This window comes from Aphidius gifuensis, linkage group LG4 (genome assembly GCF_014905175.1).
Source record: "Aphidius gifuensis isolate YNYX2018 linkage group LG4, ASM1490517v1, whole genome shotgun sequence".
Taxonomy (NCBI): domain Eukaryota; kingdom Metazoa; phylum Arthropoda; class Insecta; order Hymenoptera; family Braconidae; genus Aphidius; species Aphidius gifuensis.
The window spans coordinates 1-72,089 of record NC_057791.1 but is presented as its reverse complement, the minus strand read 5'-3'; the positions used below and the strand labels follow the sequence as shown (position 1 = coordinate 72,089).

The following is a 72,089-nucleotide window of genomic DNA, read 5'->3' as shown; positions in this document are numbered from 1 at the left end:
TGATAGTGATGAAGAAGTTATTGCTGATTTTGAACCAGAAATAAAAGATACTGAAAAAGAAAAAATATCAACAATTGAGCTATATGCATGTCGTGAAGAAGTATTAAGATCTAAAAAATTTAAAATTGGTTTATTATCAAGTGCATTATTGGAAAATCCAGAATTAAAAAAATCAAATTTTAAAGCACTACTTGATTTAATGGAAGAAAGAAATCCAGAAGTTAAAATAACTGTACGTAAAATAGCAACAGTATCATTATTTGAAGTATTTAAAGATTTACTACCATCATATCTTTTAAATCAAACAAAAGAAGAAGGTGTTAAATATAAAAAAGAAACACTATTATTATATGGCTATGAAGAGACACTATTACAAAGTTACAAACGTTATTTAACAAAACTTGAAAAAATGAGTGATAAGCTGAGAAAAAAAAGGTGAGACAAAAGTACTTACATTACCAGGAATAATTCTATCTGAAATAGCATTAACATGTATGTGTGAACTTTTAGTAACACATCCATATTTTAATTATTCAACAAATATTGCAAATTTTTTGGTACCATTTTTGGACAATAAACGTCCATCAGTTCGTGAAAAAGTATTTAATTGTATGAAAAATATATTTAAAGATGATAAACGTGGTGAATTGTCACTTGTTATTGTTCGTAAATTAAATCAATATATTAAGCAACGTGGTCACTCGGTTCATACTGAACTTGTTCAAGTACTATTGTCATTGAGAATAAAAGACATTGATCTTGATAAAGAACGTGATGATGAAATGAAACAAAAAAAATTAATGAGCCATAAACAACGTATACTTGCATTGAGTAAACGTGAAAGAAAAAAGTAAAAAGCTAGAAGCTGTTGAAAAGAGCTATTAGAAACAAAAGCTGAAGAAAATAAAGTTGAAAACAAAAATATTAACTGAAATAACAAGTATTGTATTTACAATATATTTTAGAATATTAAAACAAGCACCAAATAGTCAAGTATTATCTGTTTGTTTAGAGGGTCTAGCTAAATTTGCACATTGTATTAATCTTGAATTTTATCAAGATTTAGTTAATGTCATAAATACACTGATGGAAGAAAAAAATTTAGGTTTACGTGAACAATTACATTGTATACAAACTGTATTTACAATATTATCTGGACAAGGATCAGCATTAAATATTGATCCATACAGATTTTATGTACATTTGTATAAAAATTTATTATCAATTAATGCTGGAAAAAATCAACAAGATTGTCTTATTATTATTAAAATATTAATTCAAGTGTTGATTAATCGTAGAAAAAAAATAACACAAAATCGTTTAATTGCATTTATCAAGAGAATAGCAACAATGTCATTGCAATTACAACATCATGGATCATTGGGATTACTTGGTATTATTAAAATAATAATGCATTTAACAAAATCAATTGAGGGACTTCTTGATACTGATGCTAATTCTGGTGATGGTTTTTATCAACCAGAACTTGATGAACCAGAATGTTGTAATGCATATTGTACATCATTATGGGAACTTGTTGCATTACAAAGACATTATCATTCTGTTGTACAAAAAATATCACGTAATATTGCAGCTGGTGTACCAGTAAATGGTGATGGTTGTTTACCACCAGAATATGCAAAATTAAAACCAGAAGATTTGTATGAACAATTTGATCCAACTGGTGTTGTATTTAATCCATCAATTCCAGTACCTAAAAAGGCACCACAAAAAAATATAAAACATCATGAATTTGCTAATTTTGAATTTGGTGAATATGTTGAAAATATTTGCAAGCAAGATGACGATAATGATGATGATGATGCTGAAGAATCTAAAAATATTAAATGTAATTTTTATGACTGTATCATGAAGAAATAAATTTTTCTTTTTTTTTTTATATATTGAAATGTTGTTGTTATTATTATTATGTAAAAAAAATGGCCGTTATTAATTTATATATGTTCCTTCATGAAAACTTGTCTTAATTTTTTGTTAAATACGGGCGCGGACATAATGCTCTTATCAATGTTTATATTTTGTTAATAATAACTTGTAAAATTTCAGCTACTCCAAAAAAAAAAACAACAATAATTAATAATAATAATTAAAGTGTTGATAAATAAAATTCAATTGTTTACATCAAGTTAAGCTAAACATAAAAGAAAAGAGTTGGTTCACTTTGACACTTGATATTTGAAAGTGTTGTTTTTTTTTTAAAAAAAATATATTTTTACATAAACAATTAGTTGGATATTTTATTATATTAAAACATCATGAAGAATTTAATATATTTAATTTTTATTCTTGGAGTAGCAAGCAATAAAGGTATGTAATGAATTTTTTTGTTATTTTAATATTTAAAAATTGAATGTTGATTGTTGTTTGGTGGGGCGTGGTCTAGACTATTGAAATAATTATGATTCACTTGTTGATCATGTTAAATAACAATTAAAATGTAAATATATTTTTTTTTATAATTTAATAGTATCAGGATTGAGTTGGGGTGGAAGAATATTATGTTTTCAATGTGTCAGTAATCAGCCAGGATGTGCTGATGATCAAAGTTGGTGGTGGTTTTCTGGTGAATATTGTCCAGAGGATGAAGATAGTTGTGTTAAAATAATTGAGACAAAAGGAGGTAATTAATAATTATCATCATCATCATCATCATCAAATAAAATACTTTCTAACAAACAAGCAAATTATTTATTTATTATTTATTTATTTGCAGTTGAAAGAGTTATCACGAGAGATTGCTTGAGTAATATAAAAGCAAGAACAGATATACCTGCTGATAAATATGAAGGATGTCGAACATATGCCAAGGATGTACGTCTTGGTCATTATGTCAATAACAGTATAGCCCAATTAGATATTCATCGTAATTACTATGATCAAACTGAATTTTGTTTTTGTCATTTTCGTAATCGATGCAATGCTGCAAGTGGCTTGACAATTTCTGGAATTTTAATAACACTTGGTATAATCATTCATCATTTTATCAATTAATATTATTATTTTTTTAAATTTACTATTATAGTTCAAAATGAACTAGTCCGTCCAGTGAATCTCAGTGTAGATTTAAATATAATATCAAAAAAATTTAATCTATTAAGTTGAACGATTGCAATCGTACCTATCCGTCCAAAATATTTATATAACTTTTTTATAGAAATTTTTTTTTTATAAACTTATATTGACAATATATATTAATTATTATTAAAAATGGTATTTTTTTTTTTTACTTAAAAATTTATTACTACATTTGAATTACTATTATTACATGCATATGTATATATATATTTTTTTTTTTTTAAATTTGTACAATTATTTCTTACATGATTTTTAAAAACAATGTAAAAATGCTTATATTTGTTGTGAAATTATTGAAGCAACAAATACAGAGGCATAAAATAAAATTTTATCTTTTGTAACATGATTATTATTATCAACGTATGAACAGATATTATTTTTGTGTCAACGCATTTACAATAAATTAATTAAGAGCCAATATTTTAAAACAGTTTTCAAGCTGTATTTAAACTGGAGGGAATTGATTAATTTAAAAATTTTTACTTTTTCAGTTCTGCTTTTAGGCCTTGATGATGTGCAAATGTATTTGGTACTGAAATTGCTACAACATTCCGAAACCTTTTGAATAATTAATTGCTTTTAACAATCGATCTTCAAGTTTTTCAAATGACGAATAATCTGGCAAGAGTAATGTATTGAAGCAGGTATGAGCAATTGGTAGCCTATTGAAAAATATAAAAAAATTAAATTAATATTTAGTAAATTAAATAGTAAAGTTATTAAATTATCTGATTAATAATACCGATCAGAATCTGGACCATGTCGTGATATAACCATTTTTAATTTTGATAATCCACCAACTGGTACTCGATCACTTCCAGTTGTAAATTGTAATAATCTACGTTGACTTTCATGTGGTAAATGTGCAACATGCAAAAATATTTAACAGTATCACTGTCAACCGTATAACCATCATATTCAGTTGTTGTTTCAAGCTCAGCAAAATCAAATTCTTTACTTCCACAAATAAGCTAAAAAATAAAAAAATATTAAATTATTAAAATAAAACAATATACTTATAAGAATAAATAATACTTACTTGTTCAATTTCTTCAGGTCTAAATAACAATACCAATGGACTTTCATCAGTTACCATTGCAAAACCACGTCTAAATGCTTTAAATTGTCTCTCGACAGATTTATTTAATAAAAATTAGCATAAAGATCAACAAATTCTCTTTTATTTGTTTGATTAACATATATATCATCAGCATTATATTTTAAGTTCATGAAATAATAATGTAAAACATCATATATCCAACTTTAAATGTTTGCATAAATACATCAGCAATATCATCATCATGATAATTTAACATGTCATTTAATGTTCTATATAGAGTTGGACTCAATCTTCTAAATCAGCAAATACACCATTTCTTCCTAATAATTTACGATAAACAACCATTGGAAAATGTACATCCAATATAACATTATTATAAATAGCAAGACCAAGTACAACACCAATTAATGTAAATTGTGCATCTGATTCAAATGATGTTTGATTAAACCATGTTGTTTTGGTATCATCATTTAATGTAAACATACCATAATCAGGATTAAATATTTCTTCAATAATTAATTGAAAAATTTTTAGATACACCACCTTCATCAACACCTTGTTCACCTTCAAATTCAACAACTAATTGTTTTTTTAAATCTGATGGATTTTCCATTGATATCATTTCAATTTCAACTAATGCATCAGCAATTAAATAATCACGTCTAACTTTAATACGTAAATATGGATTTGTTGGTTGTCCAACAAATGATTGAAAAAATGACATACGTCTTTCACTATACATTCTTATTCTATTATCATAATATAAACCCAATGTTTTTGTTGCTGGTGTTAATATAAATGAATAATTCATAAAACTAAATTTTTTTGGTGCTTCATTTTTATAATATGCAAAATCTTTATCCATTTCAACCATTTCACTTAAAAATTCATGATAAAAATCAGTATATGGTATTGATGGTCTACGTGAATCAAGTGTATAAATACCCAATTCAATTGCCAATGGATCTTGTATTGGTAATGTAGTTGTAGTTGTTGTTATTCTATTTATTTTATCATCATCATCATCATTATTTTTATTATCATCATCATCATTTTCATCTTCATCAATATTATTATTATTATTATTATTATTGTTGTTGTTGTTGTTGTTATCATGTTGTTTATTAAAATCACAATCACGACTATATTCTGGTGAATCAATTTCACCAGCCAACATACTTGCATAATATATTATTTTCATAACTTTTGTTGGTGCTGTTATTGTTATCTTGTATACAATAATCACGTGTAAAAAAACCAGCAAATAATTTAAGTGTTATTAATTGTTGTAATGTTTGTAGTAAATTTGGTAAACGTGTTTTACAATGTTTTGCCCATAAACGTGATAATAATGCTTGTGCTTTTATTGGTAAACAACTTGCTGCTTTGCATAACTTGTGTAATGCATATTCAAGATAATCATTACTACCAAGTACCGGTATTTCAAATACAATTAAAAATATATTAACAAGGGTATCAATACTTTCTGATTTTTTTGAACTACCACCACTGAGATCAAGTTCAATATTATTAGCAAGTGTAACAAGTGCATTGACTAGAGATGATTCAAATTTTTCACCTTTTTTTTTTTTTTCGAAAAAATAAATGATTTTAATTAATACCTTTATAAATATTAGATTAGATAGATAAATTAATATACAATTACCTGGTATTTTCCATAATTCTGTAAATGATCGTCTAACTGATTCAATATCAACATTTGTATCATCTTGATCTGGTACACTTGGTGGTGCTGGATCACTACTATCAATTTCTTTATCCTCACCTTGAAGTGAACGTACAGCTTCTTTATTTAAATCACCTGGTGGTTTTAATAATGATTCTGGTGCACGATCTAATAGTGCTGCTAATGGTGAATCACTTTTTTCAATTTTTTTAAAACTTTTACTTAATGCTGTTGATGATGAAAATACCTCACCAAGTGTTCGTATTAATAATGAATAATTTTCTTCTGTTTTACATGTATCCAATATTTTTAACAATTTTGCTTCTGTTAAATATGGAATTTCTTTATCTGTAATTTTAAGTAAATTTATCATTTATTATATATTTATAAAAAACAAATTAATATTTTTATATTTTTTAAAATAAAAAAATAATAAATGAAACATGCGGATTAATTGGAAATTGGTAATAGGAATTTTATTTGGATTTTTTAATTACAAAATTTAATTATGAATTAGGAATTTTGGATTTATGAATATTTTTTTGACTCAAGATATCTAAGATACAAAGCAAGAACAATTAATTCAGCAACAGCATCTTTTTCACCATCTTTATCATTAATTTTTTTAAATTTTTTACTTGTTTTTTTAATATTTGTTTTTTTCATTGTATTATTTTTACGTTTAATATATTTTCTTTTTTTATTTTTATCTTTTTTATTATGACGTTTTTTAGTTAAATTTTTATTATATGCTTTTAATAATCTATCAAAACTTGGTGATTTGACAATTGATGCTGATGAATCATTTGCTGATTTATCATCATCATTATCAATAATTGAACAATCAGAATTTGAATCTCTTGTTAATGAATAATTTTAAAACAATTACAATGTCTTTTAATTGTATTTTGTTTACGATGTGGTGATTTATTTGTACTACGTTGACGTTTTGAATTTTTATTGTTACTTGCTTGTTGTAAATTAAGACAATCATTTGGTTCATCATGATGATGATTGTCATTATTTGATGTACTTGGAAAATATAATTTAATTGATGATGATATGGATGTTTTTGGTGTTGGAAATTGTATTGATGCATCAATTTGCATTGGTAGTGTTATACCGTCAGTTGAACATGATGGATTCATTGTTTTAGATGGTAAGCTACTTTTTTCCAATATTGTTGGACCAGTTGCAATTGATGTTCTTGGTACTTTTGATGGTTGTTGATTTTCATCACAAAGTCTTGCTTCTTGAGAAAATAATTGTATTGCTAAACCAGCTGCTTGATTTGGTGTTAAATTTGTCACCTAATTTATTTAAAAAAAAAGGAAATTTCACATTTTTATATTTTTCATCATTATATAAAAAGTTGAATGTATATTTTCATACCTTGCCACTTGATGCACAATTTTGATTATCACATTGTGAATTACCACAACCATCAGTTAGTTGAAAAAAATATTTTTCAATTAATTTTTTAGCTGCTGCACGTTTCATGTCACTACAGGGACTTTCAGCTCCGACCCTGTTGTAGATTTTTTATTTTTTTTTTTATTAATTAACAAACAAACATACTTATATAAAAAAAAATTTGTAAATTCATAAATTCAATTCCAACACAGAAATGGTCTTGTCATCGTTCCAAATTTATATATCAAATTCAACAAAGAAACCTTGTACATTTGATTTTTATTATTTTTTTTATTTTAAAAAATATAAACGTACAAAATTTTTATGCTAATTTTAGGTTTTTTTTTTTGTTTTGTTTCTGTCACATGGAGTGTCAATGACTTGTCAAAATTAATAAAATTAAGGCAAAATATTAAACAGCTGATATTATTATCGTCAAACATGTCATTAAAATAAAAATAAATAAATATACCTAGATGCAAGATCTTCACCAGGGTCCTCTTGATTCTTGGCGTTCATAGATTCTGAATGACGTTGATATTATGTCTCAATGACTTGTTGATAATTTTTAATATTGTCAATAAATAAAATAAACTTTTGATGATGATGATGATGCACTATTTGAATTAATTATTTGCTTTTTTTTTGTTTTACAATTTAACAAACACAATTGATTATATTATTTTTTGTAATTAAAAATTTTTAACCTTGAAAATTACACACCAAGTTTATTGATAATAACAATAATAAAAAAATTAATATACAATTTCTTCAATAAAAACTTAAAAATTTAATTTATTTGTTTTTTTTTTTCTTTATAATAAACTAAATTTAGAGTTGGGTTCGTTGTGTTGTTAACCAAAATATAATATACACACAAAAAATTGAAACACACACACTTGATTTTATGTTGTTAAATAGAGAGAGAGAGAAGTTTGTGTTGTATGAAACTATGAACGATGAAATGGTGAAAAATTGAGGAGAATTGAGGAGAATTGTGGAGTTGGTGGGTGGAAAATGACGAGAAGAAAACCAGGTATAAAAACTATTATATTGCGTCTTTGTTTTCAAATTTTCTTTTTAAAATTAAATTAAAAAAAAAATATTTAGCTATGTGTATATAAAACTATTTTAAAAACTTTTTTTTTTTTTTTTTTTTTCATAAAATTTTTTGTTTTTTGTATTTAAAAAAATAAATTAAAAAAAAATATAGAATATAAATTTATTTTATTCTACCTATTTCCGTTGTATTATTAATACAAAAAAAAAAACAAAATAGAACTACGCACGCTCAATATGGCGAATAAAAAAAAAAAAAAAAACATAGTAATGAAAGAGTTAGCGCTGAATGCAATACCCGCGTAATTAGCAAACAAAAATATAGTACCTTTTATTTTATTTATTTATTTAAATTATTAGATGAAATATATGACCATTTTTTATGTTTAGAATATTGATACTACAAAAAAATAACTTTTGTTAATGATTTATTATTTATTTCTAATTTTTTTTTTTTTTTATCAATTTTTTACAATATAAATAATATACTAATAATAAATGTTTTATTGAAAAACAAATGAATTGGATTTAAATAAATGATGATTTTCAAATATTCCTTCCTATTGGCAAATGGAATGGTAAGAAAATTTACAATTCTCTCGAGATTTTTATCATATATATATGTATGTATGTGTATATAATTTTCATGAGTGTGTAGGTATGCACTTTTCATCATCGATTTTCACAAAACTCTCTTTTTATTTTTTTAATTTTTCTTTTATCTGATGATTAGATGGTAGAAAATTAAATTCTCATATATAATTCAACAGTATCAATTTATATTTTAATTTAGATAGAGATAAATATATTAAAAAATATTATGATTATTCAATTAATTATTATATTATTATTATTTGTTTTTTTAATTACGATTGTTTATTTGAGGAAATGAAATGAAATAAAATAATTATATCGCATAAATTTTTTTAAATATAATTTAAACTTTGTTTTTTGATATTTTTTAAAAGTTTATTTTTATATCAATAAGGGTTATTTTTTGAGGGTGGGATGAAATGATAAAGAAAATGAAAAAAAATTAGGATAAAACTTCCGCTTAAATGCGGTTGAATTTCGATCAAGGACAATATTCTCATTCGTTTTTACCCCTAATTTTGTCATCATCATCATCATCACTCCGATAAATTTTCACACTGAATAACCAACCAATTTTAATGGAAACATCAACAAATGAATTGTAAAATTTTAATTAAACAAAATAATAAATAAATAAAATTAATTTAAAACAATTACAATTAAATTTCTAAATATTATTTGAAACAATATTATTCACAAGGTTGATGAAATTAAAAGCTAATGATTTATCGACTTTTTTATCCAAAATTATTTTCATTGTCTAAAAAGGTGAATTGATTAAAGTAGATGTACAATTTGACACAGTAACACATTGAAATATTGGATATAAATTTAGCATATAAAAAAAAAAAAAAAACATATGACCCAGTATGTTTTAGAAAAGAAAGAGAGATCAATTGAACACAAAATATTTTGTCAATATGTAATATACTATTTACTTTTTTTTCTTTATATCAAAAACCCTTGATTGAATTTCTTTTTTTTTTATTTTTTTTATTTTTTTGTCCTCCTGAGTTTATCAATAGGATATTCTCTGACTGCAATTCTAAATCGATGCATTCGAGGTTTTTATTTATATTTTTCATTCAACAATAAAAACTTTGCCAATAATTTAGAAAATAAAAAAAAAAAAAAAAACATTGTCATACTTAAATGTTTTTGTATTTTGTCGTTGACAATGTGTAAATAATTGTTAATTTAATTTGCAAATTAATATTCATCATTGTCATCAGGTATCATATACTTGAAAATTGAGGTCAACATAAATATTAATTCAAAATATAAATCATTTTTGTTGATAAATGAAACAAAATGTTACTAAATTAATTAATAAATAATTGTTTTAAAGAATTTCGTTTGATAAAATATATATTTCTTCAAACGAAATTTTTAAATATAAAAATTACACAGGGTAAATTGACTTTTGACCTTCGAATGATGATGGCTTTGTGACCTCAACCATTGTCACTTTGCATATATGAAAAGCAATATCATATCATGTTAAAATTTAAAAAAAAAAAGATCAAACTTTCTGATATGTTGAGGCAACTTTTACATATAAAAAATTTTCTTTTACTTTCAATATTTGACACAAAGTTTTTCATCTTTTCTCAAAGGAATCAACAGCTCTTCTTTGAAAAAAAATTAAAAAGACAAGAAAATTTAATTTTAAAATGACAATAAAACAATTTTAAAATCATATTATTTTAAAAAACAACTTGACATTATAAAAATAAAAAATGAAATAGTTATCATCCCTAATAATTTTTATTTCAGTCATCTAATATATATCAAGTTTATTTCAAACTATCGCGTCATTAAGACTGCACATAGAGTATATGAACGAGATAAAAAATATATACAAATTAAAGTGAGAAAAAATAAAATAGAAAAAAAGAAAAAAAAAAAAAAGGAGTGAGTGAGTGAGGGAGTGAGTGAGTGAGGCTGTGGGAATACTTTGGGGTAGGACACAGATTCGCAGGAGCAGTAATATCGATCTATTCCCCCAGCCAAATATATCTATGTGTTGATACTAAAATTGTCTTTATGTGTTGGTCTAGGCAGGCACCTGACATTGCCATTGGTGCTTGATTATTCACAACCAACCGGAGGCTGACTAAACGCGGGCATTTTCACTTAACTTTTTTTTTTTTACCTCCGTTCGTTGATAAAAATATTTTTAAAAATTTTTTCACCAAATAAAACAACAGTTTAACGTCATTCAAATTATACCAAAAAAAGTGTCGATTGATAAAATTTAGTGTGTAAAAATTTATTAATCATTTACCTATTGTTTTTATTTAAAAGAATTTTTAAGGGTAGTTTTTTTTTTTTTTTTTTTTTCTTCTTCTTTAGGGAGTGATGTAAGGTGGGGTAACTGACTATTTGTTATTATTTATTTATTTATTTATTTTTTTTACTTGGTTAAATTTTGAGTTTATTTATTATTTATTTTAAGGGTGCAAATATTTGTGGATAAGGTTTTCAAGGTTTCTCTCTGAGTGACTGCTCAATGTCGAATAAATGACCTCGACGCCGGGTAACAGCTGACTGCATCAATTTATTTAAGAAATTAATTAAATTCATATTTTATTTTTTTAAAATATTTAGAGTTTATTGATTTTTTTTTTTTTTTTTATTTATTTTGATCTATTTGTGATTAATTTTGAATAAATTGGTAAGTGAAATTTTTTAAAATTTTATATTAATTATTATTTAAATCTTTTTAATTTCTATCATAAAAAAATAATACAATAATATTGTTGGTTTTTTTTTATTTTAAATAATAATAACACTAATGGAATGAAAATTTGACGAATAATTTAAATAACATTATCAAATTGAAATAAATTTCATAACAAAAAAATATTGCATAAGTAAAAAAGAAAAAAAATGTTATATTCAATTTACTTATTGATATTATTATTTAAATAACATTTATAAAATGCAAAAATATTTAAAATATTTTTTTTTTTTATTTTTTTAGGTGCTAAATTCATACTGAATTTTAAATGAAGTTTTAACAGTAAAAATTATATTTTCTTAGTGACTGATTGTTAGCCTGATGTCGTGATACTAAACTTGTTGATAAAATTAATTTAAAAAAAAATAATCTCGTATAATAAAAAATTTAAAAATGAAAAGAATAATAAAATCTTGAAATAAATATACAAAAGAGCGAAAAAAATCAACAGATGATGGAAGACACATCTCCACGAATGAGGCCTTACCTCGAATCTTGGGATGTAAGTTTATTTGTTTTTCTTTAGCTATATATAATTAGGAATTAATTAAATTGATTCATTTAAAAAAAAAAAAAACAGAATGAAGATAAATATTCAGTTGCAAATAGTCAAGCACCATTGCAAGACGGTGAAGATGATCATCCAGAACGTGGTACTTGGACTGGAAAATTTGATTTTTTATTATCACTGCTTGGTTACAGTGTAGGACTTGGAAATGTTTGGCGGTAATTATATTAAAAATAATAAATAATAAATAATTATTAACATCAATTAATTAATTGTTTTTTTTTTTTCAAAATATAGTTTTCCATATTTGTGTTATTCAAATGGTGGTGGTGCCTTTCTCATACCATTTACAATAATGCTCATAATTGCTGGATTACCATTGATGTTTATGGAACTTTCATTGGGTATTGATTATTTATTTATTATCAATTATCAATTAAATGAAATAATATAAATATTTTTTTTCAAGGTCAATATGCAAGTCTAGGACCAGTTGCAGCGTATCAAAAATTTTCACCACTTTTACGAGGTCTTGGCTATGGAATGGTTCTTGTTAGTTCAGTTGTAATGCTTTACTACAATTTAATTATTGCCTGGACAATTCACTATATGTTTGCCTCAATCTTCAGTCAGTAATTTTATAATTATTAATTATTTTTTATCATCATCTTTGTGTATAATAATTATTTTATTATTTTTCTATTAAGGTGGAAGCTCACTGCCATGGAGTAATTGTGAACCTGAATGGAGTGGTGAAGATTGCATTGAACCAATTGCTGCTGAAGAATGTGCTGAAAGAAATAATTCATATTTTAAACGACAATGTTTAAATTCAACTCAAATGACAGCTATGGGTTTAACTATGGAAAATATAACATCAGCAATAAGACGTCCACCAGCTGAAGAATATTTTGAGTACTATTATTATTTATTATTTAATACAATCAACAATATTAAAACAATATTATTTATATTTTTATATTTTATTTGTAGACATCATGTACTTGGAATGAGTCATGGAATTGAATATACTGGATCAATTAAACCAACCATGGCTGCCTGTTTATTTTTAGCATGGGTCATTGTATTTCTTTGTCTGAGTAAAGGTGTACAAAGTTCTGGAAAAGTTGTATATTTTACAGCTTTATTTCCATATGTTGTTTTGGTAATTTATATATAGCAATTAAATAAATATTAATTTGCTAATATTTGATTTTTTTTTATCAACAGATTGCACTATTTATACGTGGTATATTATTACCTGGTGCTGATGAAGGTATATTATTTTATTTAACACCAGATTACGTTTAACAACAGCAAAAGTATGGGGTGATGCTGCTGTACAAATATTTTTTGCTCTAAGTCCAGCATGGGGTGGTTTAATAACACTAAGTTCATATAATAAATTTGATAATAATTGTTATAAAGATTCATTGATTGTTGCTGTAAGTAATATTGGTACATCATTTTTTGCTGGACTTGTTATATTTTCGGTTATTGGATTTCTTGCACATGAACTTGGTGTACCAGTTGCATCAGTTGTTGATCAAGGTGCTGGATTAGCATTTATTGTTTATCCAGAAGTTGTTGCAAGACTTCCAATTGCTCCAGTATGGTCATTATTATTTTTTGTCATGTTATTGACACTTGGACTTGATTCACAATTTGCATTAATGGAAACAGTTACAACAGCAATACTTGATGGTATTCCATCATTGAGAAATTTTAAAACTTGGGTTGTTCTTGGTGTATCAATATTTGGATATGCTGGTGGACTTGTATTTACAACAAATGTAAATAATAATAATGATTTATTTTATTTTTATTATTAATATATTTATAATAATTTTTTATTTTTTAGGCAGGAATGTATTGGCTTCAACTTATGGATAAATATGCAGCAAATTGGTCTGTTTTATTGATAGCAATTGCTGAGTGTATACTTGTTGCTTGGGTTTATGGAGCTGATAGATTTTTAGATGACATACAAATGATGATTGGTAAACGTGGTAAATGTTGGAGATTTTTTTGGAAATGGATGTGGAAAATAATAACACCAGCAACATTATTTTTTATACTATTTTTTAATTGGGTTGAATATGAGCCATTGTCATATGGTACATATATTTATCCAAGATGGGCTGATGCTGTTGGCTGGATTGTTGGTTTATTTCCAGTTTGTGTTATTTTAATAATGGCTGCGGTAATTGTTAATTATATTATTATTTTATATATTCATTTAATATTTAATATATTAATTTTCTTTTTTTTTCTATAACAAAAATTTAGTGGCAAATTAAAAGTACAAAAAGACGTTCATCATATGATGAAGATGATGATGATGATTATGATGAAGAAACAGATCCAAGATTATCACGTAGTTCTGAACGTGTTAAAAAAAAAAGAAAAAAAGAATCAATTTGGATCAGAGCAAGGATACTTTTACAAGCAACACCTGAATGGCGACCAGCTTCTAAAAATTTTTCATCATCAAGAAATTTAACAAATACATCATTACCAGGTAAAAATTAAAATATAAAAAAAAAACAACAATAATTTATACAATTATTTGTCAAATATATTATGGCTTTTTTTATTACAAGGACAAGCTTATGATTCAGTACGTGATACAATTGTTCTTGTTAATGGACAACCACTTGTACAACAACCACCACCAACAACAACAACAGTATCATCATCATCAAGTCAAAAACTTCCTGGTCCTTCAATACTTAAAAATTCAAGTAAAGCTGATTTAATAACATCACAACAAGTTTGACGTGACGTTCACTTTTTATCTGATGACGATAATGACGATGATGATGATGATGATGATGATGATGAAAATTAATTTTTATTATTTATATTTTATTCTCAGATAATTAATTTTAGAGTCTTGAGAATTTATTTAAAATATTAATTTTATTTTAATAATTTTTTATTGTTTTTTAGGTCTTAAATAATAAATAATCATACAATTTGATATAGGAAAATAATATATTCATTTTTTGAGGATAAAAAAAATTTGCCATAAGCACATTGTCCAGGTGTTTTGCTCATTAGAATCGTAAAAATAAGATATATATATATTTCATCTTTCAAAAAGCATATAATTTATTTTATTTATTGTTGTATTTTTTTTATAGAGAAATATATTTATTTTTCATCAATGTCAAGTTGTTTTTTTTTTTTTTTTTCTATTTAACACATCACAAGTGTACGTAAAGTCAATAATGTGAAAGGATTTACATATTCAAGCGATATATATGTATTATAAATGTATTTATTGAAATCAAATATTTTTTTTTTTATTAGGAATGATGAATAATCTTTACCAGCTCGTTTTACAAAAAAAATAATTAAAATTGAATAATGTTAGATGAATTATAATTGATGTATAATCGTTGACAAAAAATTAACAGAGACTTGCGCTGAATTGTATAGTTTATTCTACATAAAGAAAAAAAAAGAAAAAAAAATTAATTGATATAAGCAAAAAAAATATAAATAAATAAACTATTTAAAATAGCCGATATGAATGAACGTAAATGTTCAAGTTGTCATATCTGCGTTTGCGTGATTAAATGATTAAATTAACAAAAAAAAAAAAATTCATAAATTGATAGTATTTTAATTACAAAAGTGAGATTAATTAATTTACTTGAAAAAAAAAAAAAGAAATTTATTTACTCTAAAAAAACGTTATTTACTAGTATAGAAAAAAATATATATATATTTTTTTTCATCGTTTTTATTATAGCTGTTGTTATTGTTTCAAAATAATTGTTTATAATTTTTTATTTTATTTTTTTTTTTATAGTTGCATTAAATCCATTGAAAAAGAAAAAAAAAACCCCAGTAATTTATAAATAAACGTTAATATAAAATCAGGTCAATAAGCATTGTTTTAAAAAAAATTGAAAATAAAAATTTAAGTGACTATAGTGCCATATGTGATTAAAGTTAATAGTTCTAGATGGTAAATGTTGAAAAAATGAGTAAATAATAAGACACTAGAATTCATTAAACAAAAAAATTAGAAAAAAAAAAACAAAATGTAACAATAATTATTTGGCGAAATGATTTAGAAAATTTTATGGTTGATCAAAACACGATGACTGATAGTTAAAAAAATGTTGATAATAATATAAAAAATAATCAGATTATAAACCAGTTGGATTTTTGATAAAAAAGTATAAGAAAGTTTTAAAAAATATTTAAACAAAGAAGAGTTTGAGCGAAAAGTACAAAATGCCTTATGGCATATTAAAATTAGTGAGAAATGATTAAGAATTAATTGGACAATTGAGCAATTAAAAAAAAAAACAAAAACAATATTTATATTAAATAATAAATCAATGGAATTGATTGTCTCGATGTTAGCTAAAATTTCATTTAAAAAATAAAATAATAACAATCAAAATTATTAGTTGAAAAAAAATTAATAAACGTTATACAATCAAGACACAATAAATAAAGCCAAAAATATTGAAATCAAACGAAAGATATAATTAAATTTTATGAAAATGTTTAAACAAAAAAAAAAAGAATAAATGTATAAAATATAAATAAATGTTGTTGCATATTGTTAAGTTGACAAACACTGCAAAATATTATTAATTATTATTAATAAAAAACAAATCCAAGGAATTAATAAAATTTGAAAAATTAAATAATATATATATTGACAAAAAGTAATTGATTGTATTATTATTATTGTACATTGTGTCATCGACAAGATAAATTATAAAATTATATGTGTACATAATAATGTGTGTACGTGTGTAATAAAATTATAAAAAAAAAAAAATGTTGATAAATGGTTGAATTATAAATTATCTAAAAATATAAAATTTAAAAAAAAGTTTAATTTTCTTTTTTAATGTTTATCGTATTTATCATCAACAATTATATTTTTTTTTCAACTTAATATTAATTTTAGTATAATTATCATTAGCATATTCATTTGTGTGATTTTAAATTTGCATAAATATTCATCAAGTGACGCATTCAAATAACAAAATTATCTGCACTTGAATAAAAGTATAAAAAAAAATATTTAAAACGAAATAATAAATTTACAATGAATCATGTGTAATTAATTTGAACCAGATGTTTCCAATGCACAAAGATTTCATTGTGGTGAAATTTTAAATATATAAAATCATCAAAAACCTTGTGTGTCTATTTTCTTCCTTATTTATTGAATGTTTTATTTAAGCTAATTTTGAATGATTTTTGTCCACAGGTGTGCCACCAACATGATTGTTATTGATCATCAATGTCATCAGAGCTCGTACTCATAAATGATGTACTATATTCAAAAGGTATAATAAATAAATATTCTTCAATTGTTAATAATTATTAAAAAATATAAAAATATAATAATTGTAGATAGATAAATTTTTAAATTTGTTGATCACGCTGTTTGATTTTGTTGTTGTGGTGGTCGTAGAATTACCTTTGTTCTAGCAATTGCTCCTAATATTGGCTTAAACAATATTATTATAATTGCAATAATAAATGATAAGAGAACAAGAATTTGTGATGTTGAATTATCAGGAAATGCATAATTCCATGAACCATTTATAATTGTTATTAAAAATAATATTGTCATTCCAATACCACCATATCCATGTACAACTTTTAATAATATTGGACGTACTTTTGGATAAAGCCAACGTGTATTATTTGCTAATACACCAAATAATCCAACAAAAGTTGCAAGTATTACTGATGCTAAACCAATTTTACCATGTAATGTTGTAAAATGTTCTTTATCATGAATATTTTTATTTATTATTATTACTATTAGACCAATGTACATCAATGACAGGCCAATTGTATGAAGAATCCAGTGGATTGTTATTCTATTAATACGTGATACTTTTTGATTTAAATTTGCCTCACCAGATATACTAAAGACACCTTCAAATATTAATAAACCCACCTGTAAATAATTTTTACATATTAATTTATTTATTTGACTTTGTTTTTTGCTTTTTTATGTTGTCATTTTTATTAACAGATAAAATTTTTTTATTATATACTTATTTGTTTTTAAAAATGTCAACAAGTTTTATATCTTTTTTTTTTTTTTAAATTATTAAACTTACACCAATGACCATACACGTTGGATGCCATGAAAATAGTACATCCAAATTACCAATAAAAAATGACAAAATATAAATGACAGGTGCCAATAATAGTACATGTGTCAAAACAGACATAACAAGTCCAAATGCATTTGGTAAACCTTTAGTTTCTCCTTCTGGTTTCATTTTTAATTTTTATATTTATAAATTTTTATGCTTCTGAAATTTTAAAATATTCATATAAGTAATTAAATATTATTTTTTTTCCCACAATTTATTTCATTTTTTTCATTTGAATTTTTTTAATTATTGTTGTTAATATTTTAGACAATTATTCTATTGTCAACGAGACGTATATAATAAATTACGTGATTCATTAATAGATTCTATTGAAAAATAAATAATTTAAAAAAATCATAAAAAAAACTTGCAATATCTCTCTTTGTGAGTTGAAATTTTTTTTTACTTTTTAAATTTTGTAATTGCCACAAGTGATCTCGCAATTGAAATTCCTGACTTTATACATTCACACTATACATTTTTAGATCCGACCTCATTGATTATTATTTGAACAATCAACTTAAATATTATAAATAAATCAATTTCTATTTTTTTTTTTTTTTTTTTCTATTTTTTTCCAGCCAATATATACACAACGTGTGTGTTCTACTTTTACTGTTCCCCTTAATTATTATTTTTAGAAAATTTTTGTATACATTATTTGTATTTACCTTCAATTATTTTTAATAATTATTATTTTTTAAATTTTAATTTAAAAATAAATTTATTAATAATCCATTTGTCGCATGTATAAATAATTTTTGAACGACGAAACACTTGTAAATATTATTTATTTATTTATTTATTTTATCACTGTCACTGTTTATAGTATTTTTTAAAAAAGTTTCAAGTAAACATAACGTACTGATAATGCATTGATAATGAGAAAAAAATAAATGATAAAAATATTAAAAAACGAAATGTGCAGGCAAGCATGAAGTTAGTTCGCATTTACGACTGTTTCGCGAAAGAAATCATCAAGAGAGAAAAGACTGTGTCTCTCCCACTATATCCCATGCCCACTTTTTATAATACTACTACAAAATTATATATTTCTTTTTTTTTTTCTTTTTTTTCTTTTATTATTCGTGTAGATAAATAAATCTTGGAGAATTTGTTCCGTTCACTCGATGGAATCAGCACGGCCTTGGTATATTATACCGCTAATCGACTTACAATTTTACAAACCAGACATAAATAAATAAATAAATAAATAAATAAAAATATGCCATATGAGTTTAGGATATTTGCAAAGATGATGATAATAATAAGGAAAAGATATATATTTTTTTTCTCATCGAATTTTTTGATACAGTCTGTTGATGATTATGTCATGCATCAATGCAAAAAAACCAATATGATATATTCAACCTTGTGCTGCAGCTGAATTTGATGAATCATTTTTATTTTATTTTTTTTTAAATATTTAGAAACTAAATTTTTATGTATTTTATTTTTAAATAAAACTCTTGTTTGTTGATTTTGTAATAAATTTAGAAAAAATTTATGTTTATTATCAACAAAATTTTATTATTATAGCAAAAAAAGTAAAATTAGAATTAATTTCGATAAAAAATAAAAATATTTTTCACGAAATACTTGCGCATATATATAATTGATGAGCACAATAGTTGATCGATAATTATTATAATCATAATTATATTATAAGCACGTTAATGTACTCACAATACAACGTGAAAGAATGTACGTCTGTTTCTTTTTTTTTTTTTTTTTAATATTTATTTTTAATATATCTATACGCCTACTAAATACTCCTGCGTTTTCCGCTTTCATCATCATTCACACGTTAAACAATAATATATATAGCTATTTATTATTTCGTGTTTAAAAATTTATCATTTAAAATTATATTATTATGCTCATAAAATTTAATATATTTTTATTTTGTTTAAAAAATAATTTTCCAATGGAAAATTAATTTCAAAAATTTTCCTATATCATTATACGCGGGTGTTGTTTTCAGCGCCAACTCTCGTAAACTATTTTTTTTTGTATTGGTTTTTAAATGTTGTATCTATGGCAACCACCGAAAAAGTATTATTTGTTGTGAATACCTAGTCAATGTAGTCATTAAATAACCTTGTGTTTTTATTTGTTTAAATAATTCAATAACTATTTATTTATTATAATTTTAGCACAGTATTTTATTATTTTAACAATTCAATTAAAAAAGTGAAAACAATATAAATAAAAATAAATGTGTAAAATAACCTCATAAAAAAACAAAAAAATAAATTATTTAAATGAAACAATTAAATTATTTATAAAAATGCCAGCTATTGAAAAAAAAGAATCATTTATAATATTAACAGCATGTAATTTTTTTGGATTGTCCACAAACACTTCACTTGATCCAGAGGATCATTCAGTTCTTGATGTTTTTTTGGATACACCAACAACACGAGCTATATGTGCACGTCCAAAAGACACAAATGCTTCATCAAAATTAAAATTAACTCAAGAATTAACAAGTAATAAAAAAATACTTGTATTTTTCAAGGTAATAAATAAACAATATAAACTATACCTACTAGTATATTGTACTTTGTATGATTAATAATTTAATTAATTATTTTTACAGTTGAAATCATTGACAGTAACAAATGATAATTTTCATGAGCTTGTTCAAGTTGCATCAACTGTTGGAAATTCAAAATCATTATTGATTGAAGCACTGAGACAAGTATGGGCACCAACACTAAATTCATCTGGTTTAAATAAAAATTATATTAAAAAGCTAGAAGATGATATTCTTGGACCAATTAAATCATCAAAATTAATTGAAGAAGAATTATTATGGAAAAAACGTTGTGATAAAGCCAAAAGAAATGATGATAAAATATTATTTGAAAAAGTTGAACGTTCATTGAGTGAAATACGAGTTGAATTTGAAAGTGCTGAAACATCACGTGATGGTTTATATGGTCTTGAGGATGTTCTTGAAATTGTTGGTATTACAATTGATGATCTTTGGAAATTAGACAGTAATATTTATAATGAAGAACGTATGATGAATCTTCTTGATATTATTAGTAATGAAATTATAAAATTATTACGTGTATTAATTGATGAATATCATAGAACAAATGGAAAAACAAATGATGATCCATTTTATTTGTCATCAAATGCATGTGAAAAATGGATTAATTTTTGTGAAAAAAATACTAAAATTTTTTGGCCAAATTTATCACTACATTTATGGAAAAATCAGCCATATGTGCCTAAAAAATTTGATAAATTTTCTAAAAAAATTAAAGAAACATCTGATATTCGTATGCAACATAAACAATTAACAAGATTATTAACAGAAGCTGAAAGATTAAGTCTTGGTACTGATAATTTATTAAAAAATTTTGATAATTTACAAATAATTTTTGATAATAATGATGACGATAATGATAATGATGACAAACAAAAAAATTGGGAAAGATTTAAAAAAAGATTTGAAGATGATATTGCACCAGCTGAAGAAAGAGTTATAGAAAAATTAAAAAAACAAATATCAAATGCTGCAAGTTCAGTTTTACTTGTTGGTGAATTTCAAAGATATGCTAAATTAATGAAACGTGAAAGAATAAAAATATCAATGAGAGAAGAGAGAGAAGCTTTAATGAGTTCACTTGATGATTTAATTGACATTTATCAAAGTGGACCTGATGCTGGTGATTTATTGGATATACCTGAAATATTACAACAAGTACAATCAGCAAAATCAGCTGAAATGAAGCTTCAAGTATTAAAAAATTTATGCGAAGAACTTCTCTCTGATTTGCCAAATTATAAAGAAAATATTTCAAAAATTTTCGTAGCACTTAAAGAAGCTGAAGGAAAACGACAAAATCTTGTTGATACTTGGATAAATACAATTGAAGAAGAAATTAAAAATAAAACATTAAGTCTATCAACAGACACAGCTGTTGTTGAATTAATTGGTTCAAGTATGATGAAAGTAAATTATAATTCAAGATTAACAACTTTAGTTAAAGAAGCAAGAGCCCTGTCTGGTCAAGGTATTGAATTACCAAGAAATATTAAAGATTTAGTTGAACGAGCTGGTTCATTGGCAGGAAGAGCTCGTGCATTACAACAAATTGCTAATTTTCACAATACAATTGGTGATAGAATGGTGCCATCACAAAGACCATTAATGTTAACAACAGCAATGGAACTTGCAAGAGCTGTTCGTGGACAATCAAAAGTTGTTTGGTCAGATATTAAAGCTGTTGATGATTATACATCACAGCTTAAAGAATTTGTACAAAAATTTGGTAAACAAAATTATGAATTAGCATCAAAACATATTTATTTGAGAGATTTAATTGCTGGTTTATTAAAAGGTGAAGTTGTTAATCTTGTTGGTAGTCAAATTGTATGGAAAGAAACATTACGTAATATGCGTAAAATTGTTGATGATGTTGATAATAATTATGGTAATACAAAAGCATGGAAACTTCATTGGGATAGACAATTATTAAAAGTACTTGGTGTTGCATATCGTGCAGCATTACCAAATTTATTACGTAATATTCAAGATATTACAATTGAGCTTGTTATTAGAGATGGTAATTTACAATGGCGTCCACCAATTGAAGAAATACGTGCTAAGCTTTATTCAAGTATACGTAGATTTTTATCAATACCAATTAATTTTCGTGGTGTTGGTGATAATACAGTTGATGTTAAATTTAGTAGTCTTGTTGAACGTAGTGCATATTTATATGGTGGTGTTTATAATGAGGCTGAAATTGCATTAGTTGCATTAGAACAATTACGACAAAAATGGTTACCACTTGCTGAACCAGCAACTATTGATATTGGTAAAATATTAAAAGGTAAATCATCACAAGAATGGGAAAAAGCATTTAAAGAAGCTAAACAATGGGCACAAGATGTTGGTAAACTTCGTGGTGGTGAAATTAAAATTAAATGTTTATGTATTGATACATCAACAACGAGAAATGATCTTGAATCATCATCAAGAAGATATTGGGATAGATTATCAAGTGATTTAAGAGCTGAGGCATCATCAAGATTAGGAAAAATTGTTGAATTTCTTTCATCAGTTACAAAAGAACTTGATAAACGACCAAAAAATATTGAACAAGTTGGTGAAGCATTTTTAACACATAAAAAAATTCAACAAGAATCAACAGGTATTGGAGATGAACTTGAAGCTGTCACAGGTCTTGCTAGAGTTATGGACAAGAGAAAAATTAGATGGTTTATCTGGAGCACATGCAGCTTGGGAAGGTTTAACAGATCGTCTTGAACGTCATAAAGCTGTTGTTGCACGTCAACTTGAAGATGCTAAAATAAATTTACGTCATCGTGGTATTGCATTAAAAGATGAACGTGAAAGATGGGAAGCACGTTGGTCAACAAAACCACAAAAAATAACAATTGATTGGATATCATCAATGCGTGAACGTTGGATAACACTTGAAGAACAAAAACAATTATTATTGCTTGATTGTGAGGGTGTTGAAATAAAGTTGAATGATATATTTGATGAAGATACTGAATTAACAAATAAATTTGAGGCTGAACTTGAAGCTGAAGAATCAAATTGTAAATTTCAAGAAGAATTTTTAAGTGAATTAAATAATCAAGAGGCCGAAGAATGGAATGTTGCAAGAAGAAGATTACATAGATTACATGATTGGCTTGATTCTTGGGATGCTAGAATTAAAATACAAAAAACAACAGCTACAAATGAATCTATAAATTTAGAATGTCATAGTCATAAAATTGATACATTTGTTGAAAAAAAAATTAAAGATATACGTAATGATATTGAGTGGATTCAAGTATTACGTGGTGATGAAATTGCTGATGAACATTGGAATGATTTAAAACCAATAATTAATATTCAAGGAAATATTAAAGACATAACACTTGGTCAATTATTAAAAGCAGCATCAAATATTAAAGAAAATTTTGATAAAGTTAAAGAAATAACAAAAAAGGCTATTGCTGAAAATGGAATACGTCAAGCATTAATTGAATTAGAAGCATGGGAAGCATCAGCAAGTTTACATCTTCAAGAATCAAAAGATTCAAAAAATCATAAAATTAATTTAGTTGGTGAATACAGTGAATTGCTGGCACGTGCAAGTGAATTAAAACTATTACTTGAAGGTGCAAAAGGTGCATCAGGCTATGAGAGATTTTCAGCAAGAGCATCACGATGTGAAACAGCATTATTTGAACTTGAAGAACGAATAAAAGTACTTGGTTTAATACAAAGAAAATGGATATATTTAGAGCCAGTTTATAGTAGTGAAGCAGCACCAAATGATTCAGGTAGATGGACACGTGCTGATAAAGAATTTCGTTATTTAATGGGAGAAGTTTCAAGAGATCCTCGTGTTCCATCATTAAGACGACTTCCAATGCCAGCACTTGTTAGTTTAAAAGAAATTTTAGATCGTTGTCAACGTAGTCTTGATGAATTTTTAGAAGAAAAACGTTCAGCATATCCTCGTTTATATTTTTTGAGTGATGAAGATTTACTTGAATTAATATCTGGTAGTCCAAATGGTCTTGATTCACATTTACCAAAATTATATCAAGGTATTGGCTCAGTTAAATGTGATAATGGCAAATTAAAAGCAATTATATCACCAGAATTTGAAATATTAAATTTGCCAAATTCAATTGATACAAATGAGCCACTTCCAATTTGGCTAAAAAATCTTGAAGATGAAATAAAAAAAGCATTATCACAAAATTTAGATAAATGTTTAAATGATAATAATAAAAATACAGTGGTACAATATCCAGCACAAATATTATTATTAGCTGAAAGAATTATGTTTACTGAAAGATGTGAAATTGCTTTACGAAATGGTAAATTAGCATTAAAAAAATTAATTGAATATTTAGAAATTCAACGAGCAAAATTTCGTGGTCTTGAAGAATCTGGTGATAAATTAACTGCTCAAAAAGCTAAAAGTTTGCTATTAGATACTGTACATCATTTGGGAATTTCTAGAAATTTATTAAAAACAATTGAAAATGGTGATAATATAACATGGCTATGGAATCGTCAATTGAGATTTTATAGAGTTGCAAATAATGGATCAATTATTATAAAATGTGCTGGTGCTGAATTTCCATATTGTTTTGAGTATCAAGGTGCTGCTGTTGGTTTAGTAAGAACAAAATTAACAGAACGTTGTTTTTTATCATTAACACAAGCAATGAAACTTGGACTTGGTGGTAGTCCAACTGGACCAGCTGGTACTGGTAAAACAGAAAGTATTAAAGCATTAGCTGCAATTTTAGGTCGTCTTGTTCTTGTATTTAATTGTGATGAAGGAATGGATTCAACAAGTATGAAAAGAATATTAGGTGGTCTTGCACAAGCTGGTGCTTGGGGTTGTTTTGATGAATTTAATCGTCTTGAAGAAAAAACATTGAGTGCTGTTGCAATGTTAGTACGTCCATTGCAAGAAGCTGTTAGAGATAAACTATCTCATGTTAATCTTGGTGATCAAATAGTTAGTTTAAATCATCATTGTTGTGTATTTATAACAATGAATCCAGCTGGTAGTGATTATGGTGGAAGAAATAAATTACCTGATTCACTTGGACGTTTATTTAGACCAATTGGTATGGCACATCCAGATAAAACTGATATTGTCAAGGCACTACTTGAGTGTTCTGGTTTTCTTGAAGCATCAACACTTGCTAGACAGCTTGTTGAGACAATTGATATTTCAGATAAATTATTATCAAAACAGCCTCATTATGATTGGGGTCTAAGATCACTGAGATCTGTACTTGATGCAATGCCAAATAATAATTCAAACAATAAAAGTGAAACTGAACGATTGGTTGAGGCAATTAAATCAGCAACACTATCAAAATTAACTGAAAATGATAAAATAAAATTTTTAGGTCTATTAAAAGATGTATTTCCACAAATTGATACAACAATGTCTATCAATACTTATGATGATAAAAAAGAATTTAAAAAATCATTAATTGAATTGTGTGATAGTAAAAATTTAAAAGGAGATTTAACAGAACGTTGTGAACAATTGTATGATCATTTAAAAAATAGAACAGGTGTTGCAATTGTTGGACCATCAGGAAGTGGAAAAAGTTTAGTAATAAAAATACTTGCTGAGGCACTTGGTAAAATTGGTGAAAATATAAAACGTATTATAATTTATCCAGGTGCAATACCACGTGTTAGATTACTTGGTAAAGTTGATACACAAACAAGAGAATGGAAAGATGGTTTATTATCATCACAAATATCATCAGCAGGTAATTCATCAATTTGGATTGTATTTAATGGTGATGTTGAGCCTGGATGGGCTGAAGCATTAAATTCTGCACTTGATGATAATAAATTATTGACATTGTCAAGTGGAGTTGGTATTAAACTTGGTCCTGGTGTTAAATTTATATTTGAAACTCATAAACTTGCTGGTGCAAGTCCAGCAACTGTATCGCGACTTGGAGTTATTCATCTTGGTCTTGTTAATCCAGCCGATTTACTTGGTGCTAAAAAAATTCATGAAATTAATGAAGAAGCTAAAAATATTATTATTTCATATCTTCCTGGATTTATTAATACTGCCTTGAAGATATCTGGTGGAATGATTTCATCTTGTGGATTAATTCAAGCTGTTTTGTTACACATATCAAAAGCTATTACTAAAAATTCCATTAGTTTTGGATTAATTGTAGGATTATGTTTGCAATTGGAAGAATCAGAAGCTAGAGAAGAATTGGCAAGAATTATTTATCAAACAATTGATTCATGGTAAATAGAAAAAAAAAAAAATAAATAAAAAATAACAATAATTTTTAATTTAATTTAATATTATTTATTTTATTTTTAAAGGTGTCCAGATCCTCAAAGACCTCTTGATATACTTTATAATACAGATATTGATCGTCTCGAGCCTTTCAGTGAAATTCATGATACAATAAATACCGACAATGGTCCAATTTCAATGTCAAGTCAATTGAAAAGAGGTCTATCAACAATATTACCATGGATTGAAGGAGAAATTCCAGTTATTTTACGTGGTCCAAGAGGTGCTGGAAAATCTAGTCTTATTTCAGCAATTTTAGAATATTTAAAAAAAGATTCAGATAATTTAAATGTCGTTTGTGGATCGTCACTATTTGGAGCACAAGATTTTATTGCAAGATTAAAAAGATCATGTGTCAAGGTGGAATCATCAGTCAATGGACGAATTTATAAACCAAGAATTGGTACTAAAATTATTTTAATTCTTGAAGATGTTCATTTGGCTTCAAAAGATCTTCAGGTATCAATTAATAATTATTTCTTTTATTATATTTATAAATGATAATAATAATAATTATTATTATTTTTATTTTTTTTTTTCAATAGGAATTAGTAAGACAGGTTGTACAAGAAGGTGGCTTTCATGAAGATGATTTAGAATTTGCAACTTTACCAATAACATTAATTTGTACAGCTGATTCATCGACAAAGCTTCATCCAAGATTAAGTGCATTATTGGCAGTTCATCATTTACCATATCCAAGTGCAAAAGACATAATAAATATTGTTGAAATACACTTGAAAAAATCTATAAAAAATATTAAATTAATAAATGATGCTTGGATATTACAATTGGCAACTTCAATGCATGATGCACTTGCTGGAATTTCATCAGTCAAAGAATCAAGCTTTAACTGGACACCAAAAGATTTAACAATTTGGGCAGAGACATTAAAGACATATCCAGTACCAGAAAATACTGATGAAATTATACTCTATCTTTTGGATGCTGGAGAAAGATTATTTTATCCAAAATTACTTGTTAAAGAACAAACACGTTTACGAGCATCAATAATTTCTCGAAACTCTGATTACAATGAAGCAACAAAAGATGTCTACATTTGGAAACTCTGATTACAATGAAGCAACAAAAGATGTCTACATTTGGAAAGGAGGAAACACAGCCACGCTAGTTCCATTATCAATTGAAGAATGGAATTTAGAAATTATTAATACAATTGCAAAATGTACAAGAGAAGGTGAAGAAATAAAAGCAACATTATCAGTTAATCTTTTAGATAAAATAGCTGGTCTTTGTTGGGCTTTTGGCTCGGATAATCATGGAATTATTTTAGCTGGTCGTCCTGGTGCTGGTAGAAAAACAGCAACAAAACTTGCTGCTGCATATTCATCACTTAGATTTATTGATTCGGCACCTGGACGTGGTAGAGCTGGAATAAAAGCAGCAGTTCATTCAGCTGGTATTGATGGTGAAAGAACTTTATTATTACTTGAGGAAGATCATGCACGTGAAGAAGGATTAGCAGTATTGGCTGGTGCTATTATATCACGAGGTGAAATACCTGGTTTATTAACACCTGAAGAGCTTGATGGTCTTGTTGCTCCATTAGCTGATTTTTCTAGACAAGAAGATTTTACAGGAACACTTGATCAATATCTTTATCATCGTTTAAAAAAATTTTTACATGTTGTCATTATTATTGACTCTTCAGAATTAAAAAAAGATTGGCTTGTTACATCTGGTCTTGTTGAACAATGTTGTTTTGTTGCTGATTCACCAGGAAATGAATGGTGGACAATGGAATCATCACTTACTAATTTGGCAATGAAAATAATTGATACACAATCAATTTCACCAGGTCTCAAGACACTTGTTGATGTACATTTACGAATTTCACGTAGTCAACAATCACCTGCACGATTTTTGGCACTTTTACAAACATGGCAAGAGCTTAAAAATAAATGGAGTCAAGATATTCATGAAAAACTTGAAAGTCTTGAAGCTGGTATTAGTCGATTAAGTGAAGCAGGTGATAGAGTTGCTAAATTAGAAAATGAAGCAAAAAAACAACGAAAAGAACTTGAAGAAGAAAAAGGTCGTGCAAATGCAGCACTTGAACAAATAACAGCAACAATGCGTGGTGCAACTGGTCAACGTGGTGAAATGTCAACATTAAAAATAAATACTGAGCATGAAAGTAAAGAATTAGCTCGTCGTAAAATAGATATTGAGCGTGAACTTGGAAAAGTTGAGCCTCTTGTTGAAGCTGCAGCTCAATCAGTTGCTGGAATTGGTAATGATGCATTGGCTGAAGTACGTTCATTACGTGCACCACCAACAGCTGTACGTGATGTTCTTGAGGGTGTATTACGTTTAATGGGAATAAAAGATACATCATGGAATAGTATGAAAACATTTTTAGCAAAACGTGGTGTTAAAGATGAAATACGTACATGGGATGCACGTCGTAGTACATCATCAAGTTTAGATGCTGTTGCAAAATTAGTTAAAGAACGTTCAGAATCATTTGAAGAAAAAACAGCTAAACGTGCATCAATTGCAGCAGCACCATTGGCTGCTTGGGTACTTGCTAATCTTCAATATGGTCAAATATTACAACAAGTTGCACCACTTGAACGTGAACAAAGAATTTTAGCTGATAAATTATCAGCAGCTGAAGCACAAATTGATAGACTTGCTGTTGGTCTAACATCAGTTGAATCACGTGTTGCAAAATTACAAGAACAATTGGCTGAACATTCACGTGGTGCTGCTGCATTACAATTACGTACTGAATCAACTGAATCAAGTCTAGCAACAGCAAGAGCATTATTACAAAAATTAAATGTCGAACACAGTGATTGGCAGAGTCAATTTGAAGAATTAACTGCAAGAAAACAACGTTTAGATATTGAAGCAGCTGAAGTTGCATCATTATTAGTTTATCATGCTCCAGAAATTAAAAAAAATAATGATGATAATGATGTTGATGATGATAAATTTCGTAAATCTGCAATTGATTTATTAGTTTCAGAAAGAGAAAGATTGCTTTGGCGTGCACAAGATTTACCAGGTGATACTGGTAGTATTATTGGTGCTGCTTGTGCACTTAAAGGACCACTAGTTCCGCTATTTATTGATTCATCAGGTGTTGCTGTAACGTGGATTAAAGCTAATCTTGGTAATCAACTTGAAATAACAAAACCAGAAGATTCAAAATTTTTAACAACATTAGAACTTGCTGTTAGATTTGGTAAAGCATTACTCATTGAAGAAATTGTAGAATTACCATCAGTTTTAATTCCACTGTTACGAAAAAAATCACTACGACTTGGAGACAGATCTTTGCCAAGTCAACAAGGTTTTAAATTATTTCTTGCAACAAGAAGAGATTTATTTGACTCTATACCAAGTGAAGCTGAGGCTGTTTTATTTAAAATTATTCTTGGTGCAGGCTCAAGAAGTTTAGCAGAGAGATTTGTTGAAAAAGCATTGTTAATTGATACACCAGAGCTTGAAAAACAAAGAAGACAAGCATTAGAAATTGAAGAAAAATTATCAGGTGAACGGGATGCTGCTAGACTTGATCTTTTGATACAATTGGGTGCAACAAAAGGACAAGATTTACTTCAAGAATCACAATCAAGTCAAGGTGGCAATAGTCTTTTAAATTCTTTAGAAGAAACACAAAAAAAAGCTCAAGAAATTGCCAAGGCACTTGATGAAAATAAAAAAACTCGTGAACAAATTACAAAACGTTCAAAGGATCATGAAAGATTAGCAAAATATGCAGCATTAATTTTTAAAGCAATTAAATCATTAACTTCATTGAGTCCTTTGTATGTTTTTTCTGTTGAAGAATTTACGGAAATTTATTTAGAAGCTGTATGTGAAAGAGACACCACAACAACAAATGATAAAAAAGAACAAGAAATTTATTTAGAAAAAAAATTAATATCATTAACTTTGAATTATTGTTGTAAAGTTGCTTATAGAAAACATCGTCTCACATTGGCTCTGTACTTGGCACTTAATCTTGAGCCAGTTCCAGATAATGAACGAGCATTATTGCTCGATGCTGGTGCGGCAATTAAAAAAGATGATAATTTGGAATTTCAAATTCCAGAATGGATACCCGAGGAACGACGAGGAGCTGTTAAAAATCTTGTAAATTGTTTACCACAAGTTGTAAATAAATTAAAAAAAGATTGGATTTTAGATCCAATGAATATACAAAAAGACGAAAATTTAAATAGTTTTCAAAAAGTATTAGTTGTACAGGCACTGAGACCAGATCATTTACACTCGTCATTGAGTAAATATGCAGCAAAAAAATTGGGTGTTAAAAATTTAGCACCACCAGCATGGACAATAGACAGTGAAATAAATAATAATAAAAAATTAAATAGACCTGTGCTATTACTTTTATCACCGGGTGCTGATCCTGGACCAGAATTACGAGCATTAGCATTAAAAATGAAAATTCCCGAAGGTTTTATTGAAATTTCATTGGGTCAAGGTCAAGTTGAACAGGCTGAAGCTGCTCTTGAAAAAAGTTGTCGAAATGGAGGCTGGATATTATTGAGTAATCTTCAATTAGCTCTAAATTGGCTTTCACGTCTTGATAGTATTTTAAGAAGTCCTCTTTGTACTAGAGATAAAAAATCGACAACTAGAATTTGGCTGACAACTGAAGAATGCAATAATTTTTATCCAGGATTAGCTGGACTTTGTCATAAGCTTGCATATGAACCACCTGAAGGTGTCAAAAGAAATCTCAAAAGATCTTTACGTCAATTATATTCTCATGGATCACAATATAAAAATTCCGAGGGAATATTTGTCTTGGCTTGGCTTCATGCTGTTCTTCAAGAACGTCGAAGATTTGTTCCCCAAGGCTGGATTCGTTCATACGAATGGTCAGAGGCTGATCTTGAAGCTGCCCATCAATTAATTCTTGATAAAGTCATAAAATCAAATTCAAATATTGATTGGGAAGAGGGTCGTGGATTACTTGATGTGGCAATTTATGGTGGAAGATTGCAGGATAAATTTGACATGCAAACATTAGAAGCAATACTACGTGAAATTTGGTCATATGATATATTTAATGGAAGAAAAAAATTGGCTGGTTTATTATCAGTTACAGATGCATGTAAAAATGATCCATTTATTGCAATTGAAAGACTACCTGATAATGATGGACCATTTGAATTTTTTGGCTTGTCAGCGAATGCTGTTAGAGCATGGGAACATTCAACATCTGAAAATGTTATTTTAACATTGAAAAATATGTCAAGTAAATCACTGAGTAGCCATGAGAGACGTACAGTTAAACGTGCTGAATTAAAAATACTACGTGATTTAAAAATTAATATTGAAAATATATTTTAAAAAATAAATAAGCAGTGAAAGTTTAATGGAAGACAATAGTATTATTAAACAATTTTTCATTGATGAATTAAGATTAACATCAGAATTAATGTCTATGATTAAAAATGATTTAGAAAAAAACATGATTATTGATAATTTAATCACACCAAGTAAATGGTTGGATAAATGGCCTGAAGGACCTGGTGATGTAATGAATTTTGTAAATGCATTGATATCACGACATTGTGCAATATGTGGTAATATTGAACCATCAAAAAAAATTGATTTATCATGGCTATTAAGACCAAGAGGATTTTTGGCTGCATTTAAACATTATACAGCGAGAGAATGTGGATATTCAATTGAAGGACTAACACTACGTGCTAAATGGATGGATAATTCAACTAAAAATGATTGGAAATGCTATGTTATTTTAGATGGTCTTTTGATCTCAGGTATGTCATATCAATATTTGATTAATTGTTTAATTAAATTATTGATTGATTGTTGTATATAATTTTCATAATATTTAATCATTTTATAGGTGGTAAAATTGATTATAATGGATGTCTCGAAGAAGTAGATGAAAATGCTCCATCAATTATTAGAACGCCGAGATGTCAACTGGCTTATGTTGTCAATGACAATGATGATTTGAATATTGAAAATGACAATACGATATATGTACCAGTTTATGGTGATTCAAGTAGGAAACAATTCATTTGTGCTTTACCAGTTGGATGTTTGGATGAACAACGTGATTATTGGCTCAAAAAGAACGTCATTATTCATTTTGGTACAAATTAAAAACAATTATATGTAACGATAAATTTATTAAACTTGACAGACGATGAAACGTGGTCTTTGATATTTGATTATATTATTTCCTAATAATTAAGAAGAATCAATGTCAATTTATTTCTTTAAAAACAAATAGAAAAAAAAATAGAAAAAAATTATCTATTTGAACAGGATCATAAAACAAGCAAAGAGGTATTTTGTACAATTTCTAGTTCACCTCCTGCATTACCTGCTCTCCTGATATTTCAAAAATAAATTTTATTTCCTTAAAAACAATTAGAAAAAAAATAGTGGCGACCTTAATTTTTTAACAGGATCATAGAACAGGCAAAGAGGTATTTTATTTGATTTCTAGTTCACCTCCTGCATTACCTGCTCTCCTGATATTTCAAAAATAAATTTTATTTCTTTAAAAACAATTAGAAAAAAAATAGTGGCGACCTTAATTTTTTAACAGGATCATAGAACAGGCAAAGAGGTATTTTGTACAATTTCTGGTTCACCTCCTGCATTACCTGCTCTCCTGATATTTCAAAAATAAATTTTATTTCTTTAAAAACAATTAGAAAAAAAATAGTGGCGACCTTAATTTTTCACAGGATCATAAAACAGGCAAAGAGGTATTTTGTACAATTTCTGGTTCACCTCCTGCATTACCTGCTCTCCTGATATTTCAAAAATAAATTTTATTTCATTAAAACAATTAGAAAAAATAGTGGCGACCTTAATTTTTAACAGGATCATAGAACAGGCGAAGAGGTATTTTGTACAATTTCTAGTGCACCTCCTGCAATTCTTGCTCTCCTGATATTTCAAAAACAAATTTTATTTCCTTAAAACAATTAGAAAAAAAATAGTGGCGACATTAAATTTTTAACAGGATCATAGAATGAGCGAAGAGGTATTTTGTACAATTTCCAGTTTACCTCCTGCGTTACCTGCTCTCCTGATATTTAAAAAATTAATTTTATTTCTCAAAATTCAATGAGAAAAAAAATAGTGGCGACATTAATTTTTTAACAGGATCATAGAATGAGCGAAGAGGTATTTTGTACAATTTCTAGTTCACCTCCTGCAATTCCTGCTCTCCTGATATTTCAAAAATAAATTTTATTTCTTAAAAAACAATGAGAAAAAAAATAGTGGCGACATTAATTTTTTAACAGGATCATAGAACAGGTGAAGAGGTATTCTATTTGATTTCTAGTTTACCTTCTGCATTACCTGCTCTCCTGATATTTTAAAAATAATTTTATTTCTTTAAAAACAATTAGAAAAAAAATAGTGGCGACCTTAATTTTTTAACAGGATTATAGAACAGGTGAAGAGGTATTTTATTTGATTTCTAGTTTACCTCCTGCAATACCTGCTCTCCTGATATTTCAAAAATAAATTTTATTTCCTTAAAAACAATTAGAAAAAAAATAGCGGCGACCCTAATTTTTTAACAGGATCATAGAACAGGTGAAGAGGTATTTTATTTGATTTCTAGTTTACCTCCTGCATTACCTGCTCTCCTGATATTTAAAAAAATAATTTTATTTCTTTAAAAACAATTAGAAAAAAAATAGTGGCGACCTTAATTTTTTAACAGGATCATAGAACAAGCAAAGAGGTATTTTGTACGATTTCTGGTTCACCTCCTGCGTTACCTGCTCTCCTGATATTTCAAAAATAAATTTTATTTCCTTAAAAACAATTAGAAAAAAAATAGTGGCGACCTTAATTTTTTAACAGGATCATAGAACAAGCAAAGAGGTATTTTATTTAATTTCTGGTTCACCTCCTGCATTACCTGCTCTCCTGATATTTCAAAAATAAATTTTATTTCCTTAAAAACAATTAGAAAAAAAATAGTGGCGACCCTAATTTTTTAACAGGATCATAGAACAAGCAAAGAGGTATTTTGTACAATTTCTAGTTTACCTCCTGCGTTACCTGCTCTCCTGATATTTTGAAAATAAATTTTATTTCCTTAAAAACAATTAGAAAAAAAATCTTAATTTTTAACAGGATCATAGAACAAGCAAAGAGGTATTTTATTTGATTTCTAGTTTACCTCCTGCATTACCTGCTCTCCTGATATTTTAAAAATAATTTTATTTCTTTAAAAACAATTAGAAAAAAAATAGTGGCGACCTTAATTTTTTAACAGGATCATAGAACAAGCAAAGAGGTATTTTATTTAATTTCTGGTTCACCTCCTGCATTACCTGCTCTCCTGATATTTCAAAAATAAATTTTATTTCCTTAAAAACAATTAGAAAAAAAATAGTGGCGACCTTAATTTTTTAACAGGATCATAGAACAAGCAAAGAGGTATTTTGTACGATTTCTGGTTCACCTCCTGCGTTACCTGCTCTCCTGATATTTCAAAAATAAATTTTATTTCCTTAAAAACAATTAGAAAAAAAATAGTGGCGACCCTAATTTTTTAACAGGATCATAGAACAGGTGAAGAGGTATTTTATTTAATTTCTAGTTTACCTCCTGCATTACCTGCTCTCCTGATATTTCAAAAATGAATTTTATTTCCTTAAAAACAATTAGAAAAAAAATAGTGGCGACCCTAATTTTTTAACAGGATCATAGAACAGGTGAAGAGGTATTTTGTACAATTTCTGGTTCACCTCCTGCATTACCTGCTCTCCTGATATTTTAAAAATAATTTTATTTCTTCAAAAACAATTAGAAAAAAAATAGTGGCGACCTTAATTTTTTAACAGGATCATAGAACAGGTGAAGAGGTATTCTATTTGATTTCTAGTTTACCTCCTGCATTACCTGCTCTCCTGATATTTTAAAAATAATTTTATTTCTTTAAAAACAATTAGAAAAAAAATAGTGGCGACCTTAATTTTTTAACAGGATCATAGAACAGGCAAAGAGGTATTTTGTACAATTTCTGGTTCACCTGCATTACCTGCTCTCCTGATATTTTAAAAATAAATTTTATTTCCTTAAAACAATTAGAAAAAATAGTGGCGACCTTAATTTTTAACAGGATCATAGAACAAGCAAAGAGGTATTTTGTTTGATTTCTGGTTCACCTCCTGCATTACCTGCTCTCCTGATATTTCAAAAATAAATTTTATTTTTAAAACAATTAGAAAAAAATAGCGGCGACCTTAATTTTTAACAGGATCATAGAACAGGTGAAGAGGTATTTTGTACATTTCTAGTTCACCTCCTGCATTACCTGCTCTCCTGATATTTTAAAAATAAATTATTTCTTTAAAAAATTAGAAAAAAAATAGTGGCGACCTTAATTTTTTAACAGGATCATAGAACAGGTGAAGAGGTATTTTATTTGATTTCTAGTTTACCTCCTGCATTACCTGCTCTCCTGATATTTTAAAAATAATTTTATTTCTTTAAAAACAATTAGAAAAAAAATAGTGGCGACCTTAATTTTTTAACAGGATCATAGAACAAGCAAAGAGGTATTTTGTACAATTTCTGGTTCACCTCCTGCATTACCTGCTCTCCTGATATTTTAAAAATAAATTTTATTTCCTTAAAAACAATTAGAAAAAAAATAGTGGCGACCTTAATTTTTTAACAGGATCATAGAACAGGTGAAGAGGTATTTTATTTGATTTCTAGTTTACCTCCTGCATTACCTGCTCTCCTGATATTTTAAAAATAATTTTATTTCCTTAAAAACAATTAGAAAAAAAATAGTGGCGACCTTAATTTTTTAACAGGATCATAGAACAGGTGAAGAGGTATTTTATTTGATTTCTAGTTTACCTCCTGCATTACCTGCTCTCCTGATATTTTAAAAATAATTTTATTTCTTTAAAAACAATTAGAAAAAAAATAGTGGCGACCTTAATTTTTTAACAGGATCATAGAACAAGCAAAGAGGTATTTTGTACAATTTCTGGTTCACCTCCTGCATTACCTGCTCTCCTGATATTTTAAAAATAAATTTTATTTCCTTAAAAACAATTAGAAAAAAAATAGTGGCGACCTTAATTTTTTAACAGGATCATAGAACAGGCGAAGAGGTATTTTATTTGATTTCTAGTTCACCTCCTGCATTACCTGCTCTCCTGATATTTCAAAAATAAATTTTATTTCCTTAAAAACAATTAGAAAAAAAATAGTGGCGACCTTAATTTTTTAACAGGATCATAGAACAAGCAAAGAGGTATTTTGTACAATTTCTGGTTCACCTCCTGCGTTACCTGCTCTCCTGATATTTAAAAAATAAATTTTATTTCCTTAAAAACAATTAGAAAAAAAATAGTGGCGACCTTAATTTTTTAACAGGATCATAGAACAGGTGAAGAGGTATTTTATTTGATTTCTAGTTTACCTCCTGCATTACCTGCTCTCCTGATATTTTAAAAATAATTTTATTTCCTTAAAAACAATTAGAAAAAAAATAGTGGCGACCTTAATTTTTTAACAGGATCATAGAACAGGCGAAGAGGTATTTTGTACAATTTGTGGTTCACCTCCTGCGTTACCTGCTCTCCTGATATTTCAAAAATAAATTTTATTTCCTTAAAAACAATTAGAAAAAAAATAGCGGCGACCCTAATTTTTTAACAGGATCATAGAACAGGTGAAGAGGTATTTTATTTGATTTCTAGTTTACCTCCTGCATTACCTGCTCTCCTGATATTTTAAAAATAATTTTATTTCTTTAAAAACAATTAGAAAAAAAATAGTGGCGACCTTAATTTTTTAACAGGATCATAGAACAAGCAAAGAGGTATTTTGTACGATTTCTGGTTCACCTCCTGCGTTACCTGCTCTCCTGATATTTCAAAAATAAATTTTATTTCCTTAAAAACAATTAGAAAAAAAATAGTGGCGACCTTAATTTTTTAACAGGATCATAGAACAGGCAAAGAGGTATTTTGTACAATTTCTGGTTCACCTCCTGCATTACCTGCTCTCCTGATATTTCAAAAATAAATTTTATTTCCTTAAAAACAATTAGAAAAAAAATAGTGGCGACCTTAATTTTTTAACAGGATCATAGAACAAGCAAAGAGGTATTTTATTTAATTTCTGGTTCACCTCCTGCATTACCTGCTCTCCTGATATTTCAAAAATAAATTTTATTTCCTTAAAAACAATTAGAAAAAAAATAGTGGCGACCTTAATTTTTAACAGGATTATAGTATAGGCGAAGAGGTATTTTGTACAATTTCTGTTCACCTGCGTTACCTGCTCTCCTGATATTTCAAAAATAAATTTTATTTCCTTAAAAACAATTAGAAAAAAAATAGTGGCGACCTTAATTTTTTAACAGGATCATAGAACAGGCGAAGAGGTATTTTGTACAATTTCTGGTTCACCTCCTGCATTACCTGCTCTCCTGATATTTTAAAAATAATTTTATTTCCTTAAAAACAATTAGAAAAAAAATAGCGGCGACCTTAATTTTTTAACAGGATCATAGAACAGGTGAAGAGGTATTTTATTTGATTTCTAGTTTACCTCCTGCATTACCTGCTCTCCTGATATTTTAAAAATAATTTTATTTCTTTAAAAACAATTAGAAAAAAAATAGTGGCGACCTTAATTTTTTAACAGGATCATAGAAGAAGCAAAGAGGTATTTTACTTGATTTCTCGTTCACCGCCTTCGCTACCTGCTCTCCTGATATTTCAAAAATAAATTTTATTTCCTTAAAAACAATTAGAAAAAAAATAGCGGCGACCCTAATTTTTTAACAGGATCATAGAACAGGTGAAGAGGTATTTTATTTGATTTCTAGTTTACCTCCTGCATTACCTGCTCTCCTGATATTTCAAAAATAAATTTTATTTCCTTAAAAACAATTAGAAAAAAAATAGCGGCGACCTTAATTTTTTAACAGGATCATAGAACAGGTGAAGAGGTATTTTATTTGATTTCTAGTTTACCTCCTGCATCACCTGCTCTCCCGATATTTCAAAAATGAATTTTATTTCCTTAAAAACAATTAGAAAAAAAATAGTGGCGACCCTAATTTTTTAACAGGATCATAGAACAGGTGAAGAGGTATTTTATTTGATTTCTAGTTTACCTCCTGCATTACCTGCTCTCCTGATATTTTAAAAATAATTTTATTTCTTCAAAAACAATTAGAAAAAAAATATCGCCGACCTTTTTAACAGGATCATAGAACAGGCGAAGAGGTATTTTGTACAATTTCTGGTTCACCTGCGTTACCTGCTCTCCTGATATTTCAAAATAAATTTTATTTCCTTAAAAAACCATTAAAAAAAATAGTGGCGACCTTAATTTTTAACAGGATCATAGAACAAGCAAAGAGGTATTTTTTGTACGATTTCTGGTTCACCTGCATCACCTGCTCTCCTGATATTTCAAAAATAAATTTTATTTCCTTAAAAACAATTAGAAAAAAAATAGCGGCGACCTTAATTTTTTAACAGGATCATAGAACAAGCAAAGAGGTATTTTGTACAATTTCTGGTTCACCTCCTGCATTACCTGCTCTCCTGATATTTCAAAAATAAATTTTATTTCCTTAAAAACAATTAGAAAAAAAATAGTGGCGACCTTAATTTTTTAACAGGATTATAGAACAGGCGAAGAGGTATTTTATTTGATTTCTAGTTCACCTCCTGCGTTACTTGCTCTCCTGATATTTCAAAAATAAATTTATTTCTTTAAAAACAATTAGAAAAAAAATAGTGGCGACCCTAATTTTTTAACAGGATCATAGAACAGGCAAAGAGGTATTTTATTTGATTTCTAGTTCACCTCCTGCATTACCTGCTCTCCTGATATTTTAAAAATAATTTTATTTCTTTAAAAACAATTAGAAAAAAAATAGTGGCGACCTTAATTTTTTAACAGGATCATAGAACAAGCAAAGAGGTATTTTATTTAATTTCTGGTTCACCTCCTGCATTACCTGCTCTCCTGATATTTTAAAAATAATTTTATTTCCTTAAAAACAATTAGAAAAAAAATAGCGGCGACCCTAATTTTTTAACAGGATCATAGAACAGGCAAAGAGGTATTTTATTTGATTTCTAGTTTACCTCCTGCATTACCTGCTCTCCTGATATTTCAAAAATAAATTTTATTTCCTTAAAAACAATTAGAAAAAAAATAGTGGCGACCTTAATTTTTTAACAGGATCATAGAACAGGTGAAGAGGTATTTTATTTGATTTCTAGTTTACCTCCTGCATTACCTGCTCTCCTGATATTTTAAAAATAATTTTATTTCTTTAAAAACAATTAGAAAAAAAATAGTGGCGACCTTAATTTTTTAACAGGATCATAGAACAGGCAAAGAGGTATTTTGTACAATTTCTGGTTCACCTCCTGCATTACCTGCTCTCCTGATATTTCAAAAATAAATTTTATTTCCTTAAAAACAATTAGAAAAAAAATAGTGGCGACCCTAATTTTTTAACAGGATCATAGAACAAGCAAAGAGGTATTTTGTACAATTTCTAGTTTACCTCCTGCGTTACCTGCTCTCCTGATATTTTGAAAATAAATTTTATTTCCTTAAAAACAATTAGAAAAAAAATAGCGGCGACCTTAATTTTTTAACAGGATCATAGAACAAGCAAAGAGGTATTTTATTTGATTTCTGGTTCACCTCCTGCATTACCTGCTCTCCTGATATTTCAAAAATAAATTTTATTTCCTTAAAACAAGAAAAAAATAGTGGCGACCTTAATTTTTAACAGGATCATAGAACAGGTGAAGAGGTATTTTATTTGATTTCTAGTTTACCTCCTGCATTACCTGCTCTCCTGATATTTTAAAAAATAAATTTTATTTTAAAAACAATTAGAAAAAAAATAGTGGCGACCTTAATTTTTTAACAGGATCATAGAACAGGCAAAGAGGTATTTTGTACAATTTCTGGTTCACCTCCTGCATTACCTGCTCTCCTGATATTTCAAAAATAAATTTTATTTCCTTAAAAACAATTAGAAAAAAAATAGTGGCGACCTTAATTTTTTAACAGGATCATAGAACAAGCAAAGAGGTATTTTGTACAATTTCTGGTTCACCTCCTGCGTTACCTGCTCTCCTGATATTTCAAAAATAAATTTTATTTCCTTAAAAACAATTAGAAAAAAAATAGTGGCGACCTTAATTTTTTAACAGGATCATAGAACAGGCAAAGAGGTATTTTGTACAATTTCTGGTTCACCTCCTGCATTACCTGCTCTCCTGATATTTCAAAAATAAATTTTATTTCCTTAAAAACAATTAGAAAAAAAATAGTGGCGACCTTAATTTTTTAACAGGATCATAGAACAGGCAAAGAGGTATTTTATTTGATTTCTAGTTCACCTCCTGCGTTACTTGCTCTCCTGATATTTCAAAAATAAATTTTATTTCTTTAAAAACAATTAGAAAAAAAATAGTGGCGACCTTAATTTTTTAACAGGATCATAGAACAGGCAAAGAGGTATTTTGTACAATTTCTGGTTCACCTCCTGCATTACCTGCTCTCCTGATATTTCAAAAATAAATTTTATTTCTTTAAAAACAATTAGAAAAAAAATAGTGGCGACCTTAATTTTTTAACAGGATCATAGAACAGGCAAAGAGGTATTTTTTGTACATTTCTGGTTCACCTCCTGCATTACCTGCTCTCCTGATATTTCAAAAATAAATTTTATTTCCTTAAAAACAATTAGAAAAAAAATAGTGGCGACCTTAATTTTTTAACAGGATCATAGAACAGGCAAAGAGGTATTTTGTACAATTTCTGGTTCACCTCCTGCATTACCTGCTCTCCTGATATTTCAAAAATAAATTTTATTTCCTTAAAAACAATTAGAAAAAAAATAGTGGCGACCCTTATTTTTTAACAGGATCATAGAACAAGCAAAGAGGTATTTTATTTGATTTCTAGTTTACCTCCTGCATTACCTGCTCTCCTGATATTTTAAAAATAATTTTATTTCTTTAAAAACAATTAGAAAAAAAAATAGTGGCGACCTTAATTTTTTAACAGGATCATAGAACAAGCGAAGAGGTATTTTATTTAAATTCTAGTTTACCTCCTGCAATACCTGCTCTCCTGATATTTAAAAAATAAATTTTATTTCCTTAAAAACAATTAGAAAAAAAATAGTGGCGACCTTAATTTTTTAACAGGATCATAGAACAGGTGAAGAGGTATTCTATTTGATTTCTAGTTTACCTCCTGCATTACCTGCTCTCCTGATATTTTAAAAATAATTTTATTTCTTTAAAAACAATTAGAAAAAAAATAGTGGCGACCTTAATTTTTTAACAGGATTATAGAACAGGTGAAGAGGTATTTTATTTGATTTCTAGTTTACCTCCTGCAATACCTGCTCTCCTGATATTTCAAAAATAAATTTTATTTCCTTAAAAACAATTAGAAAAAAAATAGCGGCGACCCTAATTTTTTAACAGGATCATAGAACAGGTGAAGAGGTATTTTATTTGATTTCTAGTTTACCTCCTGCATTACCTGCTCTCCTGATATTTTAAAAATAATTTTATTTCTTTAAAAACAATTAGAAAAAAAATAGCGGCGACCCTAATTTTTTAACAGGATCATAGAACAAGCAAAGAGGTATTTTATTTGATTTCTAGTTCACCTCCTGCATTACCTGCTCTCCTGATATTTTAAAAATAAATTTTATTTCCTCAAAAACAATTAAAAAAAAAAATAGTGGCGACATTAATTTTTTAACAGGATCATAGAACAAGCAAGGAGGTATTTCATTTGATTTCTAGTTCACCTCCTGCGTTACCTGCTTTCCTGATATTTCAAAAATAAATTTTATTTCCTCAAAAACAATTAGAAAAAAATTAGTGGCGACATTAATTTTTAAACAGTATCATAGAACACGCAAAGAGGTATTTTATTGAATTTCTAGTTCACCTCCTGCGTTACCTGCTCTCCTGATATTTTAAAAATAAATTTTATTTCCTCAAAAACAATTAGAAAAAAAAAAGTGGCGACATTAATTTTTTAACAGGATCATAGAACAAGCAAAGAGGTATTTTATTTAATTTCTGGTTCACCTCCTGCATTACCTGCTCTCCTGATATTTTAAAAATAATTTTATTTCTTTAAAAACAATTAGAAAAAAAATAGCGGCGACCCTAATTTTTTAACAGGATCATAGAACAAGCAAAGAGGTATTTTATTTAATTTCTGGTTCACCTCCTGCATTACCTGCTCTCCTGATATTTCAAAAATAAATTTTATTTCCTTAAAAACAATTAGAAAAAAAATAGTGGCGACCCTTATTTTTTAACAGGATCATAGAACAAGCAAAGAGGTATTTTATTTGATTTCTAGTTTACCTCCTGCATTACCTGCTCTCCTGATATTTAAAAAATAATTTTATTTCCTTAAAAACAATTAGAAAAAAAATAGCGGCGACCCTAATTTTTTAACAGGATCATAGAACAGGCAAAGAGATATTTTGTACAATTTCTGGTTTACCTCCTGCATTACCTGCTCTCCTGATATTTCAAAAATAAATTTTATTTCCTTGAAAACAATTAGAAAAAAAATAGTGGCGACCTTAATTTTTTAACAGGATCATAGAACAGGCGAAGAGGTATTTTGTACAATTTCTGGTTCACCTCCTGCATTACCTGCTCTCCTGATATTTTAAAAATAATTTTATTTCCTTAAAAACAATTAGAAAAAAAATAGCGGCGACCTTAATTTTTTAACAGGATCATAGAACAGGTGAAGAGGTATTTTATTTGATTTCTAGTTTACCTCCTGCATTACCTGCTCTCCTGATATTTTAAAAATAATTTTATTTCTTTAAAAACAATTAGAAAAAAAATAGTGGCGACCTTAATTTTTTAACAGGATCATAGAACAAGCAAAGAGGTATTTTGTACGATTTCTGGTTCACCTCCTGCGTTACCTGCTCTCCTGATATTTCAAAAATAAATTTTATTTCCTTAAAAACAATTAGAAAAAAAATAGTGGCGACCTTAATTTTTTAACAGGATCATAGAACAAGCAAAGAGGTATTTTGTACGATTTCTGGTTCACCTCCTGCGTTACCTGCTCTCCTGATATTTCAAAAATAAATTTTATTTCCTTAAAAACAATTAGAAAAAAAATAGTGGCGACCTTAATTTTTTAACAGGATCATAGAACAGGCAAAGAGGTATTTTGTACAATTTCTGGTTCACCTCCTGCATTACCTGCTCTCCTGATATTTTAAAAATAAATTTTATTTCTTTAAAAACAATTAGAAAAAAAATAGTGGCGACCTTAATTTTTTAACAGGATTATAGAACAGGTGAAGAGGTATTTTATTTGATTTCTAGTTTACCTCCTGCATTACCTGCTCTCCTGATATTTTAAAAATAATTTTATTTCTTTAAAAACAATTAGAAAAAAAATAGTGGCGACCTTAATTTTTTAACAGGATCATAGAACAAGCAAAGAGGTATTTTGTACAATTTCTGGTTCACCTCCTGCATTACCTGCTCTCCTGATATTTTAAAAATAAATTTTATTTCCTTAAAAACAATTAGAAAAAAAATAGTGGCGACCTTAATTTTTTAACAGGATCATAGAACAAGCAAAGAGGTATTTTATTTGATTTCTAGTTTACCTCCTGCATTACCTGCTCTCCTGATATTTTAAAAATAATTTTATTTCCTTAAAAACAATTAGAAAAAAAATAGCGGCGACCTTAATTTTTTAACAGGATCATAGAACAGGTGAAGAGGTATTTTATTTGATTTCTAGTTTACCTCCTGCATTACCTGCTCTCCTGATATTTTAAAAATAATTTTATTTCCTTAAAAACAATTAGAAAAAAAATAGTGGCGACCTTAATTTTTTAACAGGATCATAGAACAAGCAAAGAGGTATTTTGTACAATTTCTGGTTCACCTCCTGCATTACCTGCTCTCCTGATATTTTAAAAATAAATTTTATTTCTTTAAAAACAATTAGAAAAAAAATAGTGGCGACCTTAATTTTTTAACAGGATTATAGAACAGGTGAAGAGGTATTTTATTTGATTTCTAGTTTACCTCCTGCATTACCTGCTCTCCTGATATTTCAAAAATAAATTTTATTTCCTTAAAAACAATTAGAAAAAAAATAGTGGCGACCTTAATTTTTTAACAGGATCATAGAACAGGCGAAGAGGTATTTTGTACAATTTGTGGTTCACCTCCTGCGTTACCTGCTCTCCTGATATTTCAAAAATAAATTTTATTTCCTTAAAAACAATTAGAAAAAAAATAGCGGCGACCCTAATTTTTTAACAGGATCATAGAACAGGTGAAGAGGTATTTTATTTGATTTCTAGTTTACCTCCTGCATTATCTGCTCTCCTGATATTTTAAAAATAATTTTATTTCCCTAAAAACAATTAGAAAAAAAATAGTGGCGACATTAATTTTTTAACAGGATCATAGAATGAGCAAAGAGGTATTTTGTACAATTCCTAGTTCACCTCCTGTGTTACCTGCTCTCCTGATATTTTAAAAATAAAATTTATTTCGTCAAAAACAATTAGAAAAAAAATAGTGGCGACATTACTTTTTTCACAGGATCATAAAACAGGCAAAGAGGTATTTTATTTTATTTCTAGTTCACCTCCTGCATTACCTGCTCTCCTGATATTTTAAAAACAAATTTTATTTCTTTAAAAACAATTAGAAAAAAAATAGTGGCGACATTAATTTTTTAACAGGATCATAGAATGAGCAAAGAGGTATTTTATTTAATTCCTAGTTCACCTCCTGCATTACCTGCTCTCCTGATATTTTAAAAATAAATTTTATTTCCTTAAAAACAATTAGAAAAAAAATAGCGGCGACCCTAATTTTTTAACAGGATCATAGAACAAGCAAAGAGGTATTTTATTTGATTTCTAGTTTACCTCCTGCATTACCTGCTCTCCTGATATTTCAAAAATAAATTTTATTTCCTTAAAAACAATTAGAAAAAAAATAGTGGCGACCTTAATTTTTTAACAGGATCATAGAACAAGCAAAGAGGTATTTTATTTGATTTCTAGTTTACCTCCTGCATTACCTGCTCTCCTGATATTTTAAAAATAATTTTATTTCTTTAAAAACAATTAGAAAAAAAATAGTGGCGACCTTAATTTTTTAACAGGATCATAGAACAGGCAAAGAGGTATTTTGTACAATTTCTGGTTCACCTCCTGCATTACCTGCTCTCCTGATATTTCAAAAATAAATTTTATTTCCTTAAAAACAATTAGAAAAAAAATAGCGGCGACCCTAATTTTTTAACAGGATCATAGAACAGGCGAAGAGGTATTTTATTTGATTTCTAGTTCACCTCCTGCGTTACCTGCTCTCCTGATATTTTAAAAATAATTTTATTTCTTTAAAAACAATTAGAAAAAAAAATAGTGGCGACCTTAATTTTTTAACAGGATCATAGAACAAGCGAAGAGGTATTTTATTTGATTTCTAGTTTACCTCCTGCAATACCTGCTCTCCTGATATTTCAAAAATAAATTTTATTTCCTTAAAAACAATTAGAAAAAAAATAGTGGCGACCTTAATTTTTTAACAGGATCATAGAACAAGCAAAGAGGTATTTTGTACGATTTCTGGTTCACCTCCTGCGTTACCTGCTCTCCTGATATTTCAAAAATAAATTTTATTTCCTTAAAAACAATTAGAAAAAAAATAGTGGCGACCTTAATTTTTTAACAGGATCATAGAACAGGCGAAGAGGTATTTTATTTAAATTCTAGTTTACCTCCTGCAATACCTGCTCTCCTGATATTTAAAAAATAAATTTTATTTCCTTAAAAACAATTAGAAAAAAAATAGTGGCGACCTTAATTTTTTAACAGGATTATAGAACAGGTGAAGAGGTATTTTATTTGATTTCTAGTTTACCTCCTGCAATACCTGCTCTCCTGATATTTCAAAAATAAATTTTATTTCCTTAAAAACAATTAGAAAAAAAATAGTGGCGACCTTAATTTTTTAACAGGATCATAGAACAGGTGAAGAGGTATTTTATTTGATTTCTAGTTTACCTCCTGCATTACCTGCTCTCCTGATATTTTAAAAATAATTTTATTTCCTTAAAAACAATTAGAAAAAAAATAGCGGCGACCTTAATTTTTTAACAGGATCATAGAACAGGCGAAGAGGTATTTTGTACAATTTGTGGTTCACCTCCTGCGTTACCTGCTCTCCTGATATTTCAAAAATAAATTTTATTTCCTTAAAAACAATTAGAAAAAAAATAGTGGCGACCTTAATTTTTTAACAGGATCATAGAACAAGCAAAGAGGTATTTTGTACGATTTCTGGTTCACCTCCTGCGTTACCTGCTCTCCTGATATTTCAAAAATAAATTTTATTTCCTTAAAAACAATTAGAAAAAAAATAGCGGCGACCTTAATTTTTTAACAGGATCATAGAACAAGCAAAGAGGTATTTTATTTGATTTCTGGTTCACCTCCTGCATTACCTGCTCTCCTGATATTTCAAAAATAAATTTTATTTCCTTAAAAACAATTAGAAAAAAAATAGTGGCGACCTTAATTTTTTAACAGGATTATAGAACAGGCGAAGAGGTATTTTATTTGATTTCTAGTTCACCTCCTGCGTTACTTGCTCTCCTGATATTTCAAAAATAAATTTTATTTCTTTAAAAACAATTAGAAAAAAAATAGTGGCGACCTTAATTTTTTAACAGGATCATAGAACAGGTGAAGAGGTATTTTATTTGATTTCTAGTTTACCTCCTGCATTACCTGCTCTCCTGATATTTCAAAAATAATTTTATTTCTTTAAAAACAATTAGAAAAAAAATAGTGGCGACCTTAATTTTTTAACAGGATCATAGAACAAGCAAAGAGGTATTTTGTACAATTTCTGGTTCACCTCCTGCATTACCTGCTCTCCTGATATTTTAAAAATAATTTTATTTCTTTAAAAACAATTAGAAAAAAAATAGTGGCGACCTTAATTTTTTAACAGGATCATAGAACAAGCAAAGAGGTATTTTGTACAATTTCTGGTTCACCTCCTGCGTTACCTGCTCTCCTGATATTTAAAAAATAAATTTTATTTCCTTAAAAACAATTAGAAAAAAAATAGTGGCGACCTTAATTTTTTAACAGGATCATAGAACAGGTGAAGAGGTATTCTATTTGATTTCTAGTTTACCTCCTGCATTACCTGCTCTCCTGATATTTTAAAAATAATTTTATTTCTTTAAAAACAATTAGAAAAAAAATAGTGGCGACCTTAATTTTTTAACAGGATCATAGAACAAGCAAAGAGGTATTTTGTACGATTTCTGGTTCACCTCCTGCGTTACCTGCTCTCCTGATATTTCAAAAATAAATTTTATTTCCTTAAAAACAATTAGAAAAAAAATAGTGGCGACCTTAATTTTTTAACAGGATCATAGAACAGGCAAAGAGGTATTTTGTACAATTTGTGGTTCACCTCCTGCATTACCTGCTCTCCTGATATTTCAAAAATAAATTTTATTTCTTTAAAAACAATTAGAAAAAAAATAGTGGCGACCTTAATTTTTTAACAGGATCATAGAACAAGCAAAGAGGTATTTTGTACGATTTCTGGTTCACCTCCTGCGTTACCTGCTCTCCTGATATTTCAAAAATAAATTTTATTTCCTTAAAAACAATTAGAAAAAAAATAGCGGCGACCCTAATTTTTTAACAGGATCATAGAACAGGTGAAGAGGTATTTTATTTGATTTCTAGTTTACCTCCTGCATTACCTGCTCTCCTGATATTTTAAAAATAATTTTATTTCTTTAAAAACAATTAGAAAAAAAATAGTGGCGACCCTAATTTTTTAACAGGATCATAGAACAGGCAAAGAGGTATTTTGTACAATTCTCAGTTCACCTGTAGTCATTCCTGTTTTCCTAATATTTCAAAAATAAAATTTTTTTTCTATAAAAGAAAATAGAAAAAATAATAGAAAAAATGATGTATTCAAACAGGATCATAGAACAAGCAAAGAAGTATTCGATAGAATATCTGGAGTCGCAGGATCACACAATATATCTAATAGATAATAATAATAAGTCTTTGAATAATTAATTTAGTAATAATATTTTTATTAATAATTATCTGAATAAACTATTATAATAAATTGTTATTAATGAAATAAATATTTAGATAATTCATTTATAGCTCTAATTCAAATAAACGAATCATAGAAATGATCTATAATTTTTTTTCATCTTTTTAATAATATATCCTTCATCATATTCTTCTTTTTATATTCTTTCACATTTTCCAAATAAATACTCTTTTTATATAATTAATAACTAAAAATACATAAATCAATTACAGTCACTTAAAAAATAATTTAAAAAAATCAAACATTCATTCACTCAATATGAATAAGAAATAATAAATTAATTGCTACATTATTATGATAATAAAAGTGAATAATGAATGAAAGTAATAAGCAAATCATTCATTTGAAATCTATAATATTTTTTATGTTGTTTCTTTTCAAATTAAAATATTCACAAAGCAACTTAGATTTAAATAAAAAAAAAAGTTAAACTTTTCACAGCAATTATCACTTCCTTAGTATTTTCATTCACAATTTTCCAATCCTCGTAACATTTATCGTGTCTTTTTTATTTTCCATAAAGACTCGTATTATAATTTTGAATATCAATAAAATAACAAATTAATTAATTTATAATGACAATTTAACGTTTTATATGAGACTCTCTAATTAAAACAAGAATATTTATTTTAATATAATATCTAGATCTAATAGAGACCTTTAAATACATCTCAAATTAATTTTTTTCTCGCTAGATAATTTATAAATTAACAGGACAAATGAGCTATAATTTTTTAAATAACATTATCATAATATTTATCAAAGGAAAAACAGTGTCTCAATGAAATTAAATATTTTCTTTTTTTTTTTTGTTATTCTTGTGATATAATTATATTATTATGATTTTCTTTTTTTTTTAAATCAACAACTTAGTACAATAAATAATAATAACAATATTTTTGTAGATATTTTCTTTCAACTCAGTTTAATCTCTTAAGGTATTATCAACAGGCCTGAGTATAATATTAGTACTTAATTCTCCTCAAAAAAAATTGTCAATTAAGAAGAATTATATGAAACATCAATCAAATATTATTATTATTATTATAATTTCAAAATGTTTATAATTCTTAATATTTAATAATAACTACGATATTTATATTTATTTATTTAATTTTTTTTAAGTTGTACTTGGTGTTTTAATTTTAGAGTATGAATAAAAAGTAATAGACCAAGTAATTATTTTTATATTTAAAAAATTCGTTGTCCAATTTGTGAAATGAGAAAATTTGATGAAAAAAAATTAAGTTTTTGACATTATTTGAAATGATATTCTTTTGTAAATAAAAAACATTTAATTTCTCTTGACCTAATTAGTTTGAAATGTCTCATTTTAGAAACCACCACCCCTTTTTGTCACTTTTATTTCTCAGTGTCAATGAAAAGCAATTTCGTGACTATTCAAAATATTCATATAAAAAAAAATTCTAATTACACTCAACAATACAATAAACAAAAGAAAAAAAAGTTTATAAAAAATGATATTGTAACACTCTAAGAAATTGGGAACGTTTCTGGCATAAAACTTGGCTTATTTTTATATTTTTTCTTTCACAAAACTCATTGCTAAATTTTCACATAAAACATTATGCTTTTTTTATTACTATATAATAATGAAAGTGATGAAAAAAAATTATAAAAAAGAAAGAAAAAAACATTGAATGGTTTCAGTTTGGATTAAGTATCATTTTTTTAATTTTTTTATTTTCATGTATGAGAGGGCGAAGGATTTGTCCTGGATTATCTTCGTTGATTGTCCGACATTTTATTGCTATACAAACGTAAAAGGAAAAAAGTCGATAATCCAGGCCGAATCGTTGCCAATAGGAAGGCAATACTGTGTTTTTCATATAATTCTTTTTTTTTTAAATTTATTTTTTTTTATCTTTGACTCTGTATAAGTTGATTTAATTTCGATCCAGGCATATGTTTGTTTGACCCATTTAATATATATATTTTTATTTTTGTTACAGACCACAAATGATTATCTTTATCATTCATGACAGAGACCTCAATTAAATATCTTTTGTCCAAACAAATTACTTTTTCTTTATATAATAATATATCTATTTTATACAGCATGTCGAAAAACAATTGATTCAATTATTCTTTTCACATCAACATCAGATTTTCTTTATACAAATAATAATAATTATCATCATGTTTTTAACCAGCGTATACATTTGATAATAATTTACATCTTGCCTTTTTTTATTTTTCAGTATTCATACTTGAAATAAAGATAGTAATAATAATAATAATAACATTTATAAGTCTTTAAGCTCTAGAAATATTTAAATCTTTTTTTCGAATACAGAATTTTTCCTTCTCCAATTAATTATAATAAAATTATCAAGTATATTCAGTTTTTTTTTTTTATTTTATTTTTTATATTTTTTTTTTAATTTTTATGTTTTTTTTTTTTTGTTAATTATTAATATAGTAATAGTAGTAGCAATAGACCGCCTCTAAGAACTAATTGGTGTTCATGCATTGATCCCCATTTTTTTCATTTGGTACCGATTATATTTCGTAAATTTTCTTGCATATTTTTAATTTGTTTTTTTTTTTAATACACATATATATTTATTGTTTTTTTATTTAAATTTGATTAAAGATTATGAAATATAATGCGCCAGTGATTATTCATCAAATATTAAGTGACAATTTATTATTAATTACTAATTATTTCATTTAACCGAATAAACAATTTTATATTTTATTTTCTTTCGATGAATTTCAAGGTGGCACTAATTTAATACTTTTTTTAAATATACGCATAAATATATCTTGATCGAGTTATTATTTGAATAAATAAATTTGTCATCGATGACATTAATTAACAATTCGAATAATTTTCATTTTTTTTTTTTTTTTTACAACATTTAAATATACACGAAGTTAATTTTTAATTAATTATTATTAATCATTTATAAAAGGACGAAATAAATATTTTCAGTTTGTTTTTTTTTTCTTTAATAATATCACAATCAAACGCTGGATTTAAAAAAAAAGCGAAAATTTACGTGTTGTTGTTGTTGTTTTTGTATAATACCAATAATATATAGTTTTTTATCTATAGGAGAGCATAATTTATAATCTAATTGTATTTAATAATTTGAGGTAATTAAAAATAGAGGACAATCTTTTATGATTGATTATTAAATTATTCATTATTTGACAACATAGATTTGAGGATAATTTAAATGGACCCCTATATTACTTATATCTAGACATAATCAAATGATTTTTGTCAGATAAATTGAGTAGCTTTATTTTTATTTTAAAATAGTGAAAATTAAAATCTAAAAAATACTTTTAATTGGCGTTTATGAAAAACCTCAGCAAACCTCAAGAGGTCAAGGAAGTTTTTGCATACTTCCTCCTACCATTTGAAATTCTTCTTGATCTATAAAAAATAAAAATTAATCAACAAATTTAAAATAATAAAATTTTCATTTAAAAAAATATATACTCACTTTGTAGATAAATTGCAAGATTTGTTTCACCCATTTCATTTGCATAATCTCTTGGTGTTTTGCCAGATTTATCACGTACAATTAATGTTGAACCAGCAGCAACAAGCATACAACATATTGAACGATTTTTATGTTGTACAGCTTTGTGTAAAGCTGTTTGTCCTCTGTGAATTAATTAATAATAAATAAATATTAATTAACATAATCAAAAAAAATTAAAATAATGCCTACTTACTTGTCATTATCAAGCATATTTATCATTGATGGTGGTCCACAAGTAATAAGATACTGTACAATATCTCGATGTCCATTTTTAGCAGCAATATGTAATGCTGTTTGACCATTTGAATCAATAGACATCAAAGAATATCCACGGTCATGATAATCTTTAATTTTTTTTAAATCACCAGTTTTAGCACAATGTACAATTCCATCAGTTGTTTTTTCTAATAAACCAGAAGTTGTTGTATTAACATTTCCTGATAAACTAAATAATCTTTCAGCTGAACTAAGATACTTTGATGATGATGCTGTTTCTTTTGGTGATGTTTTAGTTTGATTATATTTATTATTATTATCTTTTGTTGGTGTTTTTTGATTTTTATTTGTTGGTGATGTACTTGTTTGTTTATCACCACTTGTTATTTTGCAATCACTTGTTAATTTTTTTTGTTGTTGTAGTATAACTTGATTAATAATTTCTTCATCTTTATTTTTATCATCAAGTGCTGATTTAATTGCTGCAATGACATTTGGATCTTCTTCAAGTATATATATTGCTTCTGATATAACATCAGTGACATAATGTAAATGTTCTTGTGCAACATCAATACGAAAAAATCTTTCAGCAGTACATGAATCAAGAAAACAACAATAATCCATTTGAAATTCTTTTGATAATATATTACGTAATGTTTCAAGATCTGTTGTTGCTTCAAGTTCAAGTGGTTCTGTTTTTAATCTAATTGCTGTTTTTTTTAAACGATCTTTGTCAGAATTATATGCTTCATAATCAGACATTTTTATTTTCATTAATGGTAAAGTTAAATTTTCTAATTTAACATCAATACTTTGATGTGATTTACGTGTTGATCTACGTTTTGTTAGCATTGTTGCTTTATTTAAATGATTCATCTCAATTATCGATGGCAACACACGACAGGCTTCTCCATCAACCTAGATAAATTTTATTATTATTAAAAAAAAGAGAATAGTTTTTTTGTGAAAAGAAAAGGTCAAGTATAATAATATTGATTAAGTATTAAATTTCTTTTGCGCAGTTTTTTATTTTTTTTTCATTTTCATCTAAATTGAACCCTCGTCTATTTTATTAACTCTACTATACTTTTTTTTTTTATTATTTTGGTGCTTTTGAAAATACTTGATGATGACTAGAAAGAAATGATACAAGCACAACTATTGTATTTTTATTTTATATAAAATAAAATAAAATATTGTAATTTATTCTTTTTTTTTTTTTTTGACTCATGGGATTTTATTTATTTGCATTGAAATGCATTTTTTTTTTCCATGTATAAAAATAAAATAAAATGTATATTACCTGCATTGGAATGGTTTTTTTTGTTGATAATACAGCTCTACTACATTGTGCCAGGGGTGTACCATGTCCACCAGCTTGTAATAATGGTAATTGAAATGTTGTTAATCCAATAACTTCAATTAAACCATCATCAGTTGATGGTTCTTTGGTGTCTGGCATTGGTGCCCATGGACGTGTACCACCACCATATGATGAAATATTTAAAAATACAATAGCATGTACACGATGTTCAATGAGTTTTGGTGTTATATCAATTCCATCACATTCAAGTGTAACATAATCAGATAAATCTTTCCATCTTCTTACAATTAAATCTTTACCACCCATTTGTCCATAAAAAACTTTATTTCTCATACGTGAATTAAATTTTTCTGGATTGGCTTCTCTTGCTTCATGAAATTCAAGTGCAATATGTGCATCAACACCAAGTGAAAAATAATTATTAACAACATTTAATGGTAAATTATCTTTAACTCTTCCAGTTGTATCATCATTTTTACCTTCTGGATTTGGTGTTACTTTTAATGACCATCTATCAAGTAATCTAATACCACTGTCATCAAGATGTGTTAGTATTTTTGTTATTGGTTCATCAGTATAACCACCACCCCAACCAAGTGAACGTGCTAAATCATTACCAGTACCAAGTGGTAATACACCAACAGCTGGTGATGGTGATATATCAATTAAATCAATAATTGATAATACCCAACCAACAGTACCATCACCACCACATGCTAATACACGTAAATTTGGTACTCTTTTAAATAATTCTAATCCCATTCGTGGTCCACCTTGTGTTAAATCAAATACTTGACGTGGATTTAAAAACCATTGAAATTTTTGTAATAATTTAGCACCTTGATTACCACCTGATTTTGGATTTATAAATACCAATAATGGATGTACAGTTAATGATGGTATTGGTTTAATCATCCATACTGTATTATAATCAACAGCAACAACACTTTTTTTATCATTATTATTATCTTGATTGATATTATCTTTTTTTGTTTTTTTACGTTTTGATGTTGTTGTACAGCTACCACTACCACCTGCAACACCACTTGCACCACCACTTGCACCACTTGATGATGATTGTTTAATTTTTTTTGGTGATTTTCTTAAACTACTTTTAAAACTTCCTTTTCTTGGTAATTTTAATATCCATGATGGTGGTACAATAATTGATTTATGTAAACCAAGTTCACAATTTTCACCAACTTTATCAACATTAAAACATGCTTCTTTATTATGATATGCTAATTTACACCAACTACATATTACAGCAACAATTTCTTTTGAACTAAAACTTAATTTTGATTGAAATGATTTTGAACAATTTGTACATTTTCCTTTTTGTGAACGACGATGTACCCAATGATGATCTGTTGATGTTTGTTCACGATATTGACGTACACCAACATCACGATAACCAGCTTTACAATCAAAATCTAATTTTGGTAAACAATATTTGTGAGCAGATACACGACATGCTGCACATTTTAATCTTTCTCCATGTTTCTATATATTTAAAAAAAACAAAAAAATACATTATTAGATAGAAATTAATTTAAATGGATTCTATTGATGGATTATATTTAGTTGGATCGATATCTCGAGGGCGAGGCAAAACCAGCTGTTTTTTGTGAAAATAAAATATTGCATTTTTATTATTTTGACCTGTTGGTTAATGTTTAGAAGGATAAATTAACATCTTAAAAGATATTCTACAAAGGATCCTTTGACCTTTTGGCCGTAATCGTTTCTCTCGAGATATTATTAGATGAAATTTTGCATAATTAATCATCAGGCAAATATCTGGCTTTATTATATATCAATTTTAATTTAGCTACTGAAAATGTTGAATTATAAATAATGATATCAAATATTCATTGTCAATGAATGTAAAATAAAATACAATAAAATATTAATGTATTGTGTCGACTGTTGTGGTGTTGTGGAAGAACACACAATGCTCTTTTATATATTGATGATGATGATAATAAATTATTGGCTAGCCACATTATTATTATTTTCTTCTTAATTTTTAAACACATACAATTTCCATTTCATTTAATTTTATGATGATAATTATTGGACTGATTTAATTTAATGCAAGTAGGGCTTTAATAAGATTCTTGTGAAAGGAAAAAAAATATATTTACTCTTGTCGCGTGTCAATTAAGTAATAAAAAAAAAAATATAGGTATATATGTATAAGAAAAACGTTTAGTCAACACAGAGGAGCAAAAGATGTTGAGATAAGTGACATTAAATACAACAAGGGACGATGTGAAATGACGCTTTTATGAGACTGAATCTAATCACGATGAGAATTATTTTCTCTTGTGAATTTATCTATCTTGGTTTTTTTTTTCCTTCTTTTTTTAAGGGAAAAGCAATCAACAGCAGTTTGGAGAATCAGGTTTCCAAGTCTCATTTGGGAAATAAGTGTTAATGAATAGTAATGATAATGATGATGAAAGTATATTAAAAAAATTAAAAAAAAATTCCTGATTCTAGATCAGTTTGTTTATTTACGTTTTGATGAAATAATCCTTTATCTTTATTTTTAAGTTTTACCGAGCAATCTGTGACGTAGCAAAAATCACCAGAGGCGTTTGTTGATACCCAGAGATGCTCTCCATTAATTGAACCTGGTCCCCAATCTGGTGTTGTTCGTAGCTCTCTATCGCCACTTGCTGCTGGTCTCTCTTCTTTTCCTCTGAAATTTAATTTTTTAAATATATTAATTTTATTAATCATCAAATATTCATTTTATCGCATATCAGCTAAAATTAATTCCGTTCAAGTATATTATTATACATGTTGTAATTTTTTTCTTATCTAAAATTTGGCTTATTTAAAATTTAAATTTCAACATCATGTTACATATATACCTATAGTATGAAATTTAAATTATTCAAAATATATACTGCAAAGAATTATTTTAAAAATGTTAAATGTTATTTATTTACGTATTTATGTTTGCATTAAAATTATTAGAGAAAACTTTTGAATATAAATAATTTTTTTTCCAATTGGCATTTACTAGGATAAAATAAAAAGAATAAAGTTAAATAGAGCTTGAAGACCTTGTTCAACACAAACTGAATGAAAAGTAGCTCTGAGGGTCCTGAGGGTAATGAAAAAAAAAAAAAAAAAAATTTCTTATCTACATTCACCCACTCCCATCGCTACTACCTTAAAATAAAAAATAAAAAAAATCAGTCTCAAAGTTATTTTTCTTTATCATGATTTTAAAAAAGAGAGAAAAAAAAAAAAAAAAAAAAAACTTGTTAGTTTCTTTCTTGCCCTTTAGAATTTTCTTAAACTTCTTTGTATAATATATACCTATAGCTACATTATTTATTTTATTTTTTTCTTTCAACAAAAAAAGAAACAATAAAGAAAGAATTTTTTTTCTATATAACATCATTCCTCTTCAACCCGTTTCGCAAACTTTTTCAATTCAATTTTGCCACAAGAGTTCACTGGAATACGTTCAAAGTAAACTCTTTTTAAAGAAAAAAGGGAAAAAAAAAAAAAAAAGAATTTATAATGAATCGAAATGATATTTTATATATATATATTTTTTTTTTCCGTTAACAGTAACTGCTAGTATTTGAAGAATAAAAAAAAAAAACATTTGTTTAAAATTAATTACAAAGTTGTTAATTAATAAAACTTTAATATAAGTATTTAAAATAAAAAAATCAAGCCAAGATAATCTTTGATGATAAAAAAATAATCTCAAACAATGTTTTGAATTACGTCTTACACGAATTTAAATAAAAAAACAAACAAGTATCTGTTTTGTAAGTTAAGCCAGAGCTGTACATAGTACCAAAAAGTATTAAATAACAAGACTTGTAATAGAGAAAGAGAGAGAAAGAAAAAATGGTGTTATATTTTGAGCTCATTGGGGGAAATAGTAAATGCCGGAAGAGGGTCTTTCCACGCTTGTGTATAAAATGATTGAAAGTTATTCTTTATCTTGTGAAAATGAGTGCTAAACCGACAAGATAAGCTTTTTTTTTTTTTTGTTTCCTTATTCACGAGTGGTTCATCTGTCTACCACAACGATAAGCTTGATTAATTACAAAAAATTTTGAAGGGAGGGTAAAAAAATGAACAAGTAGAAAAACAAAAAAAAAATCATCATTAAGCATGTCACACGTGGGTGTCATCGTTATATAAAATTATTTTAATTAATTTGAATATACTGTATATGATAAAAAATAAAAATACGAGACAAAATTGTTCCCGACGTACCCACCCTCTGGTACGTTGATCCTTGTTTGGTAATAATGCTGTATATCTTGTTTGTTGATCAGTTGGTAATACAATATCAACACTTTTTGATCTTGTATTTTGTTGTGGTACAGCTAATGAATTACTACAATCACTTTTATTATTTTTATTATTATTAAAACATGAATCAACTGATGCTGCTCGGTCTCTTTTTAATTCTGGTACTGTTAAAAATATATCACCAACAACAAGTTTAAATTTATTGTTATTATTACCACCATCATCTTCATCATCGTCATCGTCATCATCATCACCATCATCATCATCGCCATCTTCATCCTCATCATCATCATCCTCATTATAAACACCATTTTTATTACAAACATTATTATTATTATCATCATCATCATCATCATTATCATCATCTGGAGCATTGATAGATGGTAACTCGAGTGGAAATGATATAACAGCTTCTTGACGTGATAATCTTCTTGGTCTATCAATACCACCACCAGGATAATAATCATTTGGTATTGTTATATTTTTTTTTTTAATTTTATTATCATCAAAATTTATTAATGTCACACGTATTTCTGGACTACTACTATCACGTGGTTGTTTTTCATGTTTTTCATGTTTTTCATCAGATTCAATTGAATCGTCAATTGGTAAACTAACATCATCATCAATATCTTCATAAGCAGCATCATTATCATCATCATCGTCATCATCATGGCCATAATTATCAACATGATAATTAATACCATAACTACTTTGATAATTATTATCATCATCATCATCATCGTCTTCTTCTTGATTGTCATTGTTATCTTGATCGTCATCATCATCGTCATCATCATCATCATGATAATCGTAATCAATATAAGGATCATTATTTAAATCACTATCACTGTCATTATCTCTATTTAAAAATTGAGCTTTGTATGCTTTAACACATGCACAATGATAACAGCCGGTGTATTGTGCCAATGATGATGTATCACTTTTACGTGAACCAGATGAACCAGATGATCTTGCTGATGGTGATGATGGTATTAATGATGTTTTTTCATAAATATCAAATGATTTTGATCTTTGTCCACTTTTTGGTACACGAAGTGTTGATGTACGATTTTTTTCACTTAATTTTGATGTTGATGGTGTTGTTGTTGTTGTTGTTGTTGATGATGATGATGACAATTGTTCATCTTGACGTTTTGCTTCAAGTTGTATTTCATCGAATGATGCTGAACGTATTTGTTTTGGTACTTCTAAACTTGATTGTGATTTCATTTCCGCCCCCGTCGGTGTGCGCGACCTTTTGAAGGTCGAACGCAATCTCTGCATTCTCAATATAATTATTTAATATTATTATTTTTGTTGTCTGGTGTTTATTTATTACACCAGGCAATATTTTTTTATTAATTAACATTAAATTATATAATATTATTATATTTAATAAATAATATAATTTATCAGCAATGCTGAATGTTTTTGTAAGGCAACTGAGGCCCATTCTAACTGGTCAATTTAAAGGTAAACAGTTAGACCAAGAAGGGAGGATATGATTATTATTATTATTATTATTATTAATGTTGATTATTTTTAATTTCATCAATTAAAATTATTTGGGTCAATTATTTTTATTTAAATATATTATTCATGTACATATACTACTAGTTCAAGTGATTGAACAAGTTATTAATGCATCACGTCAAAGTCATCATCATCATCATCATGATATTTATTATTTTTATATATTGCACTTTGACTATACCAATGATTAAATTTAGACTAAATTAATTAATCATCAAAAGGTGATGAAATATTTTATAATTTATTGTTGATTTTGAATAGACTAAAATAGAATATCCATAAAATAATATCAACAAAAGATATTTCAATAATAATCAAATTTCATAAATTGTAAAGAATTTTTTATATTGCATTTTATTATTTTGTTAATGAAAAAATAAGTCAATTGATTTTGGTCATATATATTATATTAAAATTGTCTTTAAATTTATTTATAATTATTTTTGGCAGCTGGATGATGATAATATGTGGATCATCACAATATCAGTTGCCAGTTGTTATGTTGAGAGAGAGCACCATCGATCGTAACCAGTCCCGTAACTTTATTTCCCATCCACCCGTTTTATTGACTCACAAAAAAAATATATATATATTCAGCACTCTTATTATTGTTTTGTTAATCATATATAATTAATATAATCATTTCACAATATATTTTAAATAAAACCACATATTTTAAATTTAATTTAATAAATTTTTCACAACTTGTTATTTTTATTATCCCACTAAAATGAAATGAAATGAAATGAAATAAAATAAAATAAAATAAAATAAAACCACCCTAAAAATCACCACCCTCAATTATGACTATCACATGGTTAAATTTTTTATTTTTATTTTTTCTACTTGACATCAACAACCACGAGGTGTTGTTAAATTGAAAAAAAAAAAAAAAAAAAATGAATAAATAATTTATTTAAATTAGAAGGTAAATAAAATTATTTTTTAATTTTTGATTTATTCATTTTTATAAATTTAATATTATTAAAAATAAATTTTGTATCATTAAGCTGTTTTATATTGCACAACAATTATTATATTATTATTTGTTATTATTTTGTTTGAAAAATTAAAATAAATATAGAGTGGTGTTTGGTTCGCGTAACGACACGCTGAAGACTCCCAGTTGACGATGTTTCGGGGTCGTGGATAACTCCTCAGCGTCGTCCCTCCCTGTCTTTGTCAGGCATGCGCGAATTCCAAAATGTTGCTTGGTGGATTAATACACATATCAAAAATATTATATATGTGTAGTGGTAGTTTGATACAAGTAACATTGTAGGTCTACATGGTCTACATGCTGGGAAAATTACTGCGACTATATCAGAAACCAAAACGCCGATGGCTTTTCATCAACTATAAGGTATATTTTTATATAAAGATATATGTGTATGTGGATTTTATATAAATATCATTGCAACTGTGTGTGTGTGAGTAAATGAATTTTGTATGCTTTGAGGGTGAGACTGTATAATTTCAAGAGCGAGAAATTATTCGACATATTATTATTTTAGAAATAATAGAATATTTTCATTCAAATCGAAATTGTAATTTTTATTTTTTATTTTATATTTTCATTTATTGAGCACTGAGGGTGGTGGTGGTTTATATTTGAGAATTATTTGATAATAAATAAATTATTAACATTTCTATGACGACATTGTGTAAGTTTTATTATTATTATTATTTTCTTTTGCAGTAGCTAATGGGGGTAATAATAAAAAATTGATAAATAAATATTTTAAAATTTGAATTTTATATTTTTTAACTTTTAATTTTTTAACGACTGAGCAAGTTTGCTTATGCTATTTTGCATTGCAAATATTTTATTTTTTTTTTTAGTAAAATAAAATTATTTAAATACATACGTTAAAGTTTTATGTTTTTTTTTCCTATTTTCACAGTAAAAACAAAAAATATGTGTATATACTAAAAACAAAGTTTTATGACATAATAATTCATAAAGTTATTAATATCTATGTTTTATTTTGCTAAATAAAGAAGAATTAAGTTAATTTATTAAACTTTCTATAACAAAAAAAAATAATAATAATATTTATAATTTTTTCAAATCGAATTAGTTCCTAATTAATTAATTATCTTTGTATAAATGAAAAAACAATACAAAGTTTTGAAGCACATTTATATTTTTTACGATAAAATTTAATAAAGCTGCAGTGATATACCACACATGAAAAATTGAAAAAAATAAAAATATCCAATTTTGTATATAATAAAACGTTGGAGATTAAATGAAAATAAAAATAAAAATAAAAAATTGCATCAATATTTAAGTATGTGTACACTAAAATAAGTTGGCATCACGAAATGCTGTAATATTTCATGTGGGGATTGTATAAAATTTTTATAATAATAATAATAATAATAATAATAATAAATAAAATAAAATAAAGTTGATTGAAGGTGGCACATAACAATATAAAGTTTTTTCAAAGAGTTGGCTGTGTTCAGTAAAACTGTGTCTGTGTCAATATTAAGTTGTATATTATAGTCAATTGATGGGTGAAGGATATTTTAGATAACCAAGCTGCAAGAGTGAATGAGTTTTATAAAAAATATAGATGAAAAGATATAAATACCTGAATAAAACAAGAAAGACATTTTTTTATATATATACTGACACGTGAATTGACAACAAAAAGACAAAAATATATTACAATAGGGAGGTTATCGAATTTTATTATTATTATTATTATTATTATTATTATATAAAAATAGATATATACTTTGGGTTTTCTTTTGACGAGATTTTAAATTATTATATTACATAAAATTAAACGATAATAAATAATAAATATATCAATAATTTATTGTAAGGAGATTGTAAATTATATACAATGAAAATATTTTATTATTTTTAAAAAACTTTTCATGTTATTTTATCAACTCCAAACTAATAAAATAAATATATAAATTTTAATGATGAAAATTTTGTTGAATATATTATTATTATATTATTTGTAAACTCGAGTGTTTTATAATAAAAATAAACTTCAAGTTTATTTAAAGTTGAAGAAAATAATTAGTGCGTTTGATTCTATAATAATTTATATAAAATACAACTCTATGTATATTTATTACTTGAAAACTTTTTCCATCGCGTATTTTAAATTATAAAATAACAGTAATTATTATCCTTATATTATTTAAACGTCAGCTAAAAGTTTCTATTTTTTTTCTGCTTTTATTTATTTTATTTTTTTTAGAGCAAAGGAAGGATACTTAAATTAAAAGAATGGCCAAATAAAAAAGAGCTATATATATATTTGAATTACTAAAACGTCGTCTAGAGTTTGGCCTCATCTAAACTTTGTGGCACCATCGTAAAGATGCGGAGAATGAGACAGCAATGAGACTTAAGTAGTTGGACAATAAAGGTAAAACCAGATAGTCAAGTGTCGTGAAAATAAAATAAAATAAAATAAAAATAAAGCAATGAAAAAAAAAAGGATTTTATAGAGCTCGTTAAGCTGCAATTGTATATTGCAAAAATAAAATATTATATATGATAAAAAAAAAAAGCTATTTAAATATTATTAACAAGTTAACGAATTTAATATTATTCTACAATATTTTTTATTTTTATGTATTTTGTGGTTAAAAAAAAAAAACATGGAAAATGTTTCACAGCCACCAGGTTGTCCATTTAAACACGTGTTGAATAATTTATTTTTTAACCCCTTTATTATCATCCCCCTCGATTAGCAATGTAAATCATTCCTAAGTAGTATTTTTTTATTTTTTTTTCATTTTTACACGCAAGGATAGTGTGTGATTTATTATTATTATTATTACTATTTATTATTTATTTTTATTGAGATGAGATGAGTCGCCTATCCTTTTAACTTGATGAACTAGCTTTTTTTATGTTAACAATGATGACTAATTTTTAAAAACAAATTAAAAAGTAATTTATTGACAATATATATGTATATGTAATTTTTTATTTTTTTCATTTTTTTATCATGGTTTTAAATTAAATTTTGTATATTAAATTCTTGTGATTCTTGTGATATTAAATATTTCAGTAGTACAAGTCAATGGCAAGGTTAAAGCCAAAATTTTAAATTACTAAAATAAAATTTTTTTTTTTTATATATGTTTAAAAAATTTAAGACTTATTTATTTAAGTAGTACAAGTCAAGCAGTGTCAGACTAATTTTTTTAGAAAAATATTTACATGTTTTTTTTTTAGTAGTACGAGTCGTGAATAGTCAGACGCAAAAAAATTGAATTTAAATTTAAAAAAAAAATTATTGATAAAGGTTATATATAAATATAATATATATATACTTTTTAAACTTTATAAAAGATGTCGTGTTAAAAAAAATGATAAACATATAAAAGTGCATGTTAAATTTCCATTATTTATGGAAATATATTATTTTTTTTCTTGTAGAATATTTTTAATATATTAAAATTGCCGGCAGCAAAAGAGTTAAGAGAAGTAGTGTGAATATGGAAACAACTATAGCAGAGCTTTAAATTATTCAAGAAAATACATTCACTATTTTTTTTACAAGTCTCTTTTTTTGCTTCATAAAAGCTTAGAATAAATACCAAATGCAACGAATCTACATTCGCATGATAAATCATCTGAAAAATGTCACGTTTTTGCTCTACATTTTTTTTTTTTTTCGTTTTATTATTATTTTCAACTTTTTCATGTTTAATCTGTTTGTGAGTTTGAGTATCCAATGTATTTAAAGGAAAAAAAATTAAAAATAAATTTTTCATATTTTTTTCATCTATATAATTTAAAATTATTCACTGAATAAAATGAGAAGAAAAAAAAAATTGAATTTCTTCATGATCGAAAAAATAATATGAATATGAAATATCGAAATAATAAATTTACTTTTATATGCAAAAAATATTGTAAAGAATAATAATGTAGATGGGAAATTTTGCGGATATATTATATACAATGTTTATTAAATTTGACATGTATGTTGGGAGTGTCACACTGTGTATAGATATTATTATTTCGTCAGCCACAATACAACACGCAATGTAATACATCAACCTCAACGAAAAAACTGATTAAATCAAAACCTTCAACTTTATGATACATTATTTTTTATTAAAAAAAATAATAAAATCAACAATATATGTATATGTATTAAAATTTCCTCCTTTATTTCTTTTAATTTTACTAATTATGAAAAATTATTTTTCATTAATTTAATTAAAGTATGTAATTATAATAATTATTTTTTTGATATCTAAATTGTTGTTGTTGATGTTTAAACAATGGATATATTTGATTTTAATTAAAATGGCATGTGTATGATTTTTGGTTTTTCTCAGAGGCCATATGACCTAAAAAGATATATAGTGGTTGAATGTTGGTTTAACTGGCACATGACAAATACATCAACAACACTAAATTTATATGTATGCATACCAATGACCTAATTTAAATTAGATAATTAATATAATTATATATATTCTATTTGAAATTAACCATCAATATCAATAACTTGCACTCTTTATCATCATACTCAATTATAATTAAATCATCTCTATATATGCTCTATATATATGACTCGTCCCTTGTCAACCTGACCGATACACAAGATTCTCAAATCCACTTGATTATAAGCCTCGATAATAGAGGCTAAACATAATAAGCCTCAACAATTTTATATATTATTATATTTATCATTTTTTATATATATAGTTGACCCGTAATCCCACGACATATGATTCTAGCTATTTTTAGGGACATTATTATTTATCCACGTAATTTTTCTATTATAAAAATTACGATAGAGTATTTTTTTTTAATTTTTTGTTTGTTTATTTAATTGTAATTTGTATATGTTATTGTTTTTGTGTATTTATTTATTTTAACATCTATATGTATATCTTGCCAACCTTTCATCGGGTGGTTCAGGGTCTTCCCTGCATCGTAAATTCGTTCCCTCCGAGAAATGCACCTGGTGTCCTAGCCCTGGTGAGATGCCAAGTAACCTACAATGCATATATTATACATCACAAAAACCTCTAAGTACATTTTATATTCCTAATTTATTTATTTATTTTTTTTCAATATTTATTATTATTCGCATTTGACTTTTTAATTTAGAGTAAAATTTTTCATTTTCTTTTTCTTTCTTACTTTCTTTAATTATACTAATTAATTTCCTTTTAAAATATCATGAATTAATTATACAAATTAATTTTTTTAAATAGTGTGTGTATAATTAAAACTTGACAAAATAAAAAAATAAATAATATATACTTTTCTTTTTTCAAACTATAAAGTACATAGTATTTTTTTTTTTTTTTTTAACATCAAACACATTAATTAGCTAGCTTGAGTTATAATTAAATTTTTGCTGTATATATAATAAATAATGCAATGACGATGATTGCAATAATTGTTAATAAAAAAAATAAAAATAAATGTGCTTTAAAATAAAGTGCCAATAAATGTAACATTAAATCCTCATAATAATAATATAATAAAGTCAAATTATGACACATCAATATTGCCGGTTGCCGGATGACTCGTGTGATTGTCGTAATATAATTTATCCATCAGAGAATAAAAAAATAATAATAATAAAATATAAGAGTAAAATTATTTTATATTTTTTCTATATGTATACAAATATCACAATGAAATAATAGAAAAGTAAGAGTCACACAATTTGAGATTTGTTCTACTTTTAAACTTATTTCTTTTCACTTTTTTTTATGTGACAATTTAACGTTCGTGTAAATGGCAAAAATAAAATAAGACTGCAAAATCTGTATATCTATATATTATAAAATTTTTTTTTTATCCAAAATCTTTATTTTTTTCTTTTGATCCTAAAAAATTGTGATATTTTTTATCTGCGTATATATAAGTATATGAGATAACCGACAGTTTATGCCTTGAGGACACAAGTAGGTATCACAAATTTGAACATATATATTTATTGTAATAATTTTTGGAGCAAATAATATTATCCATTTATTTTAGGATATCTTGAATATTATTTTTATCTTTAGATGAATAATTAAATTTATTTTTCATTGATTTTTATATATTTTTTTATGTTCCCTCGAATATAGGTATGTATACGTATTATCATATAATCTTGTATATTTATTTTGATTTTTTTTTCATTCCAATTAGTGTCATCTTCTTGAAGAATAATAAATAATAGGAGCTTGTTGTTTGTTTTTAAATTCAATTATCTTGATAAAAAATAAAAAATAATTGAATTTAAAATTCAGAAAAAATATAAATGTCTGGTATATCAATGAAAAATGAAATAATAATGCTTATATTTTGAATAATTTAAAAGTCAATTAATCATTGTCTTAATTATGGAAAATTCAGAAAAACTTTTTCTCGTAAAATCTTTTAATTTTATCTATTCTATAAAAATTTATTAAATTAATTGGGAAAAATAATTATAGACTTTCTACAAAATTTAAAAACAATGGCCATAAAATTTTATTGAATGAAATTGAACTAAAAAATAGAAAGAAAGAAAATAAACTTGAAAAATCAATCAGTTATTAATTATTTACAACACACAAAACTTCATCTAGTTAAAAATAATTCAGTTTTGTAAATCAACAATTGAAATAGCCTCTTGAATAATCATAAATATATATATTTATTCAAATTTAATATTATTATTTTAATATAGGCGTTAATTAATCTCAAGTGAATTTCAATTGTGGGTTTTAATTTCTACTTATAATATTGAAAATACAATAAATAAATTTATGAATATTTATGAATAACTACTTATTAGTAATTTTTGAGAATAATTATTTAATTTGCTTCATCATCATTATCATCGTAAATATCTATTCACGGTAAACGCAATTATTAAGTGAACAAAAAATAATGAAAAAAAAAAAAAAAAAACAAGCTGATTATTATGCACTTATAAAAACCATACAAAAATATGTTCAATTGAATTGTCAATATCGTTAATAGTTTCAAGGATACATTAGAGTATTAAATTCAAATAGAAGCATTTGTTTTTTTTTTTAAATATTATGATTATGTAATTATTAATTATTTATAATTATAAATAATTAATAACGTAATTGTTGTTGTATTGATAATCATTTTTTTTTTTTTTTTTTTTCAAATAATTAAAATTCCAAGATTCTTTATTATTTTTAAAAATAGAAATAAAATTTATTGAAATAAAAATATAATTTTTATTATTGAGCTCTTGTATAATTTTAATTTAATTTAAAAATTTTATAAAATATATAGGTATATTAATACAATTTATTTATTTTAAAATGTATAAAATTTACATAATGAGATATTGTTAATAAAAGAGGACAGGGTTAGATAAATAAGTCAGCTTAAAATCGATAATTAAATTCACTTGTGGGACACTATTGGTTTGTTCTCTGGTATTTCTGTCTTTCGAGTAATCGATCGGTTAGTTAAAAAAAAAAAACAATATCATGATGATGATGATAATAAAAAAAAAACGATAAAAGAAAACGGTTAAAAATGAGGTATATGTATAATATAATAATGCAAAAGATAAGAGGAGAAGAATGATAAAGTTTTGTCGATGCTGGAGGGAACTTTTGTGATTTAAAATATAAAATAACCAGGGTGTAGGTATATCTATTTACGAACACGCTATTCAATATCGTTTTTATTCTTCTCAATATGTATCCATTATCTTTTTCAGTGTGTACAGTATTATATATTTTTACTTTTATCTCATTACTTGCTTATCATATATTTTCAACATGACAACTTGTGTTTAAATAATTTTTCATTATTTATATTTTTTTTGTTTTAATTTCTACTGTATTACATAATGTAACTCACTTTGGTTCAATTTGAAGGCCACATGATACTTCAATTGATCGATAAACCGGTTGAAATACGTTGGATTTTTTAAGATCAGCAATTTTTTTTTTTTTTTTCTTAATTTTTTTAACACAAATAAAGCAAGGTAAAATTTTCATTTTTAAAATTCAAGGTTAATAATTATTTGCTTGAATTTTTAATTTACAACATAAAAATTTTTATTTTGATATATTCACTTTAATGTTAAAAATAAATAATTTCAGACAAAAATTAAAATTATAAATTGAAAATATTAAAACAACATTTGACTATAATGTTATTTAATTTTAAAAATAAACAAATTTGTTGTTGTAAAATTAATAAACACTACACAACAATAATATTGGTATATTATATGTTCCAGAGAGGCAAAAACTGAATGAAGAAAAAATAAAAATAAAAATAAAGAAGGAGACTTTTGAATTTATTCGTAGTGACTATATAATGACGGTGGTGGGATCATGGAAATAACTGGTTTTAATATACAATAATTATTCCTATATCGTTGATTTCAAATTAATAAAAAATAAAAGATACAAAATATATGCAACAACCATAAAATCATAACTATAATAATTATATCAGTATAATTAGCTTGATGCTTGAGTGATTTTTTTCATTGAAGGTCAACTATGACTAATCAAAAAATAAAATAAAATAAAATAAAATAAACAATAAAAATTCCTAATAATACAAATTAAAATCATATTTTAATTTTAAAACATTTTATTGAAAAATAAATTAGAGATAAGAAAATTGTGATTTTCACAAAAAAAAAAATAAATAAATAAAACAACAAATTTTGTTGTATTTAAATTTTAATCAATTTTTTTTCTACTTTGAAATAATCATCATGTAAAAATGTTGAAATATTATTATATTGGCATTAAAATAAAGGTCGAAAAAATAAATCGAACTCAAATGATAAAGCCCTTTTTTTTACGACCCCCAAGAGCTTTTATTTTCATTTTTTTTTTTTTTTTTTCATGAAAATATATATATATATCATTTACTCAACGATCACAGATAAAAACGTAAAACTATCCACGTTTGATTTTTTTTTTTTTCTATTATTTATTTTCCCCGTCACAATTACGAAAAAAATAAAAATTTGGTAAAAGTTTTTTCCAACAAATTAAAAGAAGCAAAATAAATAATTGAAATTTCTTTCGTTTTTTTTTTTTTTTCTATTTTGTATTGTTAATTTCTTACCCATCATCATTATCGTCCTCCATAACGTAATCCTCATCAGAACCTCCTTGTTCTTTTGGCTCATCAGTTGACATATTTAAATTTTTTTAATTTATAAATTTAAATTATCAATTAACCACTTCACTTTACTTTTCAAAATTATGAAAATTATTTTGACTTTAAATTTAAGAAATAATATTTTTCTATATTTTTGCTGGTATATAATCGAGTTGTCTATGAAGAAAGACTGAGTAGAATATTTAACAATTTAGAAATTTTATGGTTTCGATGAAGCCAAATTATCTATTGTAAATTTTAACTCAACCAATACGAATTTATTATTATATTTAAATCCAGTTAAATATTTATCACGTGATGTATAATATATGTATATATGTATATTTTGTATTTGTATTTGTATTTGTAGATGACAAGTTTATTTTAAAATAATATATAGTATTTCAAGTCAATTTTAACTAATGGCAATGTTTACAGGTTTCACAAATATTAGTATTATTATTTCATTGATATTTACATTTATATATTATTAATTTAAATAAATATAATTTTAAAAATCATAAAACATTATTTTTCTTTTCATTATAAATTAATAATAATTTATGCTAAAATATTTACGAGTTATTGAACTTTTGAATAGCATTAAAAAAAAAAATTCCAAGTATATATAATATTATATGTAGGAATTTTTTATTCAAATACAGAAAAAAAAATTAACGTTAAAATTAACAACTAGCCTTGTAATTTGTATACTCAAAACACTGACCTCCAATAGGTAAAAAAAATAAAAGTTAATAATATATTACACGAGTAAATGTTTATTAAATATATAATGAAATGGAAATTTATGAAATAATAATAATAAATTATTTTAATAAATTTAGTTTAATTTATTAATCAATATTTGACTTGATTTATTTTATTTTTATCTGTCTGGATATCCAAGAATAATTGCATTAAAAAATTATAATAAAAAAAAAGAAATAAAGAAAATTCCAATTGTGATTTTTCATCGAATAATATATTTTCATGGTTTATTATTATTTTTATCTGACAATGATAAATTGTATCTAGGTGACTAGAATATATAAAGATTGAATGTTCCCGAGACAATTTCAATTTTTTTTTTTTTTTTCCTTTTACAATGAAAAATTATTTATATGAAATTTAAAAAAGTCAAATTAATTATTTTCATATGCATTTCAATCGTGTTGAATATTAAAAAAACTTTTGTCGTATAGAAATCCAAGAAACAATGTATATAGTTTCATTATAATTTAAATATAAAAAAAAAAAAAAATAATTTCTATTTAGTATTTTTAATTACTCAGAGGCACTAATTATAATGATATTAAAAATAAGTAATAATCATTTTATTATACGAAAAAAAATGATCGTAATGATAATGATGATGATGATGATGACGAGGAGACACGAGTAAATTATTATTTGGCGCGTTTTTATAAAAATCCACGTGTGTGTGTGTCATTTTTCGGTGACAGTGGTGGTGGTCGTGGTCGCGGTCGTGATGACAGTTATAAAAATATTTTTTTTAATAATATATAATAATATTATTAATTTTTCTATTTTTTTCAACATATACAATACATGTATATCCAATCAAATAATTAAAAATACTCCAAAAAATATAATTAATAAATTTAAAAAAAAATAATGACAGTAAAAAATGTAAATAAACAAATAAATAATTTAAATAAATAG

General features: G+C 26.0%; 5 protein-coding genes and 2 pseudogenes across 6 annotated transcripts; 4 read left to right on the top strand and 3 right to left on the bottom strand.

The window, feature by feature from the left end:
- Window positions 1-2,151, top strand: part of LOC122853663 — a 2,696-nt pseudogene extending 545 nt beyond the window's left edge.
- LOC122854115 lies at window positions 2,006-3,094 on the top strand. Its single transcript, XM_044154527.1, has 3 exons — window positions 2,006-2,328; window positions 2,489-2,641; window positions 2,735-3,094. Exons 1-3 carry the CDS (start codon window positions 2,277-2,279, stop codon window positions 3,010-3,012), a joined length of 483 nt encoding a protein of 160 aa, XP_044010462.1. The 5' UTR covers window positions 2,006-2,276; the 3' UTR covers window positions 3,013-3,094.
- Window positions 3,095-3,637: 543 nt separating this feature from the next.
- On the bottom strand, window positions 3,638-7,907 carry LOC122854114 (annotated as a pseudogene).
- A 2,974-nt stretch (window positions 7,908-10,881) lies between these two features.
- Window positions 10,882-16,211, top strand: LOC122854112 (sodium- and chloride-dependent glycine transporter 1-like). The gene is given in 12 exon segments (XM_044154524.1): window positions 10,882-11,169; window positions 11,956-12,154; window positions 12,233-12,378; window positions 12,458-12,564; window positions 12,630-12,788; window positions 12,868-13,075; window positions 13,154-13,325; window positions 13,391-13,460; window positions 13,463-13,953; window positions 14,022-14,363; window positions 14,450-14,681; window positions 14,764-16,211. Coding segments are annotated over 11 exon segments (2,154 nt in total). The 5' UTR covers window positions 10,882-11,169; window positions 11,956-12,103; the 3' UTR covers window positions 14,940-16,211.
- Window positions 15,536-19,308, bottom strand: LOC122854113 (transmembrane reductase CYB561D2-like). 2 transcript variants are annotated; one of them, XM_044154526.1, is made up of 4 exons: window positions 18,987-19,296; window positions 18,277-18,474; window positions 17,622-18,110; window positions 17,323-17,474 (listed from the first exon to the last, which is right to left on the bottom strand). In XM_044154526.1, the coding sequence occupies exons 2-4, from the start codon at window positions 18,439-18,441 to the stop codon at window positions 17,448-17,450; spliced, it is 681 nt and encodes a 226-aa protein (XP_044010461.1). In that variant the 5' UTR covers window positions 18,442-18,474; window positions 18,987-19,296; the 3' UTR covers window positions 17,323-17,447. The 2 variants fall into 2 exon arrangements, with proteins under 2 accessions (XP_044010460.1, XP_044010461.1); XM_044154525.1 differs by having other exon boundaries at window positions 15,536-18,110; window positions 18,987-19,308.
- Window positions 19,309-20,605: 1,297 nt separating this feature from the next.
- Window positions 20,606-33,413, top strand: LOC122854111 (cytoplasmic dynein 2 heavy chain 1-like). Its single transcript, XM_044154523.1, is given in 8 exon segments — window positions 20,606-20,836; window positions 20,918-23,532; window positions 23,534-27,115; window positions 27,197-27,629; window positions 27,716-28,228; window positions 28,272-32,515; window positions 32,517-32,959; window positions 33,049-33,413. Coding segments are annotated over 8 exon segments (12,324 nt in total). The 3' UTR covers window positions 33,312-33,413.
- A 16,815-nt stretch (window positions 33,414-50,228) lies between these two features.
- Window positions 50,229-61,642, bottom strand: LOC122854110 (diacylglycerol kinase zeta-like). The gene is made up of 6 exons (XM_044154521.1): window positions 58,728-61,642; window positions 57,032-57,173; window positions 54,446-55,969; window positions 53,120-54,060; window positions 52,885-53,048; window positions 50,229-52,814 (listed from the first exon to the last, which is right to left on the bottom strand). The coding sequence occupies exons 1-6, from the start codon at window positions 60,047-60,049 to the stop codon at window positions 52,765-52,767; spliced, it is 4,143 nt and encodes a 1,380-aa protein (XP_044010456.1). The 5' UTR covers window positions 60,050-61,642; the 3' UTR covers window positions 50,229-52,764.
- Between the last annotated feature and the right edge of the window lie 10,447 nt (window positions 61,643-72,089).

What these genes read in the sequence shown, in the direction of transcription:
- LOC122854115 (XM_044154527.1), top strand. Translation starts at nt 2,277, where the DNA reads ATGAAGAATTTAATATATTTAATTTTTATTCTTGGAGTAGCAAGCAAT. An exon ending in TGGAGTAGCAAGCAATAAAG is followed by an intron (nt 2,329 to 2,488) that starts GTATGTAATGAA and finishes ATAATTTAATAG; the next exon opens with TATCAGGATTGAGTTGGGGT. An exon ending in AATAATTGAGACAAAAGGAG is followed by an intron (nt 2,642 to 2,734) that starts GTAATTAATAAT and finishes ATTTATTTGCAG; the next exon opens with TTGAAAGAGTTATCACGAGA.
- LOC122854113 (XM_044154525.1), bottom strand. Translation starts at nt 18,441, where the DNA reads ATGAAACCAGAAGGAGAAACTAAAGGTTTACCAAATGCATTTGGACTT. An exon ending in CAACGTGTATGGTCATTGGT is followed by an intron (nt 18,111 to 18,276) that starts GTAAGTTTAATA and finishes AATTATTTACAG; the next exon opens with GTGGGTTTATTAATATTTGA.
- LOC122854110 (XM_044154521.1), bottom strand. Translation starts at nt 60,049, where the DNA reads ATGCAGAGATTGCGTTCGACCTTCAAAAGGTCGCGCACACCGACGGGG. An exon ending in AAGGATCAACGTACCAGAGG is followed by an intron (nt 57,174 to 58,727) that starts GTGGGTACGTCG and finishes ATTAAATTTCAG; the next exon opens with AGGAAAAGAAGAGAGACCAG. An exon ending in TCTTGCAATTTATCTACAAA is followed by an intron (nt 52,815 to 52,884) that starts GTGAGTATATAT and finishes TATTTTTTATAG; the next exon opens with ATCAAGAAGAATTTCAAATG.